General features: G+C 42.7%; 4 protein-coding genes across 7 annotated transcripts in view; 3 read left to right on the forward strand and 1 right to left on the reverse strand.

Annotated features, from left to right (window-relative positions):
- The first annotated feature begins 26,797 nt into the window (after window positions 1-26,797).
- Window positions 26,798-31,267, forward strand: LOC307037473 (extracellular calcium-sensing receptor-like). Its single transcript, XM_079678358.1, has 7 exons — window positions 26,798-27,079; window positions 27,167-27,456; window positions 27,700-27,995; window positions 29,115-29,320; window positions 29,440-29,661; window positions 29,971-30,094; window positions 30,171-31,267. Exons 1-7 carry the CDS (start codon window positions 26,819-26,821, stop codon window positions 31,070-31,072), a joined length of 2,301 nt encoding a protein of 766 aa, XP_079534484.1. The 5' UTR covers window positions 26,798-26,818; the 3' UTR covers window positions 31,073-31,267.
- Window positions 31,268-32,759: 1,492 nt separating this feature from the next.
- Window positions 32,760-37,884, forward strand: LOC307037466 (extracellular calcium-sensing receptor-like). Its single transcript, XM_079678351.1, has 8 exons — window positions 32,760-32,881; window positions 33,341-33,635; window positions 33,723-34,012; window positions 34,257-34,552; window positions 35,725-35,930; window positions 36,050-36,271; window positions 36,576-36,699; window positions 36,776-37,884. Exons 1-8 carry the CDS (start codon window positions 32,775-32,777, stop codon window positions 37,675-37,677), a joined length of 2,442 nt encoding a protein of 813 aa, XP_079534477.1. The 5' UTR covers window positions 32,760-32,774; the 3' UTR covers window positions 37,678-37,884.
- A 4,482-nt stretch (window positions 37,885-42,366) lies between these two features.
- Window positions 42,367-50,084, reverse strand: LOC307037474 (sterile alpha motif domain-containing protein 3-like). Of its 4 annotated transcripts, XM_079678360.1 has the most exons (7): window positions 49,797-50,084; window positions 48,432-48,471; window positions 45,789-45,928; window positions 44,301-45,291; window positions 43,951-44,103; window positions 43,529-43,618; window positions 42,367-42,970 (listed from the first exon to the last, which is right to left on the reverse strand). In XM_079678360.1, the coding sequence occupies exons 4-7, from the start codon at window positions 45,282-45,284 to the stop codon at window positions 42,665-42,667; spliced, it is 1,533 nt and encodes a 510-aa protein (XP_079534486.1). In that variant the 5' UTR covers window positions 45,285-45,291; window positions 45,789-45,928; window positions 48,432-48,471; window positions 49,797-50,084; the 3' UTR covers window positions 42,367-42,664. The 4 variants fall into 4 exon arrangements, with proteins under 4 accessions (XP_079534486.1, XP_079534487.1, XP_079534488.1 ...); XM_079678361.1 differs by lacking the exon at window positions 49,797-50,084 and having other exon boundaries at window positions 48,432-48,939; XM_079678362.1 differs by lacking the exons at window positions 45,789-45,928; window positions 48,432-48,471; window positions 49,797-50,084 and having other exon boundaries at window positions 45,159-45,720.
- A 19,722-nt stretch (window positions 50,085-69,806) lies between these two features.
- Window positions 69,807-71,631, forward strand: part of LOC307037472 (extracellular calcium-sensing receptor-like) — a 5,292-nt gene continuing 3,467 nt past the window's right edge. The window contains exons 1-3 of the mRNA XM_079678357.1: window positions 69,807-70,079; window positions 70,167-70,456; window positions 70,706-71,001. Of these exons, the coding sequence (XP_079534483.1) occupies window positions 69,819-70,079; window positions 70,167-70,456; window positions 70,706-71,001 (847 nt within the window). The 5' untranslated portion in view covers window positions 69,807-69,818. The remainder of the gene's footprint in view (window positions 70,080-70,166; window positions 70,457-70,705; window positions 71,002-71,631) is intronic.

The following is a 71,631-nucleotide window of genomic DNA, read 5'->3' on the forward strand; positions in this document are numbered from 1 at the left end:
CTGAATTGCTATAACATTATTGCCAAAGAGGAAAATACAACATCCCATAGTCCACAAATGTGTTTTGAATATTCTTATTATTATATTTAAAATATAACAATTTTCATAGATTGCATATTTTGGGACGTATACTGTAAGCTTACGCACCATTATAAAATGCACATTAGCTTTACAGTATGATGTAGCCACCCGTATGTCGTAGGTCTGGGTTTGTTTGGTCTAAAATAAATCTGATATTTCTGAATCATCTGAGTCTTAAAAGGCAACAATTAAAATAAAATGCAATTGTTCAAATGGAATTTCATAAAGTACATTTTGTATCATCCTTTAATGTATATTCTCAAAAGTAACCTGGAATTGTTCCAGTCTTAGTAATATACACTTAAAAACATTACATTGCATTTTGCTGACGCTTTTATCCAAAGCGACTTACAATAAGTGCGTTCGACCAACAAAATACAAACTTAAAGAAAACAGAATCATATAAGTACATCAGGTGTCATAGAGCTAAAACATTTCAAGTGCTACTCAACTGGCTTTAGATAAGCCAGTCCTTTATTAGCAGTGTTGGAAAAGTTACTTTTAAAAAGTAACTAGTAATAGTTATAGTTACTGCTCTCAAAAAAGTAACTAGTTACTTTATTAGTTACTAAATTATAAAAGTAACTAGTAACACGTTACTTTACTTCACTTTAAAAATAATAACAATAAAAATACAAGTTTTTGTGTTGTTTTTTGCTGACTAGTTCTCTGAAGGCAACAGACTTGACTGTTGCGATGGGCAGCATGTCCTCAACAACATACCTGGCAATCAATCTATTTAGTTGACTCTGGGTGACATGTGGCGATTTGAAAGAATCGTTTTTTGGCTGTTTAGATGGTGTTGCTCCATCTGGGTCACTGCCGGTGGTTGAGACGGTGGGGTCTTTGGCGACTAGTTTTATAGCCCCATGTACATTAGTTAGGTGCTTCAGGAGATTGGCATTGCTGTTATTCAATGTGGACAATGCTTTCTGTCCTGCACACAGTTTACATTTGACCGTAATATTTTTTGCGTCCTTTATCCCCACAAATTGAAAATAGTGGTTGTATTCAATTCAATTCAATTCAAAACCTTTATTTATTCAGGTGAAAACCCATTGAGATCATTGACCTCTTTTTCAATGGTGACCTGCTGCAAGTAGGTTCCAACATGAATACAAACATGACAGAAAAACAAAGAGGACATCATATGGCATATTGACTACAGTTCGTATAGCGAGTAGCATTTACAGATACCAACAGTTTCCGATTGGATAGCATCTATCCTTGTTTTAAAAACATGTAATGGAACCAAACTGCTCAACTTGAATTCCTTTTGCAGACTGTTCCAAATTAGCAGAGCTGCGCATCTAAAACCTGTATTCCCTAAGACAGTCCTAGCAGTTGGCACATTTAATACAAACACAGCATTCGATCTCAGGCAGTAGCCATTTACAATACGCCGTGAGATCAGGGAGCAGATGTAAGATGGAAGTTTCCCTAACATTGCTTTGTAAATAAAAAGATACCAGTGCTTGAGCCGCCGTACAGTTAGTGAAAGCAAACCTACCCTTGCATACAGGGTACAATGATGGGTTAATGCTTTACAGTTTGTCACAAATCTCAGTGCACTGTGATAGGCGGCATCTAACTTGATCAGGTAATTGGCCGGTGCATTCATATAAAACAGATCACCATATTCCAGCACAGGTAAAAAGGTCACAGTGACTAGCCTTTTCCTGGCCTCAAGTGAGAAACAGGACTTGTTTCTGTAAAAAAAACCTTGCCTAACCCTCAGTTTTCTTTAGCAGGTTATTGACATGCAGTTTAAAAGAGAGACAGTCATCAAGCCAGGTACCAAGGTATTTGTAACAGGTTACCACTTCAAGTTTTTTCCCTTGCGTAGTTACAATATCTAAAATAGGCTCTGGTGTCTTTTTAGCTTTTGAAAAGAGCATTACCTTGGTTTTATCCACATTTAAAAGAAGCTTTAGTTCAGAGAGCTGAGTCTGAACAGTGTTAAAAACAGCCTGTAATTTAACAACCGCCTCCTTAATGGAGGTACCTGCACAATACATCACGGTATCATCCGCATACAAATTGTATCTCCAAGTTGTAAATGCGCTGCTGCTCTCGCTGATACTTGCATCTGCCATTGTGTGTGTGCTGGTGGTGAGCGTTGCCGTGTGTGTGTGTGTGTGTGTGTGTGTTAGCATTAGCAAGTGTTTGTGTGTGTGTATTTTCCCCATAAGGCAAGACCTGCCCAACTCTGTCTCTGATTGGCTTACCCTGAAATGTTACCCTGCGTTAAACAATCATCACTCCTCTCTGGTTACTTTCACTTTTCCATGTCCTGGATATAGGAAGGGCCAGATCCATTCGCAGCATGGTACGCAAGTACCATTGTCTTGAAGTGGATTCTAGCAGTTACCGGAGGCCAGTGAAGGGAGCGGAGGAGCGGCGTGGTGTGGGATAATTTAGGAAGGTTGAAGACCAGACGAGCAGCTGCATTCTGGATGAGCTGCAGAGGTCGGATGGCACATGCAGGTAGACCAGCCAGGAAGGAGTTGCAGTAGTCTAGGCGTGAGATGACGAGAGCCTGGACCAGAACCTGCGTCGCTTTATGGTTCAGGAGGGGACATTTCCTCCGGATGTTGTAAAGAGTGTATCTGCAGCAGCGGGTTGTAGCAGCGATGTTTGCAGTGAAGGACAGTTTGTTATCTAGGATCACACCCAGATTCCTTGCAGTCTGAGTCGGGGAAACAATAGAGGTGCCGATGTTGATTGTTAGGTCAAGAGTGGGACAATCTTTTCCCGGAAGGAAAAGCAGTTCAGTCTTGTCAAGGTTGAGCTTGAGGTGGTGAGCAGACATCCACTGAGAGATGTCTGCTAGGCAAACAGAGACGCGTGCAACGACCTGGGTCTCTGAGCGGGGAAAAGATAGAATTAATTGGATGTCGTCAGCGTAGCAGTGGTATTAAAAACCATGCGGGCTAATGACAGATCCGAGCGAGTTTGTGTACAGGGAGAAGAGGAGGGGACCGAGAACAGAGCCCTGATGGACCCCTGTAGTTAATTGACAAGGGTCGGACTCCGACCCTCTCCAAGTAACCCTGTAGGTGCGGTCTTTGAGGTATGAGGTGAGGAGGGAAAGTGCAGAGCCTGAAACTCCAAGTTCTTGGAGAGTGCGAAGGAGGATCTGATGATTCACCGTGTCGAATGCAGCAGACAGGTCCAGAAGGATCATGACAGAGGAGAGGGAGGCTGCTTTAGCAGTGTGCAGTTCCTCAGTGACACCAAGGAGGGTAGTTTATGTTGAGTGACCTTGAAAAACAGACTGGTGCGGATCCAGAAGGTTGTTCTGATGGAGATAACAGGAGAGTTGTTTAAAGACAGCGCGTTCAAGTGTTTTAGACAGGAACGGGAGGAGAGAGACAGGCCTGTAGTTTATAACATCAGACGGGTTGAGAATGGGTTTCTTTAGGAGAGGGTTTACTCTTGCCTCCTTGAGACTGTTTGGAAAGTGACCAGAAGTTAGAGAAGTGTTGATGAAATGGGTGAGAAACGGTAGACTATCAGGAGCGATAGTCTGAAGGAGGTTTGAGGGGATAGGGTCCAGAGGACAGGTGGTAGGACGGGCCAACACACTCTCACTCCATAAACGTCCAGGAGCGACGCTTGGTCAGGGTCCATGAGGCGTGCAGTTGGGACGCTCCTAGGCTCCTTCAGCATCATAAAGGGACGCAAATAGCTTTCAACTGATTGTGATGTATTCCCATCTGCGGCGGGATTTGACGCTCATGGAAGCACGGCATTCGTTTGTGTCGGCTGCCCTTAAAGGCAATGTGAGAGTCCATTCCCAATGGATAACGGAGAATTGTACACCCGGAAGTAAGTATTCCCCTTACTGTCGATTGGGACTAGAGGAGGGACTAGAGAGGGGACTAGAGAAGGGACTAGAGAAGGGACTAGGGAAGTGACTAGAGGAGGGACTGGAGAAGGGACTTGAGAAGGGAATTGAGTAGGGACTAGAGAAGGCACTAGAGAAGGGACTTGAGTTGGGACTAGAGCAGGGACCATGGCCGGTGGGTCCAGAACTGGGGCCGGGACCATGGCTGCTGGGGCCAGAACTGGGGCCGGGACCATGGCTGCTGGGGGCAGAACTGGGTCTGGAACCATGGCTGCTGGGACCAGAACCGGGGCTGGAACCATGGCTTCTCTAGTCCCTTCTCTATTCCCTTCTCTATTCCCTTCTCTAGTCCCTCCTCTAGTCCCTTCTCTAGTCCCTTCTCTAGTCTCATCTCAAGTCACCTCTCAAGTTCCCTCTCGAGTTCCCTCTCAAGTTCCCTCTCGAGTCACCTCTCGAGTCCCCTTTCTAGTCACCTCTCGAGTTCCCTCTCAAGTCCCCTCTCGAGTCCTCTCTCGAGCCCTCTCTCGAGTCCCCACTCAAGTCCCTACTCAAGTCCCTACTGTAGTGCCGTTGGAGGTTCCGCTGGGGGTCCTGCCAACTCCATGTCCTGTCCCATTGGGGGTCCCGCCGACTACTCTTCTGCCGGGGGTCCTGCCAACCCTATGTCCCGTGCCGTTGGAGGCCCCACCGACGATTCTTCTGCCGTAGGTCCTGCCAACCCTATGTCCTGTGCCGTTGGAGGTTCCGCTGGGGGTCCTGCCAGCACCATGTCCTGTCCCGTTGGGGGTCCCGCCGACTACTTTTCTGCCGGGGGTCCTGCGAACCCTATGTCCTGTCCTGTTGGGGGTCCAGCCGACTGCTCTTCTGCCGGGGGTCGTGCCAACCCTGTGTCCTGTGCCGTTGGAGGCCCCGCCGACTACTCTTCCGCTGGGGGTCTTGCGAACTCCATGTTCTGTCCCTATTTAGAGGCAATGGACGTCCACTCTCGGGAGACTTCCGAGAGTGGTGCGGTTACCCAAAGTGACGGACCTAATTTTACCCAAGAAAAGGTTTTGAAATGTTGGGAAAAGTGATGTAAATAGAGGCAGAGTGAACCCGTGAACCCAGGCTGTGCAGAAAATGTATCCGAAAATAGTTCCTCATAATGCGGGTAGAGTCCCCTGTCAACTCCCCTCACATACCTTAGGTGGTGCGTGTCGCCATATTGACGCGACGTCCAAATGAAATACAACGGCCGCATGCGACATGGACAGAAATAAATCCAGCCTAACCGCTTTCGCCAGGGCACGCTAAAAACGATCCAGGGTGATGGACATGGCTTTTCTACCCAGCAAAAGGTCTCTGAAAGGTGGGGAAGGTGTTACTGCAGCCCCCTCTCCCTAGTCACTGCTGTTAGGGTCTCAGACTCACAGGCACACACACATGCAGAGATTCAGGGCGGTGCACATGGCTTTTTTACCCAGCAATAAGTCTCTGAAAGGCGGGGGAAAGTTGTGTTAATAGAGGCAGAGCGCAGCGGCAGGCAGGCAGAGCGCAGTGGCAGGCAGGCAGAGAGAAGCAGGCGCACCCAGAGGACAGGCTGCGTCACCTCACTTTGTAACCCAGGAAAGGAGCAGGAATCCTGGGTACATGACTGTTAAAGTTGTATTAAACTGTTTTAATCCAACAGCGGCTGATGTGGACGGAAGTCTCTCCATTTTGTTAACATTTGACTCACGAAATGGACGGAAATATGTCCATTTCGATAACATTTGACTCACAAAACGGACAAGGAGGTAAAAACAGCCGAGACCCAACGGATGGCGCACACCCAGAGCAGAGGATAGGCTGCTTCATATCACACATATTACCCAGGAAATGAGCTGAAATCGTGGGTAAGCTGAGTGTTAAAAGTCCATTAAACTGGTTTTAATTCAACGGGACGGAAGTCTGTCCATTTCCTTAACATTCGACTCATGAAATGGACGAGAAGGTAAACACAGCAGAGCCGCTGCTGTTAGGGTCTCAGACTCACAGGCACACACATGCAGAGATCCAGGGTGACGCACATGGCTTTCCTGCCCAGCAATAGGTCTCCCAAACCTGAGGAAAAGCACTGAGAACAGAGGGGGTGAGAGCGTGCAGCACAGCAGCAGCAGCAGCAGTAGCTGGGAGACCCAACGGATGGCGCACACCCAGAGCAGAGGACAGGCTGCTTCATATCACACTATTACCCAGGAAATGAGCTGGAACACAGCAGAGCCGCTGCTGTTAGGGCCTCAGACTCACATGCAGAGATCCAGGGTGACGCACACAGCTTTCCTTCCCAGCAATAGGTCTCCCAAACCTGGGGAAAAGCGCTGAGAACAGAGGGGGTAAGAGCGCGCAGCACAGCAGCAGCAGCAGCAGCAGCAGCAGCAGCAGCAGCAGCAGCAGCAGCAGCTGGGAGACCCAACGGATGGCGCACACCCAGAGCAGAGGACAGGCTGCTTCATATCACACATATTACCCAGGAAATGAGCTGAAATCGTGGGTAAGCTGAGTGTTAAAAGTGCATTAAACTGGTTTTAATTCAACGGGACGGAAGTCTGTCCATTTCCTTAACATTCGACTCACGAAATGGACGAGAAGGTAAACACAGCAGAGCTGCTGCTGTTAGGGTCTCAGACTCACAGGCACACACATGCAGAGTTCTAGGGTGATGCACACGGCTTTCCTGCCCAGCAATAGGTCTCCCAAACCTGGGGAAAAGCACTGAGAACAGAGGTGGTGAGAGCGTGCAGCACAGCAGCAGCAGCAGCACCAGCAGCTGGGAGACCCAACGGATGGCGCACACCCAGAGCAGAGGACAGGCTGCTTCATATCACACTATTACCCAGGAAATGAGCTGGAACACAGCAGAGCCGCTGCTGTTAGGGTCTCAGACTCACAGGCACACACACATGCAGAGATCCAGGGTGACGCGCACAGCTTTTCTACCCAACAATAAATCTCTGAAAGGTGGGGAAAGTGTTCCTGCACCCCCTCCATAACGATAATAATGATTTTAAATCATTTTCAGGGCAGAAAGCGGGTTTTAAAAGTGGAAAAACTACTTTAAACCGTTTGAAATGACTCCGTGGTGCTGATGGAAAGCAGGCGGAAACAAATGGATTATTTTACCCAGGAATAAGTCTCTGAAAGGCGGGGAAAGTGTTCCTGCAGCCCCTCCATAACGGTAATAATGATTAGAAATGATTTCCAGGGCAGAAAGCGGTTTTTAAAAGTGGAAAAACTATTTTAAACCGTTTAAAAAGCACAAAGTGATTTGAGTGCAGCTCTCATGTGTCCCCACAGGAGGGTGCATCACCCCAGTGAGCAAAGTGCATTAAACAGTAAAAACTACACCAAAAAAGGCAAATCAATGGATTTAAAGTGCAGGGAAGCTCCACACCACACACAGGTACATTCCTAAATCCCCAGCATAGTGACAACGGTGATTTAAACTAGTTTCTGCGGGGACAAGAGCGCGAAAGCCACCTCTCTTTGGCCCCTCACAGAGCCCCGAAGGACGGACTCAGCAGCTCCAGCATGGCTTCCTAACACGGGCAAACAGGATGTCTTTCGCTTTGCCTTTCGCTCTGGCTCTTGGGCAGCGGAGGGACCTGCTTCTTCAGGCTCCATCCCGGCCTCGGCTTGTGCATCCATTGTCGCCTGTGCAAACGACTGCTGAAACATGTATCTGATGCCAAAGGCCTCCTTAACACCGGGGTTGCTGGCGTAGTACCGGTTAGCAGTCCTTAAGTCGTGGCACATAAACCGTGACAGCACCTCACGATTGGATGGGTCCTGGTATCTCTTCACCTGGAAAGATACGGATAATTAGTAAAACCGGAATTGGTAACAGTTAAATGTGCAGTCATTACCAAACTCACAGTGTCTGCCAGGGCAGTGCGGAGCAGGGTGTGGTAAATGGAACCCTGAAGCCCTACATCAGTCCATGCAAGGTTGAGAAACATGTGGAGGTTCTCTGAGGGGCCGTCCCCCGCCGTGTAGAGGAAGTAACGATTCTGTTGCCCAACCAACGTCTTTTTGATTTGCATCCATCGCTGGACCCAGCCAAATTCCTCCAAAGTACAGTGCAGCTGCGCTTCTCCATAGGTTTTGGCGGTCTTGTGTGCCTTCACATGGATGACATAACCGTGCTTGGTGCCCCTGTCTTCTGCATCATTCACCTCTGAATTAGTCATGTTTGCGTAGACTCCTGCACGGTGACCATAGAGCAGGGACCAATGGAGTGAAGATAGCCATATAAGAGGTAGCAGGCTTCTACAGAGGGGGAACGCTCCATTCGATCCAATAGTTCCGGGATGCGCTTGACAGAGGCAGAAAGACACTTTTCAAGATCACCATAGCCAGGCAGGCTGTCCAGCTTACGCTTCTTCACATGGAACTGGTGCACTGTGACATCCCTGTGCAGACAGTCCAGGCAACCTTGCAACTCCCGCTTTATGGTCTTCATGTCAGACACACTGAGCCTGTTTGTTTTCACAAGCGAGTCCATCAAGTACCGGATAAACTGCATTATAATTTTTATATAAAAGGCAACAGTCGTGACGGCAAGGTTGGAGTTTTCTCTCAGGTCATGTGGCCAGGCACGGATCTTTGAAGTGTCCTTCAGGAACAGCCAGTCCGACAGACGGGGAGAGTCTCGCCCCATAAATAGCAGAAAGTTCTTGACCCGGCTCACCTTAGACCGCACATTTTCGGACAACTTTGTGTCTGGATCGACCCCCGCGTTGTAGTACCGGTACTCTGGGCCTGGAAGGTGTGGGTGACGCTTTCCCAGCCACAGGGACAACTGTCCGTCTAGCGCGCCGAGCTTCGGTGTTCCTGAGCAATACAGGGGTACGGAACGATGGCAATGTCCTGCTGGTGGAGGATGATTGAGCACTGACAATGGCTGCAGCATTTAAAATGCTACTGTGTAGGCGGCTGACCTTGACCGTGGGCTGTGTCACTGGAGTCGTGATGCCGGAGATAGTTGGGATGGTGGGTTGCTTTTGACCCATAAGGAGCTCCGTGACTTCAATTGCCATCTCCGGCTCATCCACGTCAGTCATGGCCCGATCATCAGAGTCCTCACAGTCCTCACAGTCCTCACGGTCCCCATGCAGCTCATCACGATGTCTGGTTCCCACACCACCACGACCCTCATCACGGCCAGTCTTAGAGCCATGCTCATACGATGTGTTTTTCTGCCTGTATTTGCACTTCACCCCAGAGGACCCCGGCATGGTTGCTCGCCGCCGAGACAAGTCTACTTGGTTCACACTCGGGGGGGGGAAGACATCGGTCTCCTTAATCCTTCGCCCCTAGACTCCTCATCGCCAACGTATTTCGATTGAGGCCTGCCGCGTTCAACCAAGGGGGGTATCTGCCGGAGGAAGCTGGCCTTGCTGGCTGCTGGATCGTAATGCTTTCAGCTGGTGGAAACGCTGACGAGCTACGGAGGTCCCTCTTGGCACTGGAAGCCTTCAACTGCTTCAGCTTATTTCATAGAAAACACACCTCCTTATTGAGGGCCTCTTTTTGAGCCTTCAGTGCAACGTATTCCAGCCTTAACAGTCTGTGTGTTGTTCCCTCATCGGAGTCACGGTCAATTTCCCCGGAAAATGAGTCTGGGTGTTCAGCATAAGCACCATATTCCACATCAAGTGTCGTTGTCATTTGTACTGGGGGGTCAATCCGCCGGCGCTCCCTCAGCATTTTAATCCCCACCATGCGTTTCATTTGTCGCAGTACCAAGTCTGCTTTTTGTTGGCTGAGCTCCGGATGCTCAGTTTCGAGATGCCGGTCCAGCCTTGTGCCATGGTATGCACAACCAACAACAGACCAGGGCTCCAGGCGAATGTTTATTCTTCCATTGGCCATGCGTAGGAGAATGCTGCATTCAGTTTTGTTGCGGACTAGGTGCCGGAACACCAAGTGTCTTGGGAGAGAGCGGTATTTCAGGTAACACAGCGGCATTCTGTCGTCATCTTGGACTGCATCTTGGACCGCATCTTGGAAGTCATATTAGCCGAACCTTTGGAGACACAAGCAGATTGAAAACGATTAAAATCGATTGAAAGGTACGCTATTTCGGAAGATGGAAGGCTCCATCTGCGTTCAACATTGCTGGGTAAATCATATTTACCCTGAGAAGGGGGGCTCAGACTCCAATATCAACACTGAGATATAGAGTGCCCCGAAGTACCAGACCGACACTCATATACGAGCCATCAATTCATGTTAATCACCCAGCAAATGAGTCACAAACTGACCCGTAACCGGGCGTCAGTAGGGAGAACCGGGGGGCTGGGGAAGAAGATTGAGTTGTGGAGAGTTGATCCATACCGGGGGTAAAGCAAAGAAAGGGTCCGAAAATAGTGACTTGTAACCCGGGTAGAGAGTATGTCATCTATCGGTTCTATCCTCCAGACAACATGGCAACGTGGGGACAACGGTACCTCCGGGCGCTCCATCCCGCTCCGGCCTTCACCGCAGCGGGGGGAGGAGGCATTGAACCCCTCGCACCTGCCCCTGGAGGAGGCAGGGGAGTCAGGTACACGGAGGTTCACGTGGACGGCCAGGGCGAAGCCGCCACACCGCACTGGAGTCAGGGTTCCGAGTTTTTCGAGCCAGGCCCCGGGGAAACGCAGCACGGAGCACCCGGCAGGAGCCTCCAGCAGACCCCCCCGCGCGGTTCCCTCGTCCCTCGGAAGAGGCGGAGAGGTGGGTGTTTTTCATCTGCTGGCGGACTGCCGGGAGAACTCGCTGCTCGGGAGCCAGGCTCAGAGTGAGTGGCAGTGGGTGCCCGCGCACCCGCCTTTTACAGCGGGAGCACGAGCTCACCTCTGGGGGGGAGAGAAGAGAGAAGCGGAGGCTGCAGAAACAGCCAGAGCCCTCACCTCAGACCCACCCCTCGTTTGGATGTTTACAGACAAGCACTGGGTAGAGTCCCATGGTCTGTCAGTCATTTCCGTGTCCGGGCCAGGTGAGGTCATGCCTGTGTTGAGTCAAATTAAGCCACAGGCTCAACTCCTGGTGGTGCGCTATTATTAGAAGCAATGTCAGTTAGAAGATGGTCTCTGTCAATCCATTCCGTGTCTGGGCTGGGTGAGGTTGCCCGTGTTGAGTCAAATTAAGCCGCAGGCTCCACTCCTGGTGGTGCGTTTCGGTCAATTCCTTTAAGTTTCAGTTTGCTGTCATCTTCAGCTTCCCCAGGACCAATTGCTCATATCAGAGCTTAAGGCTGGACAAGCTGTAGAGAAACACCCGGGCTGGACCAGGCCATTACTCCTTTGAGACAAGCATATGTGGTTACGCAGGATCAAATAGGTAGCCTGTGATGAAGTAGGGTCGACCCTATATCATGTTAAGCCACCAAACACCGGTCCCCGGGGGAACCGTTGCCCGGAGCAAGGCCAATTGCTGAATGCCGCAGCCGACAAAGGCTGCTATGCAACAGTGTTTGCCTTGTGCACCGCGGCGGAGGGGGGAGGTTCCAGCCCGGAACATCCACCCCACTGCGGGACCCGTGTTGAGACACCTGAGTCAGACGGTTCGTCTTGGTATCGCTTCATATCGGTCGGCCCGGGAGGCAAGAGACACGCAGGGTTGCCCCCAAGCAGCACACCCTCCCGGCCATCAGAGTCGAACCCGCAGGTCAGAGGAACCGACCGCCAGAGCACCGGCACGAGGCCGGGCCGGTAGAGGCCCTCCGACGGTGGGTCGTGTTTGCCATTCGATCAGTGAGAAATAGGAAAAAAGTCAGAGTTAACTTTTTGGAGATCCATAGAAAAGGGGTGAAAATGAAAGAAAGTATCCGAGAATACTGCATCATAATGCGGGTAGAGTCCCCTGCCAACTCCCCTTGCATTCCTCCAGACTCAAAAAAAGTCAGAGTTAACTTTTTGGAGAACCATAGAAAAGGGGTGAAAATGAAAAAAAGGATCCGGAAATAGTGCCTCATAATGCGGGTAGAGTCCCCTGCCAACTCCCCTCGCATTCCTCCAGAGTCAGAAAAAGTCAGTTAACTTTTTGGAGATCCATAGAAAAGGAGTGACAATGAGAAAATGTATCCGAAAATAGTGCCTCATAATGCGGGTAGAGTCCCCTGCCAACCCCCCTTGCATTCCTCCAGACTCAGAAAAAGTCTGAGTTATTTTTTTGGAGAACCATAAAAAAGGGCTAAAAGTGTTAAAATGTATCCGAAGATTGGTGCCTCGTAATGCGGATAGAGTCCCTTGAAAACTCTCCTTGCATTCCTCCAGAGACCAGTTCAAAAACTTAAAGTTTGGAAAGAACCATGCTGGGGGGTCTCCGGGCAACAAAATGTATCAGAGCCAGAGTGCACATGGAGCGGATGAATTCCTCCATGAGGTTACACAGCCGTTTTTTTCCGAGTTCTCTCAAAAACCGGGTTTCCGATTTCGTGCAGACAGTAGTCTGAAAATGATGAATGGATTTTTTGGACGGAGAAGGGGAGCCTTGGATTCCCCTCTCCGTTGTAAGTTGCAACGGGGGGGTGGAAAAGTGTCCGGGGCTTCGGCCCGAAGCGCCGAAGGGGTGAGCATCTCGGAGCCCCTCCTCCGTTGACACTCAAAATAAACATTTTTATAAAAACTTCATATTTGATTATTTCAAGATATAATTGACCGTTTTCTTTCATTTTTTTTTTCTTTCCACAGGTGGGGGTGCATGGCAGGCTGCCTATGAGCTCCCATATTCGTTCTGGAACCTCCAGGATATGTGCGATAAGCTCCATAAACTGACAAAGTCATCCAAAGATTTCACTTTTATAGCCCAAGGATATATAATACAAATAAATTAAAATAGTAAAAGGTACAATTGTGCTCAGCATTACCCGGAATTTGATTTATATAGCCCCATAAAAGTGATTAAAAATCATTTTCGTGGGAAAAAGTGTTAAAACGCCTGATTAAAGCATATGCAGGACCCCAGTGAGCTCCAGACTATGTGCATTGTGTTAAAGAACCATATTAATGATAGAATAAATAATTCAAATGCAAAAATAATGATTATAAATCATTTTTAGGGGGACAATTGTAGAGAGGAGCCTGAAAATGACTGCAGCAATCAATCAATCAATGTTTATTTATATAGCCCAATATCACAAATGTTAAATTTGTCTCAGTGGACTTCACAGTTTGTACAGAATATCAGTATGACAATACGACACCCTCTGTCCTTAGACCCTCACATCGTACAAGGAAAAACTTCCGGACAAAACCCACAGTTTAAAGGGAAAAATGTGAGAAACCTCAGGGAGAGCAACAGAGGGATCCCTGTCCCAGGACGGACAGACGTGCAATAGATGCCGTGTGTAAATTGAAAAGATAATACATTTGCAACATAGGTAGTCCAAATGTTTGGAAATGCATGTGTGTATAATAGGAAGATGAATCCACGAGGATATCCATGCAGGACTTATGATCCAGGACCACATTCACGACTCAAGATCCAGGACTCACGATCCATGACACAGGACCGCAGGATCATCCATGACTCCGGATCCCGGTGTATATAGACACCAAAAAGAAAGAAATTTGGGGAAGCTGGGTTAATCGGAACATGAGAGTACACAGGTATAGACAGAGAGAAGGAAGAAGTAAGATGTCCCCCGACAAACTAAGCCTATATCAGCAAAACTAGCGGCTGAATCTAATCAGCCCTAACTATAAGCTTTATCAAAAAGGAAGGTCTTAAGCGCACTCTTAAAAACGGATAGGGTGTCTGCCGCCCGAACACAAACTGGAAGCTGATTCCACAAAAGTGGAGCTTGATAAGAAAAGGCTCTGGCTCCCATTGTACTTTTAGAGACTCTAGGAACAACCAACAACCCTGCATTCTTGGAACGCAATGCCCTAGTAGGACAATAGGGTATAATGAGTTCTTTAAGGTAAGATGGCGCCTGCCCATTAAGGGCTTTGTAGGCGAGAAGAAGAATTTTAAATTCTATCCTGTGTTCTATAGGGAGCCAGTGTAAGGCAGCCAGAACAGGAGTAATGTGGTCCCTTTTCCTAACTCTGGTTAGTACACGAGCTGCAGCATTTTGAATCAACTGAAGCGACTTGACTGACTTCTTGGTACACCCTGATAATAAGGAGTTACAATAATCCAGCCTTGAAGTAACAAATGCATGGACTAGTTTCTCTGCATCGTTTTGAGGCAAGATATGCCTGATGTTTTTGCAATGTTACGTAGATGGAAGTAGGCGGTCCTTGAAATAGATTTTATGTGGGTGTTAAAGGATAAATCCTGATCAAATATAATACCAAGATTCCTTAAAGTCTCACTGGAGGCCAAATTAATGTCATCCATAGTTAGTATATCTTTATATAATTTGTTTCGTAGATTCTTCGGGCCAATTACAATAACATTTAAGGTCATCCACGTTTTTAAGTCCTTGAGGCAGTCTTGAATTTTATTTAGATGATTAATTTAATCAGGCTTGATTGATAAATATAGTTGAGTATCATCCGCATAACAATGAAAGTTTACAGAATGATTCCTTATAATATTGCCTAACGGAAGCATATATAGTGTGAACAAAATAGGTCCAAGCACTGAGCCCTGTGGCACTCCATGGCTAACTTTGGTTTGCATGGAAGATTTATCGTTGACATGTACAAACTGAGAGCGTTCCGATAGATAGGACCTAAACCAGCCTAAAGCAGTTCCCTGTATGCCAACTAAGTGCTCTAGTCTTTGCAATAGGATATCATGGTCGATAGTATCAAATGCAGCACTAAGATCAAGCAAGACAAGAATAGAGACAAGTCCCTTGTCTGAGGCTATTAGAATGTCATTTGTGACTTTAACCAGAGCTGTCTCTGTGCTATGATGTGTTCTAAAGCCAGACTGAAAATCTTCAAATAAATCATAGTTTTTTAAGTAATCACACAGCTGTTTTGCGACTGCTTTCTTAATAATATTTGAGAGGAACGGAAGATTAGAAATAGGTCTATAGTTGGCTAAAACCTCTGGATCGAGGTTGTGCTTTTTAAGAAGCGGTTTTATCACTGCTACTTTGAATGATTGTGGAACATAGCCTGATAATAAAGACATATTCATAATATTTAATAAAGAAGTGCTAATTAATGGAAAAACTTATTTTAACAGCTTAGTTGGAATCTAAGCTGTTAAAGCACCCCGGAGAAGCAGGCTGCTGCTGCTGCTGCTTCACCTCATCACTGCTGCTGCTGCTGCTTCACCTCATCACTTTATAACCCAGGAAAGGAGCAGGAATCCTGGGTACATGAGTGTTAAAAGTGCATTAAACTGTTTTAATCCAACAGCCGCTGATGTGGACGGAAGTCTGTCTGTTTCGTTAACATTTGAATGACGAAATGGACGGAAATCATTTGACTCACGAGCAGGTAAAAACAGCAGAGTCGCTGCTGTTAGGGCCTCAGACTCACAGGCACACACACATGCAGAGATCCAGGACGGTGCACATGGCTTTTTTACCCAGCAATAAGTCTCTGAAAGGCGGGGAAGGTGTTACTGCAGCTACACCTATTGTAAATTCAACGTATTTCAGCGTGTCCAAATGAATACTTTGTTTGTCACTTTGGGTACAGTAAACTGATAGACAATTGGAGTAGCATGTCCATTGAGACGCATTCTGCCATTTGGTCGTCAGTTGCAATGTTAATTATGTCCATTTGACGGCATTTCCCCTTACATTCCTTCAGACTCAGAAAAAAGTCTGTTAACTTTTTGGAGATCCATAGAAAAGGGGTGAAAATGAAAAAATATATATCCCAAAATAGGGCCCCATAATACGGGTAGAGTACCCTGTCAACTCCCCTCACTTTCCTCCAGAGGCAGAAAAAGTCTGTTAAAATAGTCAAATTCACTTTTTGGAAAACCAGTGAGATGGTCCAGGGTAGAGTCTGTTGAGGTTGACTCGAGACACATGTGTGTGACTCGAAGACACATGTGTTGAGGCATCTTATGATGGCCAATTTGGCTGCGCCAAGAGCCGCAAAAGACAGACTACTGATGCAGCATGTCTCCATAACTTGGGCACTTATTTCACACCTCTAGGAGAGAGACCGCGAAAACCACCTCTCTGTTGCCCCTCACAGAGCCCCAAACGACGGACTAATGACCTACAGGACGTCTCCCTCACATGCACACTTCCATAACCTTGCACACCGTGAGTCCCCGGGCCCCCGGACTTAAGCACTCCCCCACGGACTAAGCCCAGATGATCACACCCTCCAGAACCTCATGCCCCTGATAACCCTGAAAGGGGGATGGATTTTGTTGTGCTTTACCGTCCGCCCATCGGCATCCATATTCGGCCTTCTTCACGGCACCACCACCACCCCTCCTGTGGAGGATGTTCTCATGCCCCTGGTAACACTTAAAGGTGGTAGATTTTGTGGTGCTTTTCTGTCAGCCCATCAGCATCCATATTCGGCCTTCTTCACGGCACCACCACCACCCCTTCTGTGGAGGATATTCTCATGCTCCTGGGAACCCTTTAAATAGTCTGATACTACCAGGGCTCATCACTGCACTTTACAAGCCAGAAATAATGTTTAAATGGTCGGGAAAAGTGTTTTTAAACGTCTGGAAGAGAGTTTTAGCCTGTCATTTTGCACGATATCATTTAACATTGAACCTCTCCTGGAAATGCACAGAATATGTGCATTTTCAGGAGAGGGTCAATGTTAAATGATATCGTGCAAAACCCAGGAATAAGTGTTTGAAAGGCGGGGAAAAGTTGTTTAAAATAGTCTGATACCTCCAGGGTGCATCACCGCATTTTAAAAGCCAGGGAAGGTGTCTGAATCCTGGGTAAACATTGTTTAAATACTCTGATACCTGGCACTGTATCTGCACCTGGGAACCTTCAAGGTTATATTAATGTTTTATTATTTATTTAATTATCATACAATTTTTACAAAAACAGTATACACAATACATAATAAACATAATAAAAACATGATTATCGGGGGCCCGGGGGCAATATTAGCTGTCTAACTTGTACGGTGCACCGGGGAAAAAAGGTTGAGTCCACGGCCCCTGTCCCCTCATCAGGAGTATCAACCGGCCCTGAAGAAGAGGTATCGCTGCTCTCCGCCCCTGAGCCCTCTTCGGAGGTATCTGATGGCGGTAGACCTCCTTCTGATGATGCCGCTGCAGCTGCTGCCGCCCTGAACATGGAGCGGATCTTCAATCCCTCCTTTATTCCAGGCGTATTCGCGTAGATCCAGTCTGCAGTGCTTAAGTCGTGGCACATAACCTGGCGAGAATCTACCTGCTTTCTGGATCTTGGTGATGCTTGATATTGTCCCCTCATCAGGAATATCAACCGGCCGGGCCTGAAGAAGAGGTATCGCTGCTCTCCGCCCCTGAGCCCTCTTCGGAGGTATCTGACGGCGGTAGACCTCCTTCTGATGATGCTGCTGCAGCTGCTGCCGCCCTGAACATGGAGCGGATCTTCAATCCCTCCTTTATTCCAGGCATATTTGCGTAGAACCAGTCTGCAGTGCTTACGTCGTGACACATAAACCTGGCGAGAATCTACCTGCTTTCTGGATCTTGGTGATGCTTGATATTGTCAGCCAGGGCAGTGTGCAAGATTGTGAATTTGACGGCTGTTTCTAGCCGAGCATCAGCCCAAGCCCTCTTCAAGTTAGCTTTCAGGTTCTTAGAGGCGTGCTTCCCCGTTGTGAAAAGGAATAATTCATTCTGAGGACCCGACAAGCCCTCTTTTATCCCCATCCACCGCATGACCCAGCTAAACTCCTTTATTGTAAGCACCACCTGTGCTTCGCCAAATGTCTTGGCAGTCTTGTGATCCTGCACGTGGATGATGTAGCCCTCAGCAGTGCCCCTTCCGTCCGCCTCAAAGACCTCCGTGTTGGTCATGTTTGCGTACACACCCGGACGGTGGCCATACAGGAGGCTCCAATGGAGGGTTAGATAGCCATATAGCAGGTACTGGGTGATTGAGGTCGGATTGCTAGCCATCAGGTCAAGGAGATCAGGGATGCGCTTCTCAGCGGCCGCAATGGCGGCTAGAAGCCCCACCTTGCTCGGCAGACGATCCAGCTTGTTCCTCTTCACCTCAAACTGGTGGACAGTGACGGACTTTTTCAAGTTGTTCATGTTGGCTGTCACCTCTCTGATGATGTGGGTCATATCAGACTGGGTGAGCCTGCACCCCCGGAGCTTTGACGCAGACAAGTACCTCAGGATATGGTTCACATTCTTCAGGAACAACAGCAATGTTGTGACTGCCCGGCCCGACTTTGAAATATACTCGCTCCAGCCACGGACCCTCTTCGTGTCTTTTAGAAACAGCCAGTCTGACAGCCGGTTAACACCATGGACCATGAATACGATGAAGTTCTTTATCCGGCTGACCTTGGACAGACAATTTTCTTTCCATTTTACTGTCGGTGCGACACCCTCACAATGACCTCTGTATGTCTGAATGTACGTCTCCATGCTTTTAGGCAACGTGATTTCACGCATGGTATTCCCCCGTACCTTCCCAGTGGACCAGTGATTTGGGGGGGAGGGCCAGTCCTTAGCCAGATTAGCTTTCAGCTTATTGTAGACAGACACACGGGTCTTCTGGCATACAGGGTTCTCACTACCGGAGGCTTCTGCGGACCGCATGACAGTCTTGACCGGGGTCTTGAGAGGGGTATTGCTGCCGGAGGCTTCTGGGGACCGCATGATAGTCTTGACCGGGGTCTTGAGAGGGGTCTCATTACCGGAGGCTTCTGGGGACCGCATGACAGTCTTCACCGGGGTCTTGAGAGGGGTCTCATTACCGGAGGCTTCTGGGGACCGCATGACAGTCTTCACCGGGGTCTTGAGAGGGGTCTCATTACCGGAGGCTTCTGGAGACCGCATGACAGTCTTCACCAGGGTCTTGAGAGGGGTCTCATTACCGGAGGCTTCTGGGGACCGCATGACAGTCTTCACCGGGGTCTTGAGAGGGGTATTGCTGCCGGAGGCTACTGTGTTCATGCCGGAGGTACTTCAGATTGCCAGGCCCTTAAATTGTATACATTCTTCCTCTTCCTCAAGCACAGCAGCAGTGGCACGCTTCCTGGGTTTTAGCCCCTTTTTCAGCCTGGAGCACAGGGTCTTCACCTCATCAATGAGGGCATCCTTCTGAGCCCTCAATGCCACATTTTCCATTATCAACTGCCTGCAGTCCTCTTCGTCACACTCGGTATGTGGGGAGAAGGGTGGAGGGTGCACCGGGTATTCCTCCTCATTGTCTATATCCAATGATGTAGCCATTCAAATGATGGGATTAGCCTCTCGGAGGTCATGGAGCAACTGCAGGGCCACACTATGCTTCAGCCTTTGCCATGACCTGATGTGCCTCATCTTGGGAGAACTCAGGGTGGTCATGAGTTACATGACGGTCTAGTCTCTTCCCAGCATACGAACACCCTGTGATGGGACAGGGTTTGGTCCGAATATTTATTCTGCCACTGGCCATTTTAAGAATGATGCCTCTTTCCTCCAGGTTCCGCACTGCATGTTTGTACTTAAGGTGCTTGTTTAAAGCCAGATAGAAGAGTCTGCACACCGGGCATTCGGACAACATCCTTACTAAAACAGACACAATGAATTGTATTTAAATTATTTTCTGTTTCTCCGTTTATATGCGTTAGCGTAACCGGTGATTGCAACCATGGGTCCGATGCTTCAATGCATGGTAAACGGACCAAGGGAGGACTTGGGTTTCCACCAAGTTAAATGGTCCCACCTCCACACCAACGCGGGGCTGGTGATGGCAACATTGGGTCCGATGCATCAATTCATGGTGCCCCAACCATGAGAGGGTTTGGGGTGCCCCGGAACCAGGCAGTACCCCAGCAGGAAACACGTTTTATGGTCAAAGGAGGAAAGAGTGATAGAACCGGGGTAAAGCAAAGAAAGTGTCCAACAATAGTGACTTGTGAGGCGGCCAGAGAGTCTGTCATCTCTCGGTCCTATCCTCCAGGCAACGTATTTCAATTCATCCATAAAAAAGGGGTGAAAATGAAAAAAAGTATCCGAAAATAGGGCCTCATAATGCGAATAGAGTCCCCTGTCGACTCCCCTCACTTTCCTCCAGAGTCAGAAAAAAGTCTGTTAACTTTTTGGAGATCCATAGAAAAGGGGTGAAAATGAAAAAAAGTATCCGAAAATAGGGCCTCATAATGCGGGTAGAGTCCCCTGTCGACTCCCCTCACTTTCCTCCAGAGTCAGAAAAAAGTCTGTTAACTTTTTGGAGAACCATAAAAAAGGGGTTGAAAGTGATACAAATGTATCCGAAAATAGTGCCTAATAATGCGGGTAGAGTCCCCTGCCAACTCCCCTTACATTCCTCCAGAGACCAGTTCAAAAACTTAAAGTTTGGTAAGAACCATGCTGGGGGGTCTCCGGGCAAAAAATGAATCCGAGCCAGAGTGCACATGGAGCGGATACATTCCTCCATGAAATCAGACACCCGTTTTTTTTCTGAGTCCTCTCAAAAACCGGGTTTCCGATTTCGTGCAGACAGTAGTCTGAAATTGATGAATGCATTTTTTGACGGAGTAGGGGAGGCTTGGCTTCCCCTCTCCGTTGTAAGTTGCAATGGGGGCGTGGAAAAGTGTCCGGGGCTTCGGCCCGAAGCGCCGAAGGGTTGAGCTTTGTTGAGCCCCTTCTCCGTTGGCACTTAAAACTCAATATTTTCCTCATGCTCGGCCCCCTGAGTTCGCCCGCTGTGGCCTTCGCCCCTCCATGGACTCTGCCTTGCCCCCGGGCCGTCTGCCAGAGACCCCCTCCATGGTCTCTGCCTTGCCCCCGGGTTGTCCGCCCGAGACCCCCTCCATGGTCTCTACCTTGCCCCCGGGCCGTCCGCCGAGATCCCTTCCGTGTCCTCCGCTGTGCCCCTGGGTTATCAGCTCAATCCCGTCCTCCTGACCCCCTCCACCCACCCTGGTGGTCCTAGTGATGCGTATTTGTTGTATTAAGAGTGATATTTAATTATTGTTGTGACCAGTCGGAACCTGATACTTAAGTTGCACATGCATTGGTGTGATTACGGAGCCAGAAAGCGATGCACGTGCGCGGTGCGCCGTGTGTTTGTTTTACAAAAAATGGCGAAGCAAATTAAGTTGTTTTGACCGTAGAGGTAAAAAGTTCGGCCAACCCGTCAACATCTCAAACGAATGTTCAACTGATAAAGCGTAAGGTAAACCCAGCGCCATATAGATAGAAGAGTTACGACATCTCCGGTCACTCCAATCGACCAGTTTTTTTTACAGCAATGGCGGATCGTGGAGCTCTCAATAGTTCCCCGGGACTTAGCTTGCCGCTGACTTGCGGGGCTGTCTGCGGCTAGCAGCGCAGTAGAGTTGCAGCATAATAGACCGTTCGTGTTGGACTTTTAAAGGTAAGAAGACGTTTAAAGATTTATATTGCAGATATTATCAGCACATCTGAGTCAAATTAACATGTGTATTAAAGGATGTTAGTGGATTCCGTGAAGATTATCCCTAAATCAGTAGATTTAGGGAACGTTTACAGATAACAGAATCCTAGCCTAATGGCTAGGATTCCGGATAAAGTTAGAAACACACGTTAACCACGAACAGCCTATTAATCAGTTCTCCTAATGTTATTTCAACCCAATGTTGTGGAATTAGAGAAAAGGGGCTTCTTAACATGCTTTTATCCGGGGTGGAGGGAGTTAAATATGAGTTAAATATAACATTGGGGCGTGTGATTGTAGTGGGTGGAGATGGTGAAATGAGGATATTCATTTTAGAGTTCAAGCTAGTAATATATTTAATGTTAAACAATAATAAGGAAGAGAGCTATTTGTGTGATACATCGCTATTGATATGGATTTAGAGTGCATATTTGAGACTTCCAAACAGTAAACAAAAACGTATCTTATGGGTGAGTGTTTTTAGCAGAGCCATATGATGTCCTTGTGATTCTGTTGATTATTACCTGCCTGTATTATGTTGCAGCTCAGCTGATTTTGGATTGATGGCAAAGGGAGAGGAACTTAAGTGAGAGTGAAAACACAAGGTAAGTTTCAAATAGGTCAGCAATTTCCCATCCTATAGGTTGCTAGATGTATTTAACCCTTTCTCCTGTCTCCCTCTCTCAGCACAAGAACCCCAGGGGGATTCAACGGAGCCTGAACACCTGCAATGAGACCCTCACCCTGCACCTGAGTCTCAACTCCCAGAGTTTTGCAAGCCTCTTCCTGTTCCTTATTTTTATTAAACAGACGTTAAGCTTCCCAATGGTGTGGTCTTCATTTTGTGAAAAATATGATTACCTCACATATGTTGTTGCTGTTGCTGTCTTTTGTGATGGTTAAATTGCTCCTGCTGACTTGAGCCAGCCATTCCTTCCTCCTCTCTGTCAGTGGGGAAACTTTACATGTGTACTCCTTTTTCTGAGCGCTTGGAGCATCCCCAGGCAGTACAGCAAACCATGAGGGAGACGATATGCCAGAACAACACAGAGGAAAAGGCACAGACAAACTGCATGATATGCTATTCAATGTTTATTGAATTCCATTTATTTACAATGGATGTTCCTAAAACAACACATTTAACATCATCATCATGCTGCTGCTGCTAGTCCTTTGACTCATTGTGCTGTCAGTTGACAATCATTGATAGGCACCTGTGGGTCTCCTGTCTTTTCTGAAAGACATAAAGATTACATTAATACTTTAGATTACTTGTGTCCTCAATTACCAGGGGATTACTGAAACCACCATGAATTAAAGAAATGGTAAAAATGTATCTAATCTGAATTTTGAAGGATTCGTTCCCATCCCCTCCCTCTAAATATATCAATAAACATTAGGATGTGATGCTCCTGACTACCATACAGGTTTAAGAAGATAATATTTGTTTTAAAGAATTCAAAGCAATAAACAACAGGCTCTTTAACCAAGGCAACGTTAGCCTAACATGTATATGTTAACAGGTAAGATAGCTGTTCACACTATGTATATTTTTCTACTTTTTGTAATGCTATTTTATTTCTATTTGAGATGTTTACATTTTTGATTGTTTAATTCTAGTCTTTTAACTGTCTAATGTACAATGCCTTGTCTTTTGCTGCTGCAGCGTAAACATTTCCCCAATTGGTATCAATAAAGTACTTCTTATTTGTATCTTAATCCTCAAATATTAGCAAATGTTACTTTAAAAAAAACACATTGATGTAACTACATACACATATCGATATGTTGTATAAATATTGCAAATCAAAACCTTTATTGACCACTAATTACCAAAAATTTAATTTCTATCCTGGTATTAATGCATTCAAATCGTGATTCAAATGGCCCGCCACGAACTTCCGGGGAACTATTGAGTCTCCCTGAACCACGTGACGATCAAGCATTTTAGACCTCCGTTGTCGCAACTATCCTCTCTATATGGCGCTGGGTAAACCAGAACGAAAAACAAAGAGGAATGTTGTCCATTCACTTTCGGTAGAAATTCCTTCAAAATAAGAGTCCTGATCTTATTACTACCAAAATAAAAGTGCAAAACGAAACTTTAACATAGGAAAATATTGGCATACAAATATGATCACTTCTATAAAAAGGTAATACATTTTAAATATAGTTAGACATACGAATAAATAATTTACAGCATTAATAATTAATATCTAATTCTTAACTGTGAATGGTTTTCATTTATTTAACATTAGAAATGTATTAGTCTTGCCAATCCAAGACTTCAATGCTGAAGGGGCAATGGATTTATGGTGGTGGTCAGCACAAAGGTCAAGACGACCCACATTTGAAAGGGAGACAATGGATGACCAAGAAACTAGTGACTTGCTCAATTCATTTGTGAGGGATCTGTGAAGAACAACAGCTGCACTACTGGGATTTAGTATACCAGCAATTGAGGGTGGACAAGTTTACTACCATTTGAGTTTCAATTAATTGTGTTAATTACTTATTGTAAAGCATTTAAACATTATTTTTTGTCACATGTTCATTATTAAGTTGATGTATAACTGTATAGTATCTTAATTATTTAAAATATAAGATGTCTAAAAATGGCAACCGTATTTTCAGTTTTGGCAACCAAAAGCTGATGCCTGGTTGCCAGCCTGGCAACCACTTTTAACAGTTAGCGTTGAGCCCTGGGGAGAGGGAACAAAGGTTGCGGCGGACAGGTGCAGAATTGGAAGAGATTAGTTTGTTATGGTTGGAAAGGGGTAGAGAGAATGAAATGAAGAAGTGATCGGATGTGTGAAGTGGGTTTACAGAGAGGTTAGAAGCAGTGCAGTTCCTTGAGAAGATGAGATCAAGGGCATTGCCAGCTTTATGAGTTGGTGGGGATGGAGACAGTGAGAAAGCAAAGGCGGTTAAAAGAGATTTTAGTTCAGATATCTTCCCTGTCTGGAGGTTGAAGTCTCTGAGAAGTAGGCCTACAGTGGGAGGGCCAGTTTCAGGGATGCGTGAGAGGAGATGATCTAATTCCTCCAAGAAGTCCCCCAAGGCGCCTGGTTGACGGTAGAGAACAACAATGGTTAATTGTATAGGATGGGTTACTGTGACGGCATGGAATTCAAAGGTGGAAGGAGTGAAGTTTGGTAGTTTGAAGAGGGAAAAAAAACTTGTAATACTATTGTTTGAAATCAATTTAATAATTAATCACATTATTAGTCAATCTCCAAACACATTTCACACGAGCCGTCCGCAGTCTTCACCTACAGTTTGCAATTGTTTTTCGTCGTGATTGATTAAACCAATATTTATTGGCCTTGGGGTCAGTATGTACACTACAATTTGTCCTCGCCTCCTGCCTGGCTGCTTATTTGTTCCTTATTTAGCCTGGTTTTTCCAGTTGTTTTTAATGTTCCCAAAAGTGTGATAGGAAGTAAAAAACTATATTAAGGAGGGACTGTAGCGGAGAATAAAAGGAGTTTGGGAATACTGTAGATCAAGTGAGAGGTGTTGCATCTATCTTACCTCAGTGTGTGAAACTGGCGGACAGTGAGCCTTTGGCCCTTCAGTCGGGAGGGGATGTGGTGATTGGAGGGCTGTTCCCTCTGCATTTTGTGGCTCCTAAGCAGCAGAACAGCTACCACGGCAAACCCCAGCTCACACCTAGTGGGTAATGCTACTTAGTAATTATGTATGTAATATATTATTCCAATAGCTGGCATATAGACTCCTATTTCACTATTTCACTTTTTTTAAACTACTTTTCTTTTGTATTTACTTTTAATATTTACTTGCACTATATATTTTTCTGTTTTTCTGTATTATTGTGCAGCACTGTTGGAGAAGCCTGTGACCTAAGATTTTCCTTGACATAACTACTCTGTAGCAATGTTCGAATGACAAATAAAGAACCTTGAACCTTAAGTGTGAGGATACTGATGATATCTTATACAGGCCCCTGTTGATGCTTTTGGTTAAAAATCAGACTCTAAACATAATTATTTGTCCTTTTTCAGGCCTGTTTTAGGTAAAACAACCTCTGTTAAAGGGGCAACTTATGAATACTATAAAGGTGCTGCTGAAAAGCCTTCACTGGTTCAGAGGATCAGCACAGCACAACAAACAGCATTGTTCTGAAACCACTAAGCAATAGTCACAAGAATCTCAGCCAAGATTTTTGCTTTAAAATAAACAAAACCATAAAGCTTAAAGAGATGGGGAACAATGAGCAAATAACCCCCAAAACAAGATTATTTCTAATCATCCACCCACCTCCTTTTCTGAAAATCATACTGATCCTAGAAAAACATAAAACATGTATACAGTATATTGGCCACTTAAGGACTTGTCTGGCTTGTCAGGGGAAGTTTTGCTGTGATGACTTTAGATTAGGGTATTTGGGCATCCATCCAAACAACATGACTTTGTTTATGATTATTTGAAGAAAAGTTACATATAAAATAAATACATCTTGTCAGCGCTGGGCATGGACATGCTCTCTCTCTAGCAAAGTGACGTATGGTAGAAGGAGGGAAGCATCTGAAAAATGTTATAAACCAGTGAGAACACACAGTACAGTTTGCCCACTTGGCAACAGTTGATGATGGAGATGTCTCTTATTGGTCTGATACTGTCTATAGCTTTGTGTGAGCTCAAGTCAGTTCTTGTTCTGAATAGTTTTTGGGATGGTGTGAAACAAGCGGCTGGGCTTACAGGGGATAGGACTGCTGCTGTGCTTAGCACTAATTCTTCATCTGTGACATGTAAGCTACAAGGTACCACTCGTAAACCTGAATTCTCTATTGTCGGTGACTATGTCATCGGGGGTGTTTTCTCCATGCACTCCAACATGCACACTGTCAAGCATAACTACACCACCATGCCCGAGCCACTAAGCTGCGCAGGGAGGTTAGTACAGGGAGATTTAGCCTAGAATGTGGGCATATACAGTATATGGATGTGTATATTGTGAATTTGTGTTGCAATGTACTCTGTTGTATGTACAAACTGTAAAAATAATAATAATTTATAAATATTTTGTTTTTTACATAATGTGGATTTATTTGTTCTATTTCATAAAAGGCAATAGTTTAACTGATGTATACATACTTAACCATTTGTTGAATGGAGAAATTTGAAACTTATGATGTATTGGACCATTGCATCAATTCATCAAAGTTATTGTGAATATTGGATATATATCTAATTATGTGTTTGGGTTTTTGACAGATGACATTCCAATAAAGCCTACAGAGATGCTATTCGTTATTATCCAGACCATATATTTGAATTTCAGTCATCTTGTAGTCTATCACGTATTATTTTAAAATCTTAAAGTTTTCACATTAACACCGATGTCTTTGTCCAGCATCAACTCCCGTGGACTGCGCTTCTCACGTGCAATGGTCTTCGCCATCGAGCAGATTAACAACAGCACAGAGTTGCTTCCGGGGATCAAGCTTGGTTATGAGATCTACGACTCATGTGCTTCGGTGTCTGTAGCGGTGCATGTTGCATTTCAGCTTTCAGGGGGACTAGACCCGTTGTTTAACACCGGCGACAAATGCTCGCAGTCTGGTATGGTGATGGGCGTCGTTGGTGCGTCTGAGTCCACGCCTTCCATCAGTATGTCGCGCATCATCGGGCCCTTCAACATACCTCAAGTAAATATTAAGAATGAATTGCAAACTGTGTTTGAGTCCATTACTTGTTTTGCCTCTGTCCCGTTAAATAACTGTTTTTTTCTTTAGGTGAGCCACTTTGCCACGTGTGCATGCCTGTCTGATAAGCAGCAGTACCCAAGTTTCTTCAGAACAATCCCGAGTGATCAATTCCAGGCTGATGCGCTGGCCAAGCTGGTAAAACACTTTGGCTGGACTTGGATAGGTGCTGTCCGGTCGGATTCTGACTATGGCAACAATGGCATGGCATCTTTCCTGCATGCAGCACGTAAAGAGGGGATCTGTGTGGAATACTCAGAGTCTTTCTTTCGGACCCACTCACGTAGCCGGATCCAGAGAGTAGCTGACGTTATCCACAGGTTTCTATATCACTGATTCTCCTTTAGTTCCCTGTGCTGACACTGACCTTCTGCACAGAAAACCAAAACAAGTTCTTAAAGTGATGGAACATGTTTTTATTACAACAGGAAATGTGCCAATATATCTGTTTTTCATCCCTCATGTTTTGTTTTTCTTCATACTTATGACAATATTGTTATAAAAGACAATATTAGTCTTATATTATAACTATTATTTGTATATGTCATTGAACGTCCCTCCAGGTCAACAGCTAAGGTTGTTGTGGCATTTATTTCCACTGCCGATATGGAGATTTTGCTGGAGGAGCTGTCACGCAAGCCTTCTCCATCTCGCCAGTGGATAGGTAGTGAGTCCTGGGTAACCGACCGAGACATGCTGAGGTTCAGCTTCCTTGCTGGAGCCATCGGATTTGGCATTGAGAAATCTGTCATCCCAGGTCTGAGAGACTTCCTGCTGGATCTCTCTCTGTCTAAAGTGGCTGACTCCCCATTGCTTACCATGTTCTGGGAGGAAGCATTCAACTGCAGGCTGGTAAAAAGTGAGAAAGTTGTGCCAATTTTAAACATACATGATGCTCACGGTAGTGTCTTGATTTTGTTGTTTTTTGTATTTTCTTTCAAAGTGAAGCTCCCTGAATTTATCAGCCTGTTAAAGACCAAACTCCAGATTTTGACTGAAAGGGAAATCTAATATTTTTAATGAAATACATGAGGCGGACATAAGGTGCATCTCGTGAATGATCTCACAATGTGATGTTCAAGTCATGTTTTTTAACAATGCTGTCTAATATATTGTAAATAACATACATGTACATTATTCTACTTAAGCTATTATACAGTGATTCTAGACTGTTTATTTGTTTAGATGAAAGCTATTTATTCCTCAATGCACAACAATTTAGGGAAAGTCTCCCTTCAAAAATGGTCATAAAATAAATTTTGAAAAAAAAAATTACGCTCTAGAATATGTTTATCCAAAACATATAGTGCAGAGTTCAAATGTATTTTTAAAAAATATATATATATATAAATTGTGGAATATATTTGTTGACAGGTTACAGTCATTGTAAAATAAAGAAGATGAACTTTAAAAAGGAATGTAGTAAATATATGCTTTATGGGAAGTAATATATACACATTATATGTAGGCTACATACATATTGTAGGTGAGTTAAAGAGTAAGTAGAAGTATTTAAATGTAGAGAGACAGTATCAAAGTCCTGACTTGAAGAGTTCAGCGGTCTTATTGCGAGTTGAATCAAGCTGAGTAGGCCTGTTAGTGTGTTACCATCTACCAGACAGCAGAGGGCAGACAGTTTATTTCTAGTGTGATAAGGGTCTCTGATGATCCTGTACTGCTGGTTCTAGTGTCCATCATGCATCATTATAACAGGGCAAGTCAGTATTAAATAAAAGGAATACATATTTTGCCTTATACAATAAGTATTTGTCTGATGACTGATTTGTGTAAATATGAGCTGCTAAAATAAACTAATAACGTAAAAAACAGACATGTCCGCAAAACAGTGATTTGAAACGTGATGTAAATCCTGCAATGCTTGTTGGGCAGGTTAAATAACACAATACACACATAAGAATGAATGAATGAATGTAATCATCATGGCTAAAAACACCTCCCTCTGTCTCTTTGTTTTTAGGTGAAGCCACAGACAGGAGTGTGTGTGATGGAACTGAAGATATAAAGACGCTCCAGAGCTCATACACTGACACATCTCAACTTCGAATCACTAACATGGCGTACAAGGCTGTCTATGCAATAGCGCATGCCATTCATAACGCAGTGTGTCAGAAAACTGATTCTACTACACAGTGTGATAAGTTCACTAAGCTAGAGGCCAAAGAGGTCAGTAAAAATAATGATGTTTTTTTTAAACTGTATGTCTATTTTATCAAATTAATGGTCTTTTAACTTTTAAATGATCTCTCTATCCCCTTCACTATCTTCCTTTACTTCATCCATAGGTTCTTAATCAGTTGAAAAAAGTAAATTTTTCCCAAAATGGTTATGATGTGTCATTTGATGCCAACGGGGATCCTGTGGCCACATATGAGCTGGTAAACTGGCAAAGAAATGAGAGTGGCAGCATTGAGTTAGTGACTGTGGGGCAATACGATTCATCACTGCCGGTGGGCAAGGAGTTCCTTATCAACAGGAACCTCACCTGGGTGGAGGGTGGCACACAGGTGAGGAGCCCCAAAGCAATAGTTTAACATGCTACATTTTCATATCATCTCAAAGGGTATGATGTCTCACACCTCGGTACCTCTTTAGAATTCCAATGTTACGAATAATGAGAGAGTATTTTTAACATGAAATGTGACGTTTTATGGTTTAAAATACATGTTTACTTACTTTTCTTGTTTTTTTTAACTAAACAGAAATGTAAAAGACACAAAGAAAAACATTGTGAAGAAAAAAACATGAATCTATCCTCTTATAATTTTAGCTTCAGAGCACACCTGTCTACATGTGAGTTAATTTGTATGTGACAGGTGCCTGTGTCAGTGTGCACTGACAGCTGTCCTTCAGGAACTCGTAAAGTGCTTCAGAAAGGAAAACCCATCTGCTGTTATGACTGTACACCGTGTCCCGAGGGAGAGATTAGCAATGCTACAGGTATTTGTTTTTCTAATGTATGTTTACAACATAAAATATAAATTCCAACTGCTTTAAGCTCTTTTCTTTTTTTCAGATTCCTTTGATTGTTTCCCTTGCCCCAAGGAATTCTGGCCTAATGCAGAGAGAGATACGTGTCTTCTCAAACCTGTAGAGTTTCTTTCCTTCAACGAGCCCCTTGGAATCGTCTTGGCTGCTTTTTCAATCGGTGGTGCCTGTCTCACCATTATAACAGCGGCTGTCTTCTATCGTCATAGGAGCTCACCAATTGTCAGGGCCAACAACTCTGAGCTGAGCTTCTTGCTGCTCTTCTCCCTGACTCTATGTTTCTTATGTTCATTAACGTTCATTGGAGCACCCTCGGAGTGGTCCTGCATGCTGCGCCACACAGCGTTTGGGATCACATTCGTCCTCTGCATGTCTTGTGTTCTTGGAAAAACTATAGTAGTTCTGACGGCCTTCAAAGCTACACTACCAGGTAGTAATTTGATGAAATGGTTTGGGCCTTCACAGCAAAGATTGACTGCAGTGTCTTTCACGTTTATTCAAGTTTTGATATGTACTATTTGGTTAGTTCTTAGTCCCCCCTTTCCGATGAAAAACCTCACGACATACAAGGAGAGAATCATCCTGGAGTGTGCATTAGGATCAGCTTTGGGGTTCTGGGCTGTACTTGGGTATATAGGCTTACTGGCTGTCTTTTGCTTTGTGTTAGCTGTCCTAGCTCGGAAACTACCTAATAATTTTAATGAAGCCAAGCTTATCACATTCAGCATGTTGATATTCTGTGCAGTCTGGATCACATTTATCCCAGCATATGTCAGCTCTCCTGGGAAATATACTGTGGCTGTGGAGATATTTGCCATTCTGGCCTCCAGTTTTGGACTAATTACGTGTATATTCGCTCCAAAATGTTTTATTATTTTGTTTAAGCCAGAGAAAAACACCAAGAAACATTTAATGAGCAGGGGTTTGTAAAAAATGTAGATGGCCTTATAAAGCTTATACTGTGCACATTCAAATATGCTTTCCTTGTTGATTTAAATATTCATATTGGAGTTTTTTTTATGCTCAATATTTTACTAATTGTAATGTCATTTTGTGAATTTACTAATAATACCCTATTTTACAATACATTTTGATCAGTTACTAAAAATATCAAAGAAAGGGAATACATAAAGTCAACATTCAGACCGTGTGTGGTACTTGATAAACATTTCCAAAAAAATATTAAATACTGCATAATCGTAAGAAAAGCTGGCTGAATTGCTATAACATTATTAAGAAAGAGGAAAATACAACATCCCATAGTCCACAAATCCTTCAACAAGTTCTTAAATTGTGTTTCGAATATTCTTATTATTATGTTTAAAATATAAAAATGTTCATAGATTGCATCTTTTGGGACACATAAGCATACGCACCATTATAAAATGCATATTAGCTTTACAATATGATGTAGCCACCCGTAGGTCTGGGTTTGTTTGGTCTAAAATAAATCTGATATTTCTAAAACATCTGAGTCTTAAAAGGCAAAAATTAAAATAAATTGCATTTGTTCAAATGGAATTTCATTAAGTACATTTTCTATCATCCTTTAATGTATATTCTCAAAAGTAACTTGGAATTGTTCCAGTCTTAGCAATAGACACTTAAAAACCTTTTAACACTATTGTTTGAAATGAATTCAATAATTAATCACAATATTAGTCAATCTCCAAACACATTTCATACGAGCTGTCCGTAGTCTTCACCTAGGCAATTGTTTTTCGTTGTGATTGGTTAAACCAGATATGTATTGGCCTTGGGGTCAGTATGTACACTACAATGTGTCCATGCCTCCTGCCTGGCTGCTTATTTGTTCAATATTTAGCCTGGTTTTTCCAGTTGTTTATAATGTTCCCAAAAGTGTGATAGGAAGTAAAGAACTATATTTAGAGAGAGGTGTGTCAAATTAAGGAGAGACTGTAGCAGAGAAACAAAGGATTTTGGGAATACTTAGATCAAGTGAGAGGTGTTGCTTCTATCTTACCTTAGTGTGTGAAACTGGCGGACAGTGAGCCTTTGGCCCTGCAGTCGGGAGGGGATGTTGTGATTGTGACAAAACACGATTATTTCTAATCATCCACCCACCTCCTTTTCTGAAAATCATATACTGATCCTAGAAAAACATAAAACATGTACAGTATATTGGTCATCTAAGGACATGTCTTGCTTGTCAGGGGAAGTTCTGCTGTGATGGCTTTAGATTAGGGTATTTGGGCAACCATCCAAACAGCATGACTTTCTCAAGGATGATTATTTGAAGAAAAGTTCATTATAAAATATGAAATAAAAGAAATACATCTTGTCAGCGCTGGACATGGGCATGCTCTCTCTTTAATAGCAAAGTGACGTATGGTAGAAGGAGGGAAGCGTCTGAAAAACGTTATAAACCAGTGAGAACACACAGTACAGTTTGCCCACTTGGCGACAGTTGATGATGGAGATGTCTCTTATTGGTCTGATACTGTCTATAGGTTTATGTGAGCTGAAGTCAGTTCTTGTTCTGAATAGTTTTGGGGATGGTGTGAAACAAGCGGCTGGGCTTACAGGGGATAGGACTGCTGCTGTGCTTAGCACTAATGCTTCATCTGTGACATGTAAGCTACAAGGTACCACTCATCAACCTGCATTCTCTATGGACGGTGACTATGTCATCGGGGGTGTTTTCTCCATACACTATTACATTCACACAGTAAAGCATAACTACACCACCATCCCCGAGCCAATAAGCTGCGCAGGGAGGTTAGTACAGGGAGAGTTTGGCTAGCATGTGGGCATTTACAGTATATTGATGTGTATATTGTGCATTTGTGTTGCAATTTACTGTGTTGTATGTAAAAACTCTAAAAATAATAATAATTTATAAATATTTTAGTTTTTTACATAATGTGGATTTATTTGTTCTATTTCATAAAAGGCAATAGTTTAACTGATGTATACATACTTAACCATTTGTTGAATGGAGAAATGTGAAACCTATGATTTATTGGACCATTGAATCAATTCATCAAAGTGATTGTGAATATTGGATATATATCTAATCATGTGTTTGGGTTTTTGACAGATGAAATTCCCATAAAGCCTACAGAGATGCTATTAGTTATTATCCAGACCATATCTTTGAATTTCAGTCATCTTGTAGTCTTTCACGTATTATTTTAAAATCTTAAAGTTTTAACATTAACACCGGTCTGTGTGCAGCGTCAACTCCCGTGGACTGCGCTCCTCCCGTGCAATGGTCTTCGCCATCGAGCAGATTAACAACAGCACGGAGCTGCTTCCGGGGATCAAGCTTGGTTATGAGATCTATGACTCATGTGACTCGGTGTCCGTCGCGGTGCATGTTGCATTTCAGCTTTCAGGGGGACTAGACCCGGTGTTTAACACCGGCGACAAATGCTCAAAGTCTGGTATGGTGATGGGCGTTGTTGGTGCGTCTGCATCCACGTCTACCATCAGTATGTTGCGCATCATCGGGCCCTTCAACATACCTCAAGTAAATATTAAGAATGAATTTCAAACTGTGTTTGAGTCCATTACTTGTTTTGCCTCTGTCCCGTTAAATAACTGTTGTTTGCTTTAGGTGAGCCACTTTGCCACGTGTGCATGCCTGTCTGATAAGCAGCAGTACCCGAGTTTCTTCAGAACAATCCCGAGTGATCAATTCCAGGCTGACGCGCTGGCCAAGCTGGTAAAACACTTTGGCTGGACTTGGATAGGTGCTGTCCGGTCGGATTCTGACTATGGCAACAATGGCATGGCGTCTTTCCTGCATGCAGCACGTAAAGAGGGGATCTGTGTGGAATACTCAGAGTCTTTCTCTCGGACCCACCCACGTAGCCGGATCCAGAGAGTAGCTGATGTTATCCGCAGGTTTCTATATCACTGATTCTCCTTTAGTTCCCTTTGCCGACACTGACCTTCTGCACAGAAAAACCAAAACAAGTTCTTTAAGTGATGGAACATGTTTTTATTACAACAGGAAATGTGCCAATATATCTGTTTATCATCTCTCATGTTTTGTTTTTCTTCATACTTATGATAATATTGTTATAAAAGACAATATTAGTCTTATATTATAACTATTGTTTTTATATGTCATTGAACGTCCCTCCAGGTCAACGGCTAAGGTTGTTGTGGCATTTATTTCCCCTGGAGATATGAGAATTCTGCTGGAGGAGCTGTCACGCAAGCCTTCTCCACCTCGCCAGTGGATAGGTAGTGAGACCTGGGTAACCGACCGAGACATGCTGAGGTTCAGCTTCCTTGCTGGAGCCATCGGATTTGGCATTGAAAAATCTGTCATCCCAGGTCTGAGGGACTTCTTGCTGGATCTGTCTCCCTCTAAAGTGGCTGAATCCCCATTGCTTACCATGTTCTGGGAGGAAGCATTCAACTGCAGGCTGGTAAAAAGTGAGAAAGTTGTGCCAATATTAAACATACATGACACTCACGGTAGTGTCTTGATTGTGTTAGATTTTTTTATTTTCTGTCAAAGTGTAGCTCCCTGAATTGATCAGCCTGTTAAAAACCCCAGATTTTGACTGAAAGGGAAATCTAATATTTTTAATGAAATACATGAGGCGAACATAAGGTGCATCTCGGTGATTGATCTCACAATGTGATGTTCAGGTCATGTTTATTAACAATAATGTCTAATATATTGTAAATAACATACATGTACATTATTCTACTTAGGCTATTATGCATTGATTACAGACTGTTTATTTGTTTAGATGAAAGCTATTTATTCCTCAATGCACAACAATTTAGGGAAAGTCTCCCTTCAAAAATGGTCATAAAATAAATGTTTAAAAAAAAAGTCACGCTCTAGAATATGTTTATCAAAAACATAAAGTCCAGAGTCCAGAGTCAAAATATATTAAAAAAAATATATATATATATATATATATATAAATTGTGGAATATATTTGTTGACAGGTTACAGTCATTGTAAAATAAAGAAGATGAACTTTAAAAAGGAATGTAGTAAATATATGCTTTATGAGAAGTAATATATACACGGTATTACATTACATGTTACTGGTTAGACGCTTTTATCCATAGCGACTTACATACGGTATGTGTACATAAATAATGTAGGTGAGTTAAAGTACAAGTATTTAAATGTAGAGAGACAGTATCAAAGTCTTGACTTCAAGAGTTCAGAAGTCTTATTACGTGTTGAATCAAGTTGTGTCGGCCTGTTAGTGTGTTACCGGCTACCAGACAGCAAAGGACAGGACGTTTATTTGTAGTGTGATAAGGGTCTCTGATGATCCTGTACTAATGGTTCTACTGTCCATCATGCATCATTATAACAGAGCAAGTCAGTATTAAATAAAAGGAATACATATTTTGCCTTATACAATAAGTATTTGTCTGATGACTGATTTGTGTAAATATAAGCTGCTAAAATAAACTAATAACGTAAAAAACAGACATGTCCGCAAAACAGTGATTTGAAACGTGATATAAATCCTGCAATGCTTGTTTGGCCGGTTAAATAACACAATACAAACATAAGAATGAATGAATGTAATCATCATGACTAAAAACACCTCCCTCTGTCTCTTTGTTTTTAGGTGAAGCCACGGACAGGAGTGTGTGTGATGGAACTGAAGATATAAAGATGCTCCAGAGCTCATACACTGACACATCTCAACTTCGAATCACTAACATGGTGTACAAGGCTGTCTATGCAATAGCGCATGCCATTCATAATGCAGTGTGTCAGACAACTGATTCTACTACACAGTGTGACATGTTCACTAAACTAGAGGCCAAAGAGGTCAGTAAAAAGAATGATGCTCTTTTAAGCTGCATGTCTATGTTATCAAATGAATGCTCTTTTAACTTTTAAATTATTTATCTTTTCCCCTTCACTGTCTTCCTTTACTTCATCCATAGGTTCTTAATCAGTTGAAAAAAGTAAATTTTTCCCAAAATGGTTATGATGTGTCATTTGATGCCAACGGGGATCCTGTGGCCACATATGAGCTGGTAAACTGGCAAAGAAATGAGAGTGGCAGCATTGAGTTGGTGACTGTGGGGCGATACGATTCATCACTGCCGGTGGGCCAGGAGTTCCTTATCAACAGGAACCTCACCTGGGTGGAGGGTGGCACACAGGTGAGGAGCCCCAAAGCAATAGTTTGGTCATGCTACATTTTCATATCATCTCAAAGGGTATGATGTCTCATACCTCGGTACCTCATTAGAATCCAATGTTACGAATAGTGAGAGAGTATTTTTAACATGACATTTATGTTTTATTGTTTAAAATACATGTTTATTTATTTATTTATTTTTTAACTCAAGAGAAATGTAAAAGACACAAAGAAAAACATTGTGAAGAAAAAAACATGAATCTATCCTTTTATATTTTAGCTTCAGAGCACACCTGTCTACATGTGAGTTAATTTGTATGTGACAGGTGCCTGTGTCAGTGTGCACTGACAGCTGTCCTTCAGGAACTCGTAAAGTGCTTCAGAAAGGAAAACCCATCTGCTGTTATGACTGTACACCGTGTCCCGAGGGAGAGATTAGCAATGCTACAGGTATTTGTTTTTCTAATCTATGTCGACAACATAAAATATAAATTCCAACTGCTTAAAGCTCTTTTCTTTTTTTCAGATTCCTTTGATTGTTTCCCTTGCCCCAAGGAATTCTGGCCTAATGCAGAGAGAGATACGTGTCTTCCCAAACCTGTAGAGTTTCTTTCCTTCAACGAGCCCCTTGGAATCGTCTTGGCTGCTTTTTCAATCGGTGGTGCCTGTCTCACCATTATAACAGCAGCTGTGTTCTATCGTCACAGGAGCTCACCAATTGTCAGGGCCAACAACTCTGAGCTGAGCTTCTTGCTGCTCTTCTCCCTGACTCTATGTTTCTTATGTTCATTAACGTTCATTGGAGCACCCTCGGAGTGGTCCTGCATGCTGCGCCACACAGCGTTTGGGATCACATTCGTCCTCTGCATGTCTTGTGTTCTCGGAAAAACTATTGTAGTTCTGACGGCCTTCAGAGCTACACTACCAGGTAGTAATTTGATGAAATGGTTTGGGCCTTCACAGCAAAGATTGACTGTAGTGTCTTTCACGTTCATTCAAGTTTTGATATGTACTATTTGGTTAGTTCTTAGTCCCCCCTTTCCGATGAAAAACCTCACGACATACAAGGAGAGAATCATCCTGGAGTGTGCATTAGGATCAGCTTTGGGGTTCTGGGCTGTACTTGGGTATATAGGCTTACTGGCTGTCTTTTGCTTTGTGTTAGCTGTCCTAGCTCGGAAACTACCTAATAACTTTAATGAAGCCAAGCTTATCACATTCAGCATGTTGATATTCTGTGCAGTCTGGATCACATTTATCCCAGCATATGTCAGCTCTCCTGGGAAATATACTGTGGCTGTGGAGATATTTGCCATTCTGGCCTCCAGTTTTGGACTAATTACGTGTATATTCGCCCCAAAATTTGTTATTATTTTATTCAAGCCAGAGAAAAACACCAAGAAATATTTAATGAGCAGGGGTTTGTAAAAAATATAGATGGCTTTATAAAGCCTATATACTGTGCACATTCAAATATGCTTTCCTTGTTGATTTAAATATTCAGATTGGAGTTTCTTTTATGCCCAATATTTTACTAATTGTAATTTAATTTTGTGAATTTAATAATACCCTATTTTACAATACATTTTGATCAGTTACTGAAAAAATAAAATAAAGTGAATAAATAAATCAACATTCAGACCGTGTGTGCTACTTGATTAAAATGTCCAAAAATATATTAAATACTGCGTAATCATAAGAAAAGCTAGCTAAATTGCTATAACATTATTGCCAAAGAGGAAAATACAACATATCCCATAGTCCACAAATCCTTCAACAAGTTCTTAAAATGTGTTTTGAATATTCTTATTATTATATTTAAAATATAATAATTTTCATAGATTGCATCTTTTGGGACACATAAGCATACGCACCAATATAAAATGCACATTAGCTTTACAATATGATGTAGCCCCCCGTAGGTGGTAGGTCTGGGTGTCACGATTCTTATGTCATGTCACGGTTTTAGTTTTGTGTGTCTGGTAATGGGTTTTGTTTTGCTATTCATTCCTCCCTGTCGTTAGTTTCCCTGGTGTGTCTGATTGTCTGATTGTCTGATTGTGTTCACCTGTTGCCCTTGTGCTTCTCCTTCCCTGCCCGGCTGTTTCTCGTCTCGTGATTACCCCTCCCTGTATTTAGTCTCTTCCTGTGTTCGGTGTTGGTTCATTGTTTGTCTTTCATGTCCCCCTTTATGTTGGTCACAGTCACCTTTTGTTTGGATGCTACCTCGTGCTACAGTACCTGTTCATGGATTTGTGTTTTTCAGCTTTTGTAAATAAAGCACTGTGTTTGTTTGGTCTAAAATACATCTGATATTTCTGAATCATCTGAGTCTTAAAAGGCAACAATTAAAATAAAATGCAATTGTTCAAATCGAATTTCATTAAATACATTTTGTATCATCCTTTAATGTATATTCTCAAAAGTAACCTGGAATTGTTCCAGTCTTAGTAATAGACACTTAAAAACCTTTTAATACTATTGTTTGAAATGAATTTAATAATTGATCACATTATTAGTCAATCTCCAAACACATTTCACACGAGCCGGCCGTAGTCTTCACCTATATAATTGTTTTTCGTTGTGATTGATTAAACTAAATATATATTGGTCTTTATGGGGTCAGTATGTAGACTACAATTTGTCCTTGCTGGAGGTCCTGCCTGGTTGCTTATTTGTTCCTTATTTAGCCTGGTTTTTCCAGTTGTTTGTAATGTTCCCAAACGTGTGATGGGAAGCAAAGAACTATATTAAGAGAGAGGTGTCGAATTAAGAAGAGACTATAGCGGAGAAACAAAGGAGTTTGGGAATACTTAGATCAAGTGAGAGGTGTTGCATCTATCTTACCTCAGTGTGTGAAACTGGCGGTCAGTGAGCCTTTGGCCCTGCAGTCGGGAGGGGATGTTGTGATTGGAGGGTTGTTCCCTCTGCATTTTGTGGCTCCTAAGCAGCAGAACAGCTACCATGGCAAACCCCAACTCACACCTTGTGGGTAAGTTTGAGGATAGTGATGATATCTTATGCAGGCCCCTGTTGATGCTTTTGGTTACAAATCAGACTCTAAAAACAATGATTTGTCCTTGTTCAGGCCTGTTTTAGGTAAAACAACCTCTGTTAAAGGGGCAACTTATGAATACTATAAAGGTGCTGCTGAAAAGCCTTCACTGGTTCAGAGGATCTGCACAGCACAACAAACAGCCTTGTTCTGAAACCACTAAGCAATAGTCACAAGAATCTCAGCCAAGATTTTTGCTTTAAAAAAAACAAAACCATAAAGCTTAAAAAGATGGGGAACAATGAGCAAAACAAGATTATTTCTAACTAGAGAATGCAATTCCTGAAGAAATTGCTAGTGGGAATGCTTAATGCTGAAAAGCTGACGCTGAATTGCTATGCTGAAATGTAATGTGTAAGAAGAAAGTGAAGAAAATTTATATTGAAATGATTGACGAACACTGGGGGCTTGAATGTGTGATGAGAGAAGAAAAGAAAGTAAAAAGGTTTGGAAAAGCAGCAGAATATTTGAACTGCAAACTTTTGAATTAAGTTGATGGCGAATGATCTGTCGCCATGCCAACAGCATTTGATCCCATAATACGCTTAGATGCGTTGATGGCTGCATCCAGTCGTGTAGTGGTCCCTGGAGAAGTGGGTATACTCTTAGTTTTGCAATTTTTTTTAAGCAGCCCATAGTGCAAAGGATTATCGCCCTGTTTTATAGTGACATACTCTATTTAGTTCACCCCAAAAATATTAACCCAGTATAGTTACTCAGTATTACTTACACACAGTGGTGGACAGTAACGAAGTAAATGTAATTCGTTACTGTACTTAAGTACTTTTTTGAAGTATCTGTACTTTACTTAAGTATTTCCATTTTGGGGGACTTTTTACTTTTACTCCACTACATTTCAAAGTAAAATATCTTACTTTTACTCCACTACATTACGGGACATCTGTTGTTCCTTCTCATGAGTGAATTATTTGTTATATAAATAAGCAGAGCGTTCCACAAGGTTTAGGAGTGTGTTTATGGGAATTTTTGACCATTCTTCCAGAAGCGCATTTGTGAGATAATTTAACCAAGAGATTTTGGACAATTCCATACTCCCAACTTTGAAAACAGTTTGGGAATGGCCCCTTCATGTTCCAACATGACCGTGCACCAGTACACAAAGCAAGGTCCATAAAGACATGGATGACAGAGTTTGGTGTGGATGAACTTGACTGGCCTGCACAGAGTCCTGACCTCAAACCAATAGAACACCCTTGGGATGAATTAGGAGCACAGCCTGAGAGCCAGTCTCTTCATCCAACTTCAGTTGCCGCTTCTGGAAGAATGGTCAAATATTTCCATAAACACACTCCTAAACCTGGTGGAAAGCCTTCCCATAAGAGTTGAAGCTGTTATAGATGCAAAGGGTGGACCGACGTCATATGAAACCCTATGGATTAAGAATGGGATGTCACTTAAATTCATATGCACATCAAGGCAGGTGACCCAATACTTTTGGCAATATAGATAAATATCACCATATATATAAATAAATATCACCACAAATATTGAATATCATCATTCAAATAATTCAACAATAAATTCAAAACGATATGTTACAAAACAACAATATATAGTTAACAATGAACAAAAATATATACATTTTACAACATATCCATGAAAACCAAAGTGACTCTCTCAACCCACACTGTAAGACCCAACTTGTTGTTTCAACTTAAATATTTGCGTATCCATGCTGCGAAATAATTTTACGTCAAGACAACAAAGACAATTGAGTTAACTCAAATAAATATTGCTATTGGACTCAACTCCAACTTTAGTTTGTCTAACTTGATAGCTTTAGTTGATATAACTTGATAACTTTAGTTAATTTAACTTCAGCACTTGATACCTTTAGTTGATATAACTTGATAACTTAAGTTGATATAACTTCACTAATTGATAGCTTTAGTTGATATAACTTGATAACTTCAGTTGATATAACTTGATACCTTTAGTTGATATAACTTGATAACTTCAGTTGATAAAACTTAACCTTAAGTCAATACTACTTTAGTTTTTGGTTGATTTAACTGCAATGCTAATGAGTTTATCTGCTTAAATGTAATGCAGTTTTCACCCCAGACATCTAATACAATTTAACAACAAATACTGCCCAATATGTTTCTTGTTTTATTGAAGATACAATTTTATGAACCAAAAACACTGAGATCCAACTCAAGCATCTTTAATAAAAACAGATGAGTCTCAATAAAAACAATTTTGGGAACAAGAATAATGCATCAGAAGACAATCATCCAACAATCCAACCATCCAATCCAACAAAAGTAAAAATAAATCTCCATGAATTCAAGGCTTCATGGGGTGTGTAACTGATAGAAAATAAGTCCCTTTTTTTGGTGAACTACTCCTTTAAGACAGTACCAACACATGATGTCATCAAAATGGAACATTTGTACCAGAAAGCTTTTTTTAATAGCCTTGCCTTGTTCTTTCTTACCATCTCACTGTGGGCAGTTAATCATACTACCATAATACTTGATGTGTTATCTATTATTTAATGCATCCTATTTAGGCAATCATCAATACTCAAATATATTTTGCATTGCAAGTTATAGAAATTTAAGTCGACATTTAAGTTTTCATTTTGATGACATCTTAAACAAACGTGTTGGCATTCAACAATGTGCAGCCAGTTACAAATAGAGCAATTAACTAAAGAATAAAAAAAATGCATCAAAACATGTGCAATTCTAAATAATGCATCGCAAATAAGATTAAGTAAACACTGAAGTTTCACACAGTGTGGATAAAACCTCAGTGCAACAAATCCACACTGTGTGTGTTACTGTCCCCCAAATAAATACACACCGTGTGTGTTACTGTCCCCCAAATAAATACACACCGTGTGTGTTACTGTCCCCCCCAAATAAATCCACACCGTGTGTTATGTGTCCCAAATACACTGTGTGTTACTGTGTTCCAAATACACTGTCGCTATACCCAAAATCCACAGTGTAAATATCCCAACAAATCCACAGTGTGTGCCCTTCCAAAGTGGCATGTAAACCTGCACAAGTCATTAAATAGTCAAATGCAGTACACAATCTACAGGATATCTAACCAAAATAACAAAATATAGAGTCCATTTCTCATACCAAGTTCACATTTTGTTTGTTCAGTTGAACTTGCATTTTCTACTTGAGTATCAATATTTACACTCTGCCTTAAGCTTACACGGGCTTCCTCAAGAGTCTGTATCTCAAGCGATGTAACAATACAGAATATTGCTGTGTGCAGTTCTCCAACAATCAAACTTAAATGGGAGTCCATTTCTCAGTCCATGACTCCTCCAATGTCCATCAAGTTCAGGGTCAATGCTTAAACTCTGCTTTAAGCTTACATGGTCTTCCTCAAGAGTTTGTTTCTCAAGCCATGAACCAAAGCAGTGCAATGGCCTCCACCAATGTCCATGAGCACCTTCTGAATGACTTCAAATGTGTACCTTATGCCTTTGGGATAGTCGATGTTGAGTGCGTAGAGCAGACCCATCAGCAGTGACACAGCTGTTGGAAAATCACTGACTGATGGAAAGATGATTTCTTCCTCGATGACCACTGCGAAACTGACAGTATCATCCCCGTCTGCCACTATGAGGATGCCCAGCATCATTCCTCTTGTCATGTCCTCCTCAGCATCTGTGGCCTAAACAAAGTGGAAAACGTGATAAAATAAACCTTTATTGATTCTGTTGTTGAGGCCACAACAGCATTAAGCATGAAACACACCAGTGGTTCCTAAACTTTTTATCTTAAGACACACTCCCGGGGACCCAAACTAATGAAAATAGCTGACCTACAATCTCACAACACTTCACAAAAAAAAAAAAAAAAAAGAGTATGAGCTGTTGAGTACTTAAAAACCTAATTTTTTAAGGGCTTTATTAAAAAAAAAAAAAAAAAAATCCCACCCAGTGTGAAATGAGCGGTGCTTTCGATGAGTTCATTTATACTCCTAAGCTTGGACACTGCCATCGAGGCCATGCTGGTACGGACATACACACAAAGCCACATGTTGGAGCGGTTAGCGCTCAAAAATGAAGTAAATATTTTGAGGAAAATTGGAAACAAAGAAAGGGCCTTTTACTCATGATTGGTCCCAACCCACTGTTTAGGTCCTAAAATACAGGATACGTACAAGTAAGGGTAAGAATGGGGGCCTGATCTGCACTGACGGAAAATATAAATATAAAATAAAATATACCTGAACTTTCTTGTAAAAGTTGGACGAAACCTCTTTGAGGTAGTGGGGGATCCCCATCAACACAACGGTCCTTTTCCATTGGTTGGAACACTAAAAATAATAGACAATACACAACCAATGGAACAGCTTCAGTCAGATAACATCAGAATAGAGTATTTAACAGTAAATAAATGATAAGTGTGTGTGTGAGTGAGAGCTGCAGACAAAATTGGAAAACTATAAAATTGAAGCTGATAAAGCGGTTCTTTCTCCTAATTGGATGACACCATTGACCCGTGTGAAAGTACATTTGCTGTTTATAAAGAGCTGGAGAGACAGGGACTGGGAGAAGCCTGTTACTGAACCAACGCTATAGTAACATTTACTATAAGAACTTTTTTTTAACAGAAAAACAGTGTAAAATATCACGTAAGCATACTTACATCACTATCCAGTGTTGTCAACAGCTTCTTCAGCTCCACCACACCAGGCTTGGCTTTGTAGATATCAATGAACCTCTGCAGATACTTGTCAAGACCAGCGAAGAGGCAGCCTTTCAGGTCAACAGTGGTGAGGCGAGCAAACTCTGCTTCAATCTAGTAGGCATAAAAGAAGCAAAGAACAAGCCGAGGGATTGGCTGTAAATTCAATATCACTGATATACTGTATGTATATAACTGTATAATCTTCATGACAGCAGACATTAGCCATTGTGTACAACATATCTTTCTATTCTTAATCAGCCTCCAATCTGATCTTCCTCAATCACATTTGAAATAGAGAAGTACTTTACCTGACGTTCAGAGAACAGTGCTGGCCATTTATCTTTGATGTCAGCCACAGGTGGCTCATCCTCTAAGATTTCCTTTCTCCGCAAAGAGAAGGTGCTGGTCATCATCGCTTGAATTTGCTTCCAATCAACCTTCCTCTTCTTCATTTCTGTGAGCATTGCTGTCCTTTCTTCGTCAAGGGAGTGTTTTGTTTTTCCTTCCGGGATGTCTGGCAAGAAGTTGACTTCTGATTTTCTAGCCCTCTTAAGAGTTCTTTTCCCAGATGTGCTGGATGACCGTGAGTTGAGTGAGTTGATCTTGAGCTCTGGGCATCCAGCCTCTCGGAGCTTTTGTCTGAAGTTACCCATTTTAAACTTTAAACTAAACGTCCAACAGTGCCATCCAGCGACAGACCCTGGTTCCCTCAGACATGGATGTTTTTTGATGAGCGCTTGCGCCACCAAAGCATATTCCTCATGTTGTGGGTATGGGCTATAGGCATAAACCGCTTCTGCTATTTTTTCCAAAATGTCTGATTTCATGCATTTGGAGATATCAAGAAGGGTTCCATCCTTCTGGAAGGCTTCATTTCCTTCCCTTAACCTTAGCTCTGTATCAAACACAAAAGTAGGGATCTGAAATGACTGAGGCAGGTGACGACTGCAGGTGGACTGGACTCGACTGGGGCTCGACTCAGGGGTTGTGGTTAAGCTTGCAGTGTCCAACGTTGAGTCTGTATGATAATAAAGTTCTTCTGTATGAACTTGGAGTTCTTCAAGAGGATGACTGTACACTTTTAAAGTCACTTTATCTTTAGGGAGATCTGACATGTTACTCAAGTTGCAAAGCTCGTTATTGAACATTGGATCTTGAAATTGTACCCTCAAAACTCCTTCCAATCCAAGCTTGTTTTTGAGGATCAAGTGCAGGTCATCAACCGTGTCGGGCATGTTCTCAATGGTGACCCTCCGAATGTCCTCTTCGGTTAGGATGACACGCAGCAACATGGTGAATCTAAAAAGAACAAAACAAATATACATTTTCTTATAAACAAGGCAAAGTAATGATCACATGTCATAGTAGAACCCCGACCTAGTAAGTAATTTAACCACATGAGGCCTATATCCCAATATTGGGAACATTCTGTGTAAATTACAGATCTACAAGCTCACTATGTCTGACATGTTGTGAGCTTGTAGATCTGCTATTTTCGGTGAAGAGATTTAGTGTAGATGGGAAAAGGACGGGGCTTCAGTCAACTAAGTATGGGGTTTTGCTGTAGGAGAGTGCAATGCAAGGCGTTGTGGCCTTGCCGTAGACTATCAATTTAAGATTTTGTTTAAACCCTGTTAAGATGTAAAGAAGGTTATTTTTTATTATTTAAAAACAATGGTAGTAAAATAATGAACTATATAAAAGTATAGAACATAAGGTAGAGTTGTTAATGAAACTAAGGCCTATAAGACAATTATTATTACTTAAATTATCCTGAAAATAAGCAAAAGGATTACCTCAGTGTAGCAGGAATGCCTTGGGAGAAATCAGGAGTCTGCCTTGTACCACGTAGGCTGTCAGGGGGACGTAGTGGTTCAGCTCTGCAGGGTCGACCACAACCAGTTGGGAATCCTCAGCACTGCAAACTTCATAACATCTATAGTGGTCCAGGTAACAACCAGAGAAAGGTTGAAGAACAACGAATGCCTTGTTGTCCACTATCACAATGTACAGGACTTGGCAGAAATCAGGGAGTCCACTTGTGCTTCCAAATGATACAAACATCCCCTTTACATATTTTGTTCCATGTATTAAGGCTGTTGTGGCAAGTGATATAGTGGTCAGATGACTGAATTTGTGCTGAATAGCTAGTTTGACTGGGAGGGGCACATTTTCAAGGGAATTGTGTGTTGTCCTCTCTACTTCTACTGCTGGCTTGAACAGGCAAGGCATGTCAAAATGGTATGCCAACATAAGCTGGTGTCTGTTGGCCAGAGACAACACAATGTTCTTGAAGTTATTAATATCACAAACAGCTTTCTTGAAAAAACTGTGTTTTGCTTCGAAGCGAAATGTCCAGAAGTCAACCACAGGTCCAAAGCAACGAATCAGATGGGGATAATGCTCTAGAAAATGATGTTTGGGTTTGAGTTTCACATCAGGAAATACATCTGTTAAAAGTTTCCTATGTTCAAAGATCTTTGCTTCTAGGTAACAGATGCTTTCATCTGTAAAAGCGGACGATGCCAAGATTTCAACAATGTCTTTCAGTTCCAGAATCAGAGACCATGCATCATCATTTTCAGGGACATCATCACCAATAATTAATGGCAACAACCTTAACAGAGTCCAATTCTCGTGGCCATTTCCTATGGTTCCAGACAAATGAAAATTTACAGAAATGTTTTGAGGACAATTGGTTTTGTCAGAGTACTTATAAGGGAAGTACTGTATGGCAGTATTTAAATTATCTAATGTGAAATATTTCCTGTCAATGAATTTTTTCAAACACAAACACAGCTCAAAGGGTACAATGCCTTCAAATAGGTCGTGCAAAAAGTCAGGTGGAAACCCTGTTATACAATGAAAGTATTGTAGTTCATTTAGAACACATTCACGTTTTACACCATTTACACTTTTCAAATTTGTGTTTTCTTTAAGCTCAGACAGGTTCAGGTTATGTGACTCTATCGTTCTCAATACAAATGACCCACTTCTTACAGAACAAGTTTGAATATCTTTTCGACTTGCAAGGCAAAATCTGCAAAACTTGTCCACATTAAAGGACTCCTGAAAGCCAGCAAATGAATGTGCCCCCAAATTATCTGATGAAATGTATAGCACTGTGCCTCTGACACTGGTTCCTAACCTGTCGATGTAAATTCCTTCCTTTTCAAGCAACTGTAGGTCTCTCAGCAGTGGTTGAACAATTGGACCATAACCAAATGTTTTAATATCTTGACTTTTGCATAGGGCAGCCAGATATATAGTAGACAATGATGATCTGTCTCTTACAGGCAAATTGCCAATTATCCAATAGATTGCACACAGCTTATGTTTCTTTCTTGAGGTGCCTAAAGGGTTACAGATCTCAAAGTCATCAATATACAAGCCCAAAGAAATACTTAGATCTTCACCATTAACAAGTGGATTTTCTTTACAGTACGATGCATCAAAAAAAGACTTATACTGGCCAGATGGTGATTTTCGGTTTTCTTCCAAAACTCTGTCAATTACATCACCCCTATTCAATAACGCTTGAAGAACACGCAAGATTGGCACATAAACAAATGTTTTTTTTGATGAAAAATCTAAAACATATTCAACTGGGTTGATTAAACTGAAGTTTTCTTTGAAAAAAGATGACCTCCTTTTGTCAGTTGACAAAGACCCACCCTCTGAAAGACTGCTAAAATGATTTGCCTGGCACAAGGTATCCTTTACTAAATTTATAGTGTTTTCATCAATGGTACATCCATTCTGCCTTAATGCTTTATCAAGAGTATTTTTGTTTACCTCACTCAATAAAACACCAATATCCCTAAATTCTGTAACTATTTGCTGAACTGCAGTCTTTGAGACATGTAAAACAGTTTCCAATCGCAGAAGTAAAGACGCAAGTCTTGCTTGAACTTTATCAGAGGTATCCTCCTGCTCATTTACAATCTCATCCTCAGAACATTCTGCATCACTGACATCTGAAACCACTTGATCAGCCACAAGTTCCACGCCTAAATGTGTTTGAGTAATAAGCTCAGATTTCAAGTCTTGTAGTGTGGCATTGTTGTGAAAACGACTTTTATGCGAAGTAAAGGTAGTGTAATTTCTTGTTTCGTGAGAACAGTGATTAAAAGGGCAGGTAACTATCTCTTTGTTTCTAAGATGTTTCCCAAGATGACCAAAGTACTGTTTTATAGTCACTGGATAATTGAAGTCACACAATTGACAGTTAATTTTAAGGTTTAACCCTCCAACAGGTCCATGATGTGAAAGTCCATGTTCTCTTAAATGCTTATTAAGGGATTCCTGTGATCGGAAAACTAGCGGACAGTCACTGTAGATACAGGGCAAAGGGCAATTTCTTCCATGATGTCCATGAATGGCTCTATAATGTTCAATTATTCTTTTGCGATTTCCTGAGTAATAGGTACAAAACTTACAAATCCACCGCATTCACGTTTGGATCTTGATCATGTACACCTGGAAAAAGAAAAGTAAGAAAGAATTAGGACAGAGATATTACATGGTAGTTTAATAAGCATGTTATATTTTCCTCAAAGCTATATATATTAGTGCTGTCAAACGATTAAAATATTTAATCGCGATTAATCGCATGAATGTCATAGTTAACTCACAATTAATTGCAATTAATCACACAATTTTATCTATTCTAAATGTCCCTTGATTTATTTTTGTCCCATTATTTTTTTTCATTTTAATGCTCTTATGAACATGGAAAAGTGGATTGGCTTGCTTTATGCACATGTTTCTTTTATTAGAAGCAACATGCAAACAGGGCAGTACAAAATACAATTATAAAGTTAAACCATGGCTTAATATTTCCTTTTTCTAAAGTTTGCTGTGAACATAGCAGTCAGAAAACGTATTTCAGAAACAATGAACAGTAACAGTTAGGTAACCAATAAAACTGAAAGCTGAAAGCAAAGAAGTTGTAAGCCTACAACTTCTTTGCTTTCAGCCAGCTACTCAAACAGACAAGCCTGTTGACATTTTCAGACAACAGTGAAGCTCGCTTCTTTTGCACAACATGCCCAGACACTGAAAACAACCTCTCAGAAGGTAGTGATGTTGCCGGTGCTGCTAAGTACTTGCGTGCAAGGCGGGCCATTTCTCTGAATCTTTTTATCATCCATTTCGTCGTATAGCGCTCGCCACTCACTCGAACCGTAACGTTAGCCTACTACTATTGGCCGGCTGCCAAACGGCGTGCCTATTGTCTTGTTTACAGTCTAGCTAGATCCGGTGTGGTGTTGTAGTTTTTCTAACGTTACTAGTTGTTGCAACCAATTGCAACAGCATGTGAAAAAAACTACACACACAAATATATGTGTATATATATATGTGTATAATAAGTAAAAATTAAACGCATCCTATTAACTGTTGTCCGAAAAATTCTCCACCATGGTTTACTCATAGCCTATTTAGTGCACGTGCAACTCATTTTAACTATAGCAATTAAAAGTTTGAAGAACACAATTTTTTAATGAAATAAAAAAGACATTCTCAATACGCACACCAAACTGGGCAGGGGGTAATTTAAATTAAAAAGTCTGGGAAACAAACTAATCAACAAGTCAAACAGGAGGGAATGGCTGCGCTGTTTGCTAGCAGCTAGCTAACTCGGGCTGCTAAGCTGTTAGCTATTCCCACTGTGAATTTCACCAAAAGTTTTGCTGTTCCGTTTTCAATAAACGGGCAACACGGACGATAATGTAACCAATTAAAAAACGTAAAACATGTCTTAAATATTACTTGTAAGCTATCAATATAACATTTACACTCACCTTGTTAAAATACGATGTATATTCAGTCTCTGGCGTTGTTCCATCCACCGAACAATGCGCGCGCTTAGCAGGGAAGGACGCAAAACGTGCTACACAGCGTACAGCGTGATGACGCACAAGTCTATAACTTTTGTGCATTTGTCAACTCAACTAGACTCAACTTGATTTATCTTGTTAACATAACAAAGGGTCTTAATTGAGTCAACTTCCATGTGGTTGAGACGTTATCAATTAATTATTTTAAGTTAAAATGACTTTTTGCACAAATCTGTGTTGTATTGACAAGTAAAAATGAGTCATGATAACTAAAGAGCAACATTGGGTTTTACAGTGCAGTGCTGGGTTTCTAAGTAAGTGCTCATATTACAGTATTTTCCAGACAGACTTGCTTTCTGCAGGAGTTTTCACACCGCATTGCCTTGAACGCATAGAAGTGGCAGCACGGTGTCTCTTCAACCAGGTCCTCATATACTTTTGAGGATCAAACATAGAAGTAGGGGGGCCGTTGATATTAATCATCATCAAGTTTGATATGTTTGAGATCAGTAGTACAGCCCTTTTGTCTGAGCTTATATTGTTCATAAGGCTAAAGTTCCTCTCACACTCTGCTGTGCTGACAGGGAATGTCTTCATACAGTTCATGAGTGGTTTTAGGTCCTTGGGCTCACTATTGGGCTCTTCCAGTAGGTCTCGCATCCCATTCAGTGCTTGGTCTGTGCACAAGTGAAATCGCTTGCACAGTCGCTTAACCTGGTCTTCACCATGGCGAATGCTGGGGTTTGATGGCCATTTACTCTGATCAAGGATGCTGAAGTCCTTGATGACCGCATCTTCGAAAGACAAGCGTTGCTCAAGATTGTTCACAAGGCTTTGTAAGAACTGGCCTGGATTGATTGACTTCAGCTTTGCATTTCCTACTAGAGCTATAGAGCGATACTCCACAGCCTCTTTTGCCTCTAAAGCCTCACAGTATTTTTCACCTGGACTCTCTTTGAAAGACTGTATCACTCTGATTGAGCGTTTCAGCAGATGCTCTGCTCTGAGGAGAGTTATAGAATGAGCTTGAAGCTCCAGTGACAGGACACTTAGTTCATGGAGAGTGTCATACATGATCCCAAGGTCACAGACAAATTCAGGACTTTGAAGACGGTATAATAAACCTCTGTACATTTGTTTCTCTTTGGTGGACCTCATCTCATCGGAAGACGCATTCTTAAAGTGCTGCACAAGACCTCCCAGGGATGTCCACACAGCAAGAACAGTACGAAAGCTACTGTCCACCCAGCGTACATCTAAAACTCTGCCAATGCGAAGAAGTTGTGAGCCTACTTCAGCTGCTGCATATTTGAGTTCACGCTCATTTTTGTTCGACATACTATAAAGTGAATATAGCTTCTGCATAAATATTTTAAAGTGGTTGACACCCGTCACCTCATCAACAGCATTTGACACAGCTAGTTCCAGCCTATGGTTCATACAGTGCAACACAAAGAGCCTTGGGAATCTCGAGGTCAACCTGGTTGCTACTCCTGACTTCTTTCCTAGCATGACACTGGCTCCATCAGACACAAATGTTACCCAGTTTTCAAGAAGCCACTCTTCTGTAAAGCCAGCCTTCATTAAACAGGTGAGTAAAGCCTGTTCTATGCCATCTGCTATCTGATTGTCTAATTCAACTAGATCAAGGAATATGAACTCAGGGCTTGCTCCTTCAATTGACGCTTTTACAGAAACTGTCATGACAGGTTTGTGACTTAAAGAAGAGGCCTCGTCAATAAGGACAGCTAACTTCGTGGATGATGCTATTATGTTACTCACAATTTTGCTCTGCATCTCACTGGCAACATGTTGTATGATTTGTGTTGCACTGTAACGTGAATGAAGTATTGAGCCCATCTTAACATCATTCAGTTCCTGCAGCTCAATGAGGCTCTCATGGTCAGAAAAGGGTCTGTTCTTTTTGGCCAAATGGTAGGCTGTTCGGAACACAGCATCAGTTTCCTTCTTGTAGGACTCAGTCATAACCTCCACTGCATTCTCAATGGCCGATTCTTTTTGTTGTTCTGCCACCTTCACAGCCTGAGAGTGTGCCTTGGACAAAGCATGTTTCCTGATCTTTTTTCTCAAGACTGACAGACTTGTTTCTCTACTTCCCTGAGAAGACACTTGAATTTCAAAGTTCATCCATTCTCTTGAGAGTGATACACCTTGCTCCTTGTTGATCCCAATGGAGTTCACACTGCTACAAACCAGACATCCTGTGAAGCATAAACATACAATGTAACTACTGTATCCACAGCTGTATGTGTGCATGGTCTATTTTTCCCATACAAAAGGACACACACACACACACGCACACGCACACAATATTAATGTGTGTCCACTGTTTCAGAAGCTACCTAAACTAACAAGATACCTAAACTTACCAAGTTTTTTGTTTTTGGATCCCAACCAGGGGTTCTTGGATTTAAAATCCTCTTTTTGATTGACAGTCCACAGGTCAGGCCAGTCATTATTGATGTCTAAGGGAAGAACAACAAAAGTGATTGAATTATAGGCTATAAAAGGGGAACAATGACCATAACCTATTCAAAAGTGTAAAGTTGTCACCTTCATAATCTGCATTATTAGATTTTTTCATTTTAGCCCCCAAATAGTCAAATAGTCAATTACACAGGGCCTAGCTGTAGCTTTATCCATGGCTGTGTCAATACAAAGTGTGAAAACTCTTCTAAGAAAAGGCGTTATGACGTGACTCAATGTTGCACACAAATTAGACCTAAACACAGACAAACCTTGTGCCCTTTTCAACCAGGTCCTTGGTAAACAACAGCACGTTTCCTTTCGTGAGGAAGACGCACTTTTAAACTTTTACCGTCATATACGTCTTTTACTTCCTACCGCATCCTGCCTTCAAAATAAAAGTACCCGTTTTCATAATGTATCCAAATTCGTGGATTCCACGTAGCGTCGCTATGCCCGAATCTGGCTGTGCGTCGCACAAGGTCAAAATGCCCTTGCTATTTTTAAGCTGTTGGCTGAAACAACAGTCGCCAAAGTAACACAGATATAAGACTTTATTCAATCCTAAAAGAGGTAGATCGGCGGGATAAATGGCTGTCTTTAATTAGAAGAGACCACTGGCAGCCAACATCTACCCTCAGACTGTGCAGTCTCCTATAAATTAGCACTAGCTACATTTGACCTCAAATTATGTAGCTGCTAGTGCTAGCTAGCTCATTTTTTATCTCCATTTGACAGGAAAACGCTGACAATTGAAGGATTATTTGAATTATTTGAAGTATTAAAGTAACGTGTTATGGCAGGAAAGTTAAATCTGGTATATTCATTTTAATGTCACCTTATATATATTCATGTGTGTTACATTTGAAGGGACAAAGTATATTTTCCCTCCCCAATATATTGAGGTGAAGTCCTTGTGTTTAGAGAGAGATGTGAGCAGGGGACACCCTTATTTGGGGATAGTGCCAAGACGCTGGAATGTTTCCCTCGTAAAAGAAGGGTGTGCGTTACACATGCTTGGAGCAAATGTGTGTGTGTTTTCATTGCAGTAAATATATGTGCTACATGATTACTGGTCAACTATACCTCTGTTCTTATTCTTTCATGTGCGGGTACTAAATGGCTACAAACATTGTGGAGAAATTAGCTTAAACATGTTTTCTTATTCTATATGAAATGGAAGCAGCTTTTATGACAGGGACGAGAGAGCTGGGGGAGGGGACACATTCCGAAGAGTTTCAGCATGTCAATTATCAGGGAAATCGACTTGTTTTCAATAGATGTGTGTGGTTAATTACTTTGTATTAATAATAGCAGTATGTGTAAAGGAAGCTGGAAATATACAATGTGAAACCTTTTATTTGAAATAAAGATTCTGCAGGGAATATTCTTAAAGAACAATAGCTCAAGTGTCTGGAAGAGCTGCAGGCTAAATGAGTGTGCGGTACTTTTTACTGCTTGAGATCAGAGCTGATGTTTTCCTCTTGTTATTATTGTTTGAGGTTAAGGTAACTCACATGTGTTATTTGTATAATCCAACTATAAAAAACTATATCTTAAAACTATCTTTATAAAATGCCAAAAGTATGTGAAACTTGCAAGGAGGGGTTTGTTATCTCGAATGTAAGGGTCGCCTCTGGCTCGCGCTGATTGGCTGCCTTTTCTAAGTGGAGGACCCCTCGGGGGGGGGGGGGGGGGCAGCCGCATAGCTCCTCCTGGGGTTTTGGATATAAGCCGATGTTTTCTTTAGACCAGTCTCTTTTTCTTCAGGCTGACCAGGAGAGTAGGACAGGAGAAAGAGCAGGAAGTACTTCCTTTGTGTTTGTATTTGTATTTGTATTGTTACTTTTTATCATTAAAACAAGATTATTGTTTAACTTGCATTCTGGTGTTTCTTAATCCCTTCCTTTTTACGAATTTACCCAGCTTATCAAACGACACGCGGAGACGAGGTTGGTTTTAAACATCCTCCAAATCTCTAACAAGTGGTGACCCGACGTGTCTGTGTGGGGTGTTTTCGGGGAAGAGACCACCAGCAGCAAGCGGACGGAATAGTCCAGGGCTAAACATCTCGGCTTCTTCTGACAACTAAAAACAGAGCTCTGACAATAACAGGTGAGCAGATACCAGCTTAATTCGAAATCTGTGATTTGACCATATTCCAAATTTTAGGGTTGTCAGACGAAGTTTACAGTGTTTTTATAGTAACAGTACAGATACATATTTTAGATAGGTAGGAAAGTTATATAACATAAAAGTGAATCAATGAGGTATGTAAGACGAAGGTGAAAGGCCCCGTACTTTTTTCAGAAAGGAGACGGCTGAAGACTCTTTGGGGGACGTCCAGTGACCGTTTTCAGACGGCATCCAGGAGACGAATCTGAATAACAATTCTTAGGTTCATAGGAATCGAAGTTGAGTTATAAGTAAAATCCAAAGGAGAGTAACGCAACCTTCGAAAACCAATTTTGAAGTGACCGTACCTCATTAATCCTTTGTTCTGTGGGGGTTGAATCTATAAAGCCAAACGTCACGATAAAGAGTTCTGTAAGCCTGGGTTACGTCAGCGTCACATCGTTGAAAGACGGTGTTGAAGCGCGCTGAGAGGCTTGCTAAACTTGTTGGAATAAACATCGGACAATAAAAGCTGAATAGACTGTACGGGGAACATTTTTTCTGTGAATATTTACTGGTAACAGAAACAGCCGAAGTCAGATGAATAGATACGAAGTCATAATGAAGGGAGAATTTTAACGAGAGGAGCGTGAGTTAAGAGCTTACGAGGACAGTGGGTTCAAGCAGAAAAATTGAATAAAAGGATAGCAGAAGTGTTAATTGTTGAAAGAAGCCCCCTTTTCCAAAGGAGGCTGAGAGCTACAGCAGGGGAAAGAGAAGGGGGTGTCAGTATTTGTCTGTGAGAGTTCCCCCCACCCTTTTTCCTCTCGAGAGCAGCAGCAGCAGCCCGGAGTGTGTCTGCTTACTTTTTTCTCTAGTGATCTGAAGTTGGAAGGAAATACATAGAAAATGAACAGATCAAGGTGTGATTTTAAGTGGTAGATATATTGAAATAAATAAGAAACAATGATTTGCTGCTATTTAAATATAGTCTTTGAGAACTGATTGATACCGTTGCATTGCGTTGTGAATTTCATGGTATTTGTCATTAACTAAGGATTGTACTTAATTATATTCCAAGGGGAAAATTATATTAAATACAGGAACAAAAGAGTAGAAAGTAAAGAGAAGGTTTTTGTAAGTTTGTCAGAGGGAATCTGTTAATGTTTAAGCATGACAGAGGTCCTGCACGAGGTTTTGCTCCAGCCATCTCACACGGTTACACAAAGGGGTGATTTATGAGAAACTTGTGGTCAGGAGAAATGAGATGTTTTGGAAAGTAGACAGAGAGAGAGAGAAAAGTAAGGTTGTTGCTAAAATATAGAGAGTAAAAGTTATATAAAGTTAACTACTATTCGGGAGAATGTCATATTGTTGAATGAGTAACCTAAAATAAGTGAAGATGGTGAAATATTTTGATTAAGGATACAACCGGTAACTACTGATTAAATACACAGTGATGGTGTACATGAACATTGAGAGTAGATTAAGTTGTTTTGTTCTTCATGCTTTTCACCAGAAGTCATTTGAATTGTTATTATTTTTAAGTAGTGTTGTTTTGTGTTATATTTCTAGACTATAATGTACCCACATGCATGTGGTTTCTTTGTCCCAGTTCATTTTAAAGTCAGCCGCCTCATGGCTAAATCTATTTGACCCCATGAGGTCAAGAGTCATTCTGTTAGACCACCATCTTCTGAAAGACAAATCATTGTTCTTTTGTCACATTTTGAATTAGAAAAGAGTTCATTTTGCTAGATAAATTTATCTATAAATGTTGTAGTGGGAGTTTTGTGTTTGCTAACATTTTTAGGAACGACACAACACCAGGAGATGAGTAAACTCAAGAATCCGTGGAGTGTAAATACATTGAGAAAAACACATTTTTATACTCTAACTTTTTGCACATCATAGACAAGGTATTAAGACAATATAAATAAATATTCACCAAAAGTAATAAGTATAATGGAAAGTAGACATAGGCCTACACTTGAGTCAAATTATATTACTGTGATCTGATCAGTGTGCTCTGCAGGTTTACTATTGTTCTAAGTAACAGTGGGATTTAAAATATTGGAGAAAGTATGGAGATGTTCTTTCGTAGTGTGTGAAATATGTGAAGCTTGAAACAGGTATTTCAATTTATGGAAGAAAATGGTTTCCTGAAAGAGTCAGGTTGGGTAGATATGTAACAATGGATGAAACAATTTATAGAGGGAGTTTTTGTAATATCATTAGTAGACATTAATGGTGTTGTTTAGATGGCATTTAGCAACTAAGACAGATAGTATGATTAGAAAGAGACAGAGTGGAAAGGGTTGGATTGATTTAATCTCAGTGTGCTAGATTTCTTATGGATAATGCGTCCCGGGACCTGGACTCCCCTCTGAGTTAGAAAGGCTACGACCCCGTCCCTCCAAGCAGACAAAAGACCTAACCCAAAAGGAGGCTCATCCTTCTCCATCAAACAGACAGAGAACCGGAGCTGAACCGTCTCCACCTGAGGCATCCAGAACCAAACCGCTTGCTGACATACAGAAATACTCTCATCAGTCCCTCAGACAGGGCATGAAGCTGAGCCACGAGATTTGGCACAGGAGCAGAGTGGGGGACATGAGAGCAGAATCCGCCCTCCATGAAGCAGCAGAGAGGCTGTAAAGGGAGATGAAATGCAAAGCAGTGCAAGAACAGTGGCATGATGTGGGCTGCAGATGTGACTGGGCCAAAGGCTGCCTAAAACAGTTACAGCGGATGGATTCAAGAGCTGATGGACTGAAGAGAAGACAGAATCAGAGGGGTTGGCATGATCGATTGGAAGTGAGGAGGCCGGGGTCACGGCTTGAGACAACCAGGGGAGGAGAAAAGGAAAACGGGAATGAGTGAGTTTACACATAAACACACTTATTCACAAAACGCACATAGAAGACACCACATTTAAAGAACTTGAATTGACTTGATAAATAAGTAAAGATAAAAAGAGGTATTAACCATGAATTAATCGATTGGTAAATTCAAAATAGCAGTAAAGAGGAAACTATTAATGTAAAATGAGAAAATCATCCTAAAAACACACTGAGGGTTAAAGGGGAAGACATGAGGAAAATATGCACTACACTTTAAGCAGGGGGTGTTTTGGAGTAGCACCGTGTAGAACCATATTCTTCAATCTTTCCATCATATTAATAAATCATTCTTCAAGAGATTTTTATTCATGTGTGAATAAAGTAGTGATCTCATTTGTTACAATATTGATTTCACCATTGTGGCATAGTTATTACCATAGGAGGGCTTTAGGATGGAAACTGTTTTTAATCCTTGATAAAGTAAAGGGTGATGGTTGCATGTTCGGACACCCAAGGTTCCACACACTGCTAAAGAGTTTAACATTGTTTTTAAGTAGACCAGAATTGAAGATAAATGAGTATAATGAGCTATGAAATGCAGGGCTACACAGATCCTAGTAATGTTTTGACTTAAGATAATAGTTATGTACACAAGTTTCTGAATTAGATTTATTAGACATTTTAGTACTACTTAGTTGTAAATAAATTGCATTAGTAGTAGTACTATTATGAAGTGAGTTTTGTACCAAGTTGCAGGAAATGTGGGAAGCAGCCGTCCCGATGACAAGTTAGAGATATCTGACTTAAGGTGGTAATCGTGAATTGATAAATGATGGCGCTCCATATATGACTGATTTTTGTAGACAAAGGATACTGGCCTTTGCTGAAATATCAAAGTCTCTGCAGAGCATGACACATGGCCAATGAAACTGAGAACAAATGACCTTTGACCCTGACTGACAGTGTCACTTGAGAAAAGCACTATCAATGACTGACTCTGGGGCTGACCAAACTTGACTTTACAACCTGACAGTGTGGGTGTGAATGAATTTCTGCATGTGATCAGTGTAACTGCATGATTCTAAAACAATAACTAACCGAGCATGTCTTTGGACTAATACATTATTTTGGAGCTCCATGGGAAACACAGGTTTCCTACAATTCCACACATTTGGAAAAACGCACATGTGACCCGTTTCTAATTCCCACAGGAGTTGGCGGTTTGCAAATGTAAAACTCAAACTAAAATCTAAAGATTCTGTTTCTTTTAGGACTGCCAGCTGGAAATGAACACTTATTTTCCCTGGAGTGTTTACTGTGAAAGATGATGGATATACTTTTGTGAATGATGTTTGGTATTTTCTTATAACCACTGGTTACCTGAAGGTTTTCTTCCCATACAGGATTTTGTTACACATGTGTACATGTGTAAAAAGGGGGAGTGTGGGATATTTTCATTTAGGGACTGGAAGAAACCTGCCGCCCCAACTCAGATGTTCAATCTGACCATTGATTGACAGTTTTAGATTTAACCTGCTCCATATCTGGGGATAAGATACTGTTTGATGAATGTTGACATGTTCCTAATATTGATTGAGTTATAACAGGTAACACAGATGCAGAATCAGTGGCCAAGGGGCTACTGAGAGAGGTAATTCCAGAATGAGAATGAGAAGGTGAACTGTGATAATGAAAACAATTTTGTAATATTTCAACAGGTATTAAAGTAACTGAGGTTTGAAATGTAGAAAGAACATATTACAGCTAAGTTAAAACATAGTAATGTAATGAGATAGAATTTAATTTAGACAACATCTTGTAACTAGCCTGGTAAAGCAGTAAAAGCCATAGACTTTTTAGATCATTATGGGGATGTACATTTAATTTAAAGTCATAATAGAAAGACATTTGATGACAGTATGTTGAATTTCTGTATTCATTTTTCAGCTTGATAATATCCAAGCAGTGACAGGTAGAAGCAGTCTCGCCTGGAAATTATTCACTTTGTCAGTATCATGATTTTAGTTGTTTTTAATCCATAACATTAGTGTGTTCCATTACCAGAGACATTAGCAGTTCATATTATATTTAGATTTTAAATGGGATCTCAAGGATTTCATTTATAATAACACAGATGCTTGTCAGGAATTCAGAGCTATTGAGATATGTTATTTAGTTCACCTGAAGATGTTGGGGTTTATTTTGTTGACACAGGCCAAGTATTAGAATTCTGAAGTGGCCTACCAGTGGTGGGTCAAACACCTGAGGGCCCAGAAGCCCTGAGCGTAGACTTGAGGGGTGGGTATCAGATTTCTCCACACAGGTTGCTGACGCCAAAAGGGGGACCCGAGGAGCAGGAGGCCGACACAGCGGAGTTCGTCTGGCTGAAGGTCGTCAGGCCTACGTGACTCAACCCCAGGTTCTCCGGCCTCTACAGAGTGACCCAGAGGACATCTCATGCCGTCCGCAGAGGAGCAAAGGGGGACATCTGGTACTACTGGAGCCAGTGTGCGGCGAGGAACACTCCGGCTAGGATCTTGGAGGACATCAGGATGGACCTGGCTATCGTCAACGCGGACATCCCTATAGCAGACGACTTGGAAGCAGGCATCAGCGGACTGGAGGAGAAGGACCTCGCGGACATCCCTACAGCAGACGACTTGGAAGGAGGCGTCAGCGGGCTGGGGGACTTCTCGAGGCAGCAGAGGAGTCTACTTCTCTCTGATCAGATTAATCAGTTCCACCTTTGAAGGAAAGGCCGCATCTCCCCCTCCCTATCAGCTGCCCTTGTTGGCGTATTCCGCTGGGGGGGGGGGGGGGGGGGGGGGGGGGGGGGGGGCCCTGATGATTCAACAACACGCAAGGATGCTGCTTTCTGGCACTCAGGCTCTCACTCTGATAGTTTCTTCACTGTCATTGGAGGTTGTTTTCTGTTCTCAAGGGTTTAATGAAGGGGGACAGACACAGTATCAAAGAATGACAGTAGTTTGTTTCAAATGTCGTATGTGTGTTGGTCTCGTGAGGCGAGACCAAAAAGGGGGAATTGAAGGATTATTTGAATTATTTGAAGGATTAAAGTAACGTGTTATGGCAGGAAAGTTAAATCTGGTATATTCATTTTAATGTCACCTTATATATATTCATGTGTGTTAAATTTGAAGGGACAAAGTATATTTTCCCTCCCCAATATATTGAGGTGAAGTCTTTGTGTTTAGAGAAGGATGGGAGCAGGGGACATCCTAATTTGGGGATAGCTCCAAGACTCTGGAATGTTTCCCTCGTAAAAGAAGGGGGTGCGTTACACATGCTTGGGGCAAATATGTGTGTTTTCATTGCAGTAAATATATGTGCTACATGATTACTGTTCCACTATACCTCTGTTCTTATTCTTTCATGTGTGGGTACTAAATGGCTACAAACATTGTGGAGAAATTAGCTTAAACATGTTTTATTACTCTATATGAAATGGAAGCAGTTTTTTATGATAGGGACGAGAGAGCATTTTCAGCATGTCAATTATCAGGGAAATCTACTTGTTTTCAATAGACGTGTGTGGTTAATTACTTTGTATTAATAATAACAGTATGTGTAAAGGAAGCTGAAAATATACAATGTGAAACCTTTTATTTGAAGTAAAGATGTGAACGATAGCTCAAACAAATGGAAAGGCTGTAGGACAAATGAGTGCGTTCTCTATATTAGGCCTGTGTGAAGTTTGACTATTTGAAAAGCATCTCTAATACTGCTTAAGAGCATAGGTAATGTGTTCCTCGTTATTATTGATATGAAAGTGATTTACATGTATTACGTATATTTAGCCAACTATAACAACTATATCTTAAAACATACTTTTAACTTGTGTGTGGTAACCTGAAGGGGGGAAGATGGACTCAGGGACAAAGGGCCATAAAGGGGATGTGTGTGTGCTGGCTACAAGATGTGAAATAAGATAAGGAAACTTGTTGTTGAGAGCAAGTTCGTACCAGACACCAAAAGGTGTCTGGTCTTCGTCAAACTGAAAGAGACTTTTTGTTTCCGGGTTTCTTCTGCTGTGTCGCACTGATTGGGTGCGACAGGCCATGTGTTGGTCTCTGCCAATAAGATGACCTCTGGGGGAAAGCACGCACACACCTTCTCCTGTGTTTTAGTATGAAAGCCTGTGTTTTCCTTTGGTTCGCGCTCTTGTTTTTGACCGGCCGTTCCTGAGACCTGTCTCACACGTGGTAGAACCTGAGCCCGGAGTACTCTGCAGAGTGCTTCGTGATTCCTTTGTATTTGTATTGTTACCTTGTATCATTAAAACAAGATTATTGTTTCACTTGCATTCTGGTGTTTCTTAATCCCTTCCTTTTTATGAATTTACCCAGCTTATCAAACGACACGCGGAGACGAGGTTGGTTTTAAACATCCTCCAAATCTCCAACACAATCCAAAACACTAATCTTCAGTTGCCACAGCTAATGTTACAATTAAGCAGATAGCTGTGTCACGTCACCAAACACACGATGATCTTAGCATTATGTTAGCTAACGTTAGCTAAGCGCTAACGTTCTTCAGATTGCGTGGTACCTAGCTATGCTCTTGAAAAGCCTTCAGGCTATCTCTGGTGTATGGGGATGGATTTTGTGTACAAGATAAATGTAAATGTCGGGAAAATAAAGTTGGGGCAGAAACTTAGCATAAGGGACACAATAAAGTTCAGAGTAATAAATATGGATTGCAGCAAAATAATGGATGTATTTTCCAAATGTCTTTCTGTCTCACTAAGGTGTGCTGTGCTCATTGCCATGAAGCTATAATAGCTCACTAGCGCCACTAGAATCAGAAATACTAAATTTAAAAGTTGAAACCAACTATTAACGAAAATAATGCTATTACTACTTTTATGTTAGTATATATGACTACCTAGCTACGATTTGTTACGAAAATCTTAAAATATAGAAGTGAGACCCACCGTTATTGTCGTCTTCATCTCCTTCCCTGTCAGCATCCTCTTCAACGGATGAGGGGGACGGAGGGAGCGCAGGTGTTGGGCTGATGTCAGGGCTGATGATAACAGGGCTATCAGCTAACAGCTCCGGTGTTCTAGCCTCACTATCTGTAGCTGAGCTGCTGGCCGATGTAGTTCCACAAGGACGTTTATTGTAAAAGGAAATTTTAGTCTGAATGGCTCGCTTCATTTTAACAGTTCATACAATTTTTGTAATGGCAAATAGTTGAAAGTAAATTAACATTTGTCTATATGCAGTTTTTTTCCCTTATTAAGACCCGCCCTACTCTGCCTCTGATTGGTTTTTCATCAGTTCTTGCGCTGAAAACCTGACCAATCTAACCAGCGAAGGCATAGAGTTAGCCAATATGAGGCAGAGTAGGTTTGTGTCATGAGTCTTCACAGTACTATGAAATTACATTGAGCCACTACTAAATAATGCGCACCAGCGGTGATTGAGAAGTGGGTATACGCCATGCTGTCTGAAAAATAAGTGGGTATACGCCGTATACCTGCGTATACCCTGGACTACACCACTGGCTGCATCGTTACCAAACCTGTGAAGATTTGGGCCGTTTGGAGCATTTTGTGGCTCAGAACAGTCTCATAATACACACATGCACACAGAAGAATTCACACTTGTATTTCATGATCCGCAAAAGGATTAACACTTGTATTTCCGGATCCACACTTGTGTTTTTCAATGCACACACAAATGTGTTTCGTTTCATATACATGTAAATAAAATCCAAACACAGAAAAAAGTTTTACATATGTATTTTTGATCCACACATATTTGTTTTCCGTTTAAATCCCCTGAACCTGCAAACACAAACCGCTTTCTGTGCACGGATCGCTGTGCATTCGTGTGTGGGTTTTTTGAGACTCCCCTGACGCTCACCCGATTCGTACTTGTAATTTCTCTCATCTATAGCCAATCAGATGTCTCCTTCAGTGTAAGCCAATCACATGAGCGCGCCCCCACGAGGCTATGATTTATTGCGTTCATGACACTTCATATACAAATTTTGCGCAGTCCGGTCAGCTCGCTAAACAGAGGGCGGAGCTTCAGGTGATCATGCAGAGCTGCATGTGTCCGTCAGACTCAGCAGCTGATCGGATCTCTCTCTCGCGTCCGGTTACACTTCACTCGCGTTTATGTCCATATCGATCAGATCCAGCTCTCCTGATCGGCCTTTATGGAGAGCACCGATCAAACTATTTAGAGTTAATACCGGCCGATAATAACCGGAGGGGCTCCCCCCGTTGACGGTTCACTGTCTAGCACTGGTTTCTTAGTGCACTAATCGATTAGGCTAAGCTAACCTGTAGCTGCTCCCTCCACACTCACAACAACTTCATACAGACATAAATAAAGCAGCTGTATTCGCCTTACAGGAAACACACATTTAAAACGGTTTTGCCGCCATTTTTGTGTACACACAAGCATTCATCAATGGTTCGCAAAGTGGCGCTGAACCTTAATAATATAAAGGCTTGTATTTGCGTGCATTTCCTGTTCGGAAAGTGGCAATGTACTGAGACTGGAGGTGTCCTGAGATTAGCGCCTGCAGGCAGGCTCCATGGATCTGTCAGCTCCGGACTGCGCAAAATGCGTACATGAAGCGCTACGTCATGAACGTAATAAATCTACCCTCGTGGGGGCGCGCTAATGTGATTGGCTTAGAATTGAGGAGACATCTGATTGGCTATAAGATAGAAAAAATTACAAGTACGAATCGGCTGACCGTCAGGGGAGTCTCAAAAAACCCACACACGAATGCACAGCGATCCGTGCACAGAAAGTGGTTTGTGTTTGCAGGTTCAGAGGTTTTAAACGGAAAACAAATATGTGTGGATCAAAAATACACATTTAAAACTTTTTTCTGTATTTGGATTTTATTTACATGTATATGAAACGGAACACATTTGTGTGTGCATTGAAAAACACAAGTGTGAATCCTTTTGCGGATCATGAAATACAAGTGTGAATCCTTCTGTGTGCATGTGTGTATTATGAGACTGTTCTGAGCCCATAGCATTTTCACTGAAGTTATAAGAAAACCGTTGTGAGCCTCTCCGCTCACACAGGGTTCAAATAGGGACGGAAAGAGCAGGTTGGTTGAACACAGTATTGAATGGACGCCCAATAGTTCATACAGCTCGCGTAGTGTGCGTGACATAAACTGTGTGCCCTGGTCAGTCAGGATCTCTTTCGGGATCCCGACTCGGGAGATAATGTGAAACAGTGCCTGCGCGATGCTCTTTGCAGAGATATTACGCAGCGGCACTGCCTCGGGATATCGCGTTGCATAATCCACTAGGACTAGTACAAAGCGATATCCCCGTGCACTCCGGTCTAATGGCCCGATGAGGTCCATACCAACTCTCTCAAAAGGCACCTCAATCAATGGTAACGGGCGCAAAGGCGCTCTGGGGATGGCCGGCGGGTTAACCAGCTGACATTCACGGCAAGATGCACACCACCGCTTCACATCTGCGCGAATGCCCGGCCAATAAAATCGGGCTATTATCCGGTGTAGTGATTTGTCGTACCCTAGGTGACCTGAAATGGGGTTATAATGAGCCGCCTGGAAAACCATTTCCCGAAGGCTTTTTGGCACCAACAACTGGGTATTTATCTCTCCTGTCTGTGTGTCACGGCTTACACGATACAGCCTGTCCCTAACCACCGTAAAGTGTGGGTGAATGAGTGCTGCGTTTGGGTGTAGCTGGGAGCCATCAATACTCACCACCTGGCCGAAGGCGTGCTGAAGGGTCTCGTCCCTCGACTGTTCGAGGGGGAAATCCTCCACGGGAAACACCAGCGGGTCCAGACGGACCTCCGCGGCCCTCTCCGTGTCCGTTTCCCCCTCGATGTCGTCCGCCGCCTCCGACTCTCCACTAAACACAGCACACAACTCACATTTCCCTGCCGTCCGTGAACGCACCCCCATAGCCCCCGCTAGCTTAGCAAACCCCGGCCAATTCGTTCCCAAAATCAGAGGGTGCGTAAGGCGAGTGCTAACTCCAGCCCTGACTCTATGCTTTTTCCCCTTATAAGAAATTTCCAGCGTCACCTCCGGGTACTGGTGAATATCCCCATGCACACACCTCACCTTCACCCACGATGCTTCAATCAATGCCCCAGGCCGAACCAGGTGCTGATGGATCATCGTCTGATTACAGCCCGTGTCCATCAGAGCCTGGTGTGTAGTACCCCCCTGTATACATACCGGTATACGGTACGTCCCTTCCAAATCGGGGGAGGCAACTGGCGGTCCTGCAACCCGAACCAGCTGTCCGACCTCCATGAGAGGACACTCCCGTCGGAAGTGTCCGGGCTGCCCGCACCGCCAGCAATCCTGCCCTGACGTCTGAGGAGCCCCCCGTGGTGCCGGACGACCAGAAGCATAGGCCGGACCCTGGGGAGAGATAAAAACAGGAGGGTAAGGTAGAGCTAGGGGGGAAAGTGTCGGGGCGGCGGGGTTGGGGCCGTGTGATGGTGGGGAGGGAAGGGCAGCTGCTCCAGGAAACCTCCTCCTCGGGGCTGGGAAGGGTCTGCCCGCTGAGACGGCTGGTGGTCGGGGCTCCTCTTTCATGCTCCGCCAGGGAAGCGAGAGGTGGTCCTCCGCGAGGACGACGGCTGCTTCCAGGTTGGCGGGGCGATGTCACTGGACCCAATTCGCCGTTGAAGATGGCAGGCCGGCAATTAACTGCTCCAGCTCCACCGACGACTTCCTCAGCGGAGCGCACCCCCGGCTGGAGCCAGCGGCTCGCTGCATCCAGAAGCCGCTGCGCGTAGGAGAAGGGCCGGTCAGCGTCCTCGAAGGGGAGGGTCCGGAACCGGCGGCGATTTCCCTCTGGCATGCTGCCAAGCCGGTCCAGGATGGCCTTCCTCAGATGCCGGTACACATGCCGAGAGGCTGCTGGCAGGCTGTGGGCGGCTAGCTGCGCACTCCCAGATAGCAGAGGCAATAGCCGCGCTGCCCACTCCTCCTCCGGCCACCCGCACGCCGCCGCTGTGCCCTCAAAGATGTCCAGGTATGCCTCCGGATCATCCTCTGCTGTCAATTTCTGGAGGGCAATTGAAGGCGGTCGGGCCGGGTTGGTAGCGGGATCGGCCTCCCGAGCGGCCGGACGCTGCAGCAGCTCCCGTAGGAGAGCCTGGTCCTCGCGCTGGCTCGAGGCGATCCCGAGCAGAGCCTCGCTCTGCTGTCGCTGTAATGCTGTGGTGGTCTCCTGCATGTGAGCGAGACGTTGGAGGGCCTGACCCAGCGGGGTTTCTCCTTCCGACATGATGTCCCTGTTCAGGCGCCACTGTGAGCCTCTCCGCTCACACAGGGTTCAAATAGGGACGGAAAGAGCAGGTTGGTTGAACACAGGCGTTTATTAACTCCAAACAAAAATATACGCGGGTCTCAAACGTTGCCCGGGTGGGAACCTTCACAGGTCCTTTGGCGACCTTCCAGGATCCCGCCTACTGCGAAACAGACCAGAACCAGGTTACGACATGCTTTTATTCCGGCATTGATTACCTGATTCCGATCAGCTGTCTGGCCTCCGGCCGAGCCACTCCCTTCACTCCAGCAGCCCGCGCCCAAACCACACCCCGCTGCCACAACTGTGTTTCGTGGTGATCATTGTGTTGCCAGGGCAACGGCATTTGTAGAAATCTCAAAACTGTCCCGTAGATGTCTTCACGGCTGGACTGTTAGCACGCATGTGAAGTTTGAGCACTTTTTGAACATTTTCATAGGAGTTATAGCGACAACGTCTTTTATGGCAAGGGATGCGTTTCCATGGAAACGGCATATGTAAAGCATAAATAGCCCACCTCAATGTTAAATAGCACATTATTGAGATCGGACCTATTATTATTATTATGATTATTATTTGAACACTTTGCGCGCACTTTTGAGCCCCGCAACATGTGAAAACTCACCAAATGTTGAACGCACATCAGAAGTGGTGAAAATTGAAATGTGGATTCGTCCCTCGCCAATAAACCTGGTGTTCAGACTTCAGACTATCATTAATGGTCCGGCCCTCAACAGCTCTACGCCAATTATGGGATCTCACCTTATGCCGTTGCCATGGCAATGCATCCTTCACCAAAAAATACCATGTTGTTGTAAGTCAATGGAAAATCGTCCAAACTGCACCAGACTTCAGATGATGGCTAATGGTCCGGCCCTCAACAGCTCTACGCCAATTATGGGATGTCATCATATGCCGTTGCCATGGCGACAGATCCCCCGCCATGAAACACGGTGTTGTCCTAATTCAATGAAAAATTGTCCAAACGGCACCAGACTTCAGATGATGGCTAATGGTCCGGCCCTCAACACCTCAATATGACAATAGGGAGTTTTACCCAAAAGCTGTTGCCATGGCAACACACCCCTCGCCGTTAACCACGATATTGCTATAAGTCCTGTGTATATGGTCAAAAACTGTTCAAACATTACATGTGTGCTAACCGTCAAGCCCTCGAGACATATATGTGTCAGTTTTGAGATTTCGTCAAATGTCGTTGCTATGGTAACAAAATGGTCGCCGTGAAACACGGTTTTCTCATAACTCCAGTTAACATGCTCCAAACGGCCCAAAACTTCACAGGTTTGATAACGATGCAGCCCTCAACACAACTAAGCATATTATGGGGTGTCATCAAATGCCGTTGCCATGGCCACAGATCACCCACCATCAAACACAACGTTTGTGTGACTGCTGTAACTCAAAGACATTGCCCGATCGGCCTGAAACTTCCCACGTTTGCCAACGGCCAAGTCCTCGAGACATCTGCCTGACGTCGACGTGCGGACAACAGCCTGCGGAGCATCGAAGACCCGCTCAACGCTGCTTGCAGCTTTAATTATTATTATTATTATTATTATTATTATTCAATTGTAATCAAGCACTGCTCGAAAATATCTCAGTTGGTCCGAGAGCTGTGTGCATAATGCTTCCTTTTGCAACATCTTACTTGTGTGAGATAGGCTTTTCTGCTATTGCTGCCATTAAAACGAAATACAGATCAAAGCTGAACATTGAGAATGAACTGAGAGAGGCAGTCTCAAAACAACAGCCCTGATTTGAGAAGATCTGCAAGGGAAGGCAAGCACACACAAGTAATTGATAAACTATGTGTGGAATAGGAATGGTAAAGTGATGTGATCGTTTGCAACCTGCAATAGACATAGTAGTTAATTAATATATTTTCCTTAAAGAAAATTGATTTAAAAAATCTACTACTCAGGGAAGAAGGCCAACCAGTTTTAATTAGGCCAAATTAATTCACAGTATCTATTACAAGCACTTTTGTTCATGTGTAATCCACAATAAAATATAAAATTAGTTGTATCTTTGTATCTTCTTATTATTAGCAGAGAAAATGTAATATTTTTTACAACAACATACAATATAGATGGGAACCGGGTTGGGGGGGGGGTCCCGAACATATTTCCAATTACCCAAGGGGGGCCCGACTGAAAAGTTTGGGAACCACTGGATTAGGGTATTTGGGCATCCATCCAAACAGCATGACTTTGTCAATGATGATTATTTGAAGAAAAGTTACATATAAAATACAGAATAAAATAAATACATCTTGTCAGTGCTGGGCATGGGCATGCTCTCTCTCTCTAATAGCAAAGTGACGTATGGTAGAAGGAGGGAAGCATCTGAAAAACGTTATAAACCAGTGAGAACACACAGTACAGTTTGCCCACTTGGTGACAGTTGATGATGGAGATGTCTCTTATTGGTCTGATCCTGTCTATAGCTTTGTGTGAGCTGAAGTCAGTTCTTGTTCTGAATAGTTTTGGGGATGGTGTGAAACAAGCGGCTAGGCTTACAGGGGATAGGACTGCTGCTGTGCTTAGCACTAATGCTTCATCTGTGACATGTAAGCTGCAAGGTACCACTCGTCAACCTGCATTCTCTATGGACGGTGACTATGTTATTGGGGGTGTTTTCTCCATACACTCCAACTTGCACACAGTAAAGCATAACTACACCACTATGCCCGAGCCACTAAGCTGCGCAGGGAGGTTAGTACAGGGAGATTTTGGCTAGAATGTGGGCATTTACAGTATATTGATTCATATATTGGGAATTTGTGTTGCAATGTACTGTGTTGTATGTACAAACTTTTAAAAATAATAATCATTTACAAATCTTTCAGTTTTTTACATAATTTGGATTTATTTTTTCTATTTCATAAAAGGCAATAGTTTAACTGATGTATACATACTTAACCATTTGTTGAATGGAGAGATGTTAAAGTTAGGATTTATTGGACCATTGAATCAATTCATCAAAGTGATTGTGAAAAATGAATATATATCTAATCATGTGTTTGGGTTTTTGACAGATGACATTCCCATAAAGCCTACAGAGATGCTATTCGTTATTATCCAGACCATATATTTCAATTTCAGTCATCTTCTAGTCTATCACGTATTATTTTTAAATCTTAAAGTTTTAAAATGAACACCGATGTCTGTGTGCAGCATCAACTCCCGTGGACTGCGCTTCTCACGTGCAATGGTCTTCGCCATCGAGCAGATTAACAACAGCACAGAGCTGCTTCCGGGGATCAAGCTTGGTTATGAGATCTATGACTCATGTGCCTCGGTGTCTGTGGCGGTGCATGTTGCATTTCAGCTTTCAGGGGGACTAGACCCGTTGTTTAACACCGCCGACAAATGCTCAGAGTCTGGTACGGTGATGGCCGTTGTTGGTGCGTCTGCGTCCACGTCTTCCATCAGTATGTCACGCATCATCGGGCCCTTCAACATACCTCAAGTAAATATTAAGAATCTATTGAAAACTGTGTTTGAGTCCTTTACTTGTTTTTCCTCTGTCCCGTTAAATAACTGTTGTTTTCTTTAGGTGAGCCACTTTGCCACGTGTGCATGCCTGTCTGATAAGCAGCAGTACCCAAGTTTCTTCAGAACAATCCCGAGTGATCAATTCCAGGCTGACGCGCTGGCCAAGCTGGTAAAACACTTTGGCTGGACTTGGATAGGTGCTGTCCGGTCGGATTCTGACTATGGCAACAATGGCATGGCGTCTTTCCTGCATGCAGCACGTAAAGAGGGGATCTGTGTGGAATACTCAGAGTCTTTCTATCGGACCCACCCACGTAGCCGGATCCAGAGAGTAGCTGACGTTATCCGCAGGTTTCTATATCATTAATTCTCCTTTTGTTCACTGTGCTGACACTGACCTTCTGCACAGAAAAACCAAAACAAGTTCTAAAATTGATGGAACATGTTTTTATTACAACAGGAAATGTGCCATTATATCTGTTGCTCATCTCTTATGTTTTGTTTTTCTTCATACTTACAGTATGACTTGTAATGTATAAAATACAATTATACTCATATATTATAACTATTGTTTTTATATGTCATTGAACGTCCCTCCAGGTCAACGGCTAAGGTTGTTCTGGCATTTACTTCCATCGGAGATATGAGTATTCTGCTGGAGGAGCTGTCACGCAAGCCTTCTCCACCTCGCCAGTGGATAGGTAGTGAGTCCTGGGTAACCGACCGAGACATGCTGAGGTTCAGCTTCCTTGCTGGAGCCATCGGATTTGGCATTGAAAAAGCTGTCATCCCAGGTCTGAGGGACTTCTTGCTGGATCTCTCTCCCTCTAAAGTGGCTGACTCCCCATTGCTTACCATGTTCTGGGAGGAAGGATTCAACTGCAGGCTGGTAAAAAGTGAGAAAGTTGTGCCAATTTTAAGAACACACTACTCACGGTAGTGTCTTGATTGTGTTTCTTTTTTACATTTTCCGTCAAAGTGAAGCTCCCTGAATTGATCAGCCTGTTAAAGACCAAACCCCAGATTTGGACTGAAAGGGAAATCTAATATTTTCTAATGAAATACATGAGGCGGACAAAAGGTGCATCTCGGTGAATTATCTTACAATGTGATGTTCAGGTCATGTGTATTAACAATGCTGTCTAATATATTGTAAACAACATACATGTACATTATTCTACTTGGGCTATTATGCAGTGATTCCAGAATTTGTATTTGTTTAGTTGAAAGCTATTTATTCCTCAATGCACAACAATTTAGGGAAAGTCTCCCTTCAAAAATTGTCATAAAATAAATGCTGAAAAACATAGTGGCTGACTCCCCATTGCTTACCATGTTCTGGGAGGAAGCATTCAACTGCAGGCTGGTAGAAAGTGAGAAAGTTGTGCCAATTTTAAACATTCATGACAGTAGTGTCTTGATTGTGTTCCCCAAAATGATCAGCCTCTTAAAGACAAAACCCTGTTTGCTAATCCTGCTTATCTAAAACATATAGTGCAGAGTTAAAATATATGTAAAATAAAACA

The sequence above is a fragment of the Notothenia rossii genome (genome assembly GCF_949606895.1).
Source record: "Notothenia rossii genome assembly, chromosome: 4".
NCBI lineage: Eukaryota > Metazoa > Chordata > Actinopteri > Perciformes > Nototheniidae > Notothenia > Notothenia rossii.

Coding starts and splice junctions, on each gene's coding strand:
- LOC307037473 (XM_079678358.1), top strand. CDS start 26,819: ATGGTCTTCGCCATCGAGCAGATTAACAACAGCACAGAGTTGCTTCCG. Junction 27,080..27,166: donor GGCCCTTCAACATACCTCAA/GTAAATATTAAG, acceptor TTTTTTCTTTAG/GTGAGCCACTTTGCCACGTG. Junction 29,662..29,970: donor GGGTGGAGGGTGGCACACAG/GTGAGGAGCCCC, acceptor TGTATGTGACAG/GTGCCTGTGTCAGTGTGCAC.
- LOC307037466 (XM_079678351.1), top strand. CDS start 32,775: ATGGACGGTGACTATGTCATCGGGGGTGTTTTCTCCATACACTATTAC. Junction 34,553..35,724: donor CAACTGCAGGCTGGTAAAAA/GTGAGAAAGTTG, acceptor CTTTGTTTTTAG/GTGAAGCCACGGACAGGAGT. Junction 36,700..36,775: donor AGAGATTAGCAATGCTACAG/GTATTTGTTTTT, acceptor TCTTTTTTTCAG/ATTCCTTTGATTGTTTCCCT.
- LOC307037474 (XM_079678359.1), bottom strand. CDS start 45,317: ATGTATATTTGTTTTGTTCTTTTTAGATTCACCATGTTGCTGCGTGTC. Junction 44,104..44,300: donor CACTGTTCTCTGAACGTCAG/GTAAAGTACTTC, acceptor TATGCCTACTAG/ATTGAAGCAGAGTTTGCTCG. Junction 42,971..43,528: donor ACTTTTACAAGAAAGTTCAG/GTATATTTTATT, acceptor CACTTTGTTTAG/GCCACAGATGCTGAGGAGGA.